The following is a 68927-nucleotide window of genomic DNA, read 5'->3' as shown; positions in this document are numbered from 1 at the left end:
GTGCCAGGGGCTGTACAAATGCAGTCAGGCCCTGCCTTGAGCTTACACTCTAAGTATTTAAAGACAAGAGACAACAGGTGGATGCAGCCAGATGGAAACAGTGCGATTGATGGGCAGTGGTCTCTGCACACGAGCAGCCAAACCATTGCTGTGCATTGTGCCTTTCCCCTTGAAGGAGCCAAAGTGTTTAACAAATTATATGACACGGCAATCCTGCCAGGCAGCCAGCTCTGGGGTAAAGAAAGCAGCCAGCACCTAGCACAACGGAGAAGGGAAACTCCCAGCCAAGGGCGCAAGCCAAATCCTTCCTCCTAAGAAGAGCACCGTGAGCTTGTGAACGTCTGCCCGGAGTGGAAAGGGCCTTTGGATGATTTAGTTGGGTTTGGTCCTGCTTTGAGCAGGGGGTTGGACTAGATGACCTCCTGAGGTCCCTTCCAACCCTGCTATTCTATGATTCTATGATTGGTTTGCTGAATGTCATCAGAAAAACCCATAGAGAAGAGAGGATTGTGGAGAGCCAAGGGGACAGAGGATCTCTAGGACTTGCTACCTGGTAGAGAGCAGGGAGTGACCCAAAGTAGCCCGGGGGGGTGAGACTGAGCAGGGCTGAAAGCTGCGCCCAAGGTGGGCTGAAGAATGCTTGAAACTCGAAGACAGACGGAGCCTCAGGAAACAGGGGCTGGGCCCAGCTTGGGACCGGGTGGAACAGCCATCGGGGTTTGGTTTGGATTTGAAGACCCTGGCAGGAGTGGACTCTTTTTTGGGGAGTGGGGGTGGGGAGGGTGGTAGATCTACATTGCAATCAGGAGAGGTGAGGTTGAGGGGCTAAAATCGGCGTGAGGGGAAACTGAGGCAGCAGGCAGCTAGTGGAAAGCCAGACTGGGTGGGTGGCACTATGACAGGCAGGAGGAAGGGGATGTTATTGTGAAGCAGAGAGAGACAGATTTACATTGTCAAAAGCACCTAAGCAGGTTAGGTGCCTAACTCCTACTGAGGCCAAGGGGAGTTAGGTGCTGAACTCCCTTAGCACTCTTGTATCTCCCTCTAGGTGCCTAAATACCTGGGCTCAAATGCCTCTGCTGCAGCCCTGTCCTCCCCGGAGGCTGAGTGGGAGAGGGGAGGGTTTGTTTAATAATCTCATGCTTTCCTTCTCCCAGGGATGACAAATTACTAGGTTGGTGGGAATTAGAAACTGGCATTTAGATAACAGACAAAACTCCCTCTTTTCTTTCGCAGCTTCTGGGTAGAACTCAAAACCTGAGCTAGAAGGGAAAAAAGAAATTTGATGAACCAAAACAAAAATTATGGGCTAGATTCTCAGCTGGTGTGAATCAGCAGAGCTCCGGTGCCTACATGTACATTAATAAAGGAGGAAAACGTGGTGGATTGACAAGGGTGCTGGGCTCTCTGTTCTCAGTTAGATAACCTGCGGTCTGATATTGACGCCTGCGGCTCCCAGGGGCTTCCAGTGATGGGGGTAGACCTGCTTGAACGGCACAATTTGCCATCAGAAAACGCTGTTTTGTCAGCATCTTGCAGGAGTGCGTCAGTTTGGACAACATTTTGGGGGGACGAGTTCTGAAACGATTTGCGAAGGGAAGGGGGTGTTTTGTTCTGACTTGATCGTGGTGTTTCATTCTGAGTTTTTTTTATATTTCGTTTAGGCTTTTATGTTACAGTTGATTGTAACGGTATCTATTTGGGATCTGTGAGATTTCACATTGCATCAGGCCCATTTGTGTCATCCACACTGGACATAGGACCACAAGTTTCACACGTGGTCCATCTACCCCACGATCCTATCTCCACTGCTGGCCAGCGCTAGCTGCTCCAAAGGAAGATGCCAGAAACCTGTGGTTGGCAGCTGTGGGAAAACCTGCCCTTAGGGAAGAGTCCCTCCTGCCCCCATTAGTTAGAGGCTGGTATAAGCCCTGCAGCTGGAGGGTTTATCTGCCTTCCAAAGCCCTTGTTTAGTCTTTAATAGTTACTATTATAACCCTGGATATTCTTGATATCTGCTGGCAGTGAGTTCCGCAGGCCAATCACGCATCAGGTTCTGCTTTCCAGTAAGGTGTTCAAGAGTACAGGATCCAACATGGCCTATAGGGAGAGTGAACCTTACCAGATGCAGGGAAGAGACAGGAAAGCCTTATTTACCGCTCGTGATGGAGAGTCAGAATAGCTGCCCCATTCCACCCCAGAGGTGGCTGCACGTAAGTAGTGGGTGAAAGGATGCCTGTACAGACTTATGAAGTAGGTTCTGGAGCGCTTTGCAATCCTTCTCAATGGAAGGGTAAACGTTGACTTCAATGGCAGTTAGGAGCCTAAATACCTTTGAGGATCTGGGCCAGGAATACAGCCCTATCTAGCCATTTGCATGGGGCCGAGAGCCAGAAACTCCCAGGCTCAACTCTCAGCTCTTCCACTGACTCCCGCTGACTTAATCTGGGACAGTCACTCACCTTCTCTGTGCCTCAGCTTCCTAATCTGTAAAACGGGAATAATGACAATGTACTGACCTCCCAGGGGTGTTGCGAATGAGGTAGCGTCACCACGGGGCTGGCACCTTTAAGGGCTCAGGCTGCTCTGTCTTAAGGTGAAAGCCTGTCTCCTAGGAGGGGCTTCAGAGAGATCATAAGCAAGCCCCTCCCAGGGGGACGCTTGGGCTAAGTCCTCTGGTCTGGGAGTAAATCATTGCAGGACCTGGCTGTGTACGCAGCCCCCAGCTGGCTGAGGCTCCTCAGAGTATGTCTACACTAGGGCTAGGAGCATGCGTCCCTGCCTGGGTAGGCAGACAGGTGCTACCTCTGCTCAAGCGAGCAAGCTGAGACCAGCACTGAATGTTGTGGCATGCGCTAGCGCCCCCATGCATGGAGCCGGCGGGCTCGTACTCAGGCAGCTAGCCACTGCCAGCAGCTAGGCCTAGGGTGACCAAGCAGCAAGTGTGAAAAATCAGGACGGGGGGTGGGGGATAATAGGAGCCTATATAAAAAGAGACCCAAAAATCGGGACTGTCCCTATAAAATCGGGACATCTGGTCACCCTACCTGGGCCGCAACACCCACGCTGTTATTTCTGGCATGCTAGCGTGAGCGGAGCTAACCCGTGTCTTTGTACCTGGGCTGTGAGGTAGGCACCCAGCCGCAACATCCCCCTAGGTGCTGCTGCAAAACCCGTAAGGCTTTGGAGATGCAAATGCTGAGAATCCCCTTAAAAGTAGATGCAATGAGGAAACCGAGGGGCATATGTCTGCTTTAGAAATAAACTTTTATTGCACTAAAAATGTAAAGTTGTTTGTAAACAAACATTCCATTAATTTTTTTTTCCACTCCAAAAAAATGCATCATTTTCAATCCAAACACAGCAATAGATCAAAGCAGGCACAGTAGAAAAGAGTGGGAGTGGGCGGTTACGAGAAACAAGCGCGCCCGCCTCCCCGCTTGCGACACGGCTCGAAACCCACACCAATCACGATGGAACAGTTTGCCCCGGGGGGGGGGGGGTGGCAATCTGCGAGGCGACAGGGCTTGCACGAGCAGGTGACGGTGAGTTACTGGCAAAGAGGAACATCTGGGCTTTGTCTGCACTGATCCCCAGCAAGATGGTCCCACAATGCCCTGTGGTAGCCTGCAGTGACTTGCAGCGCTATGATCTGGGGGATATGGGCTTGGGTATCCCTGGATCTCTCACAACTGGATGCGGCAGGGCTGAAAGTGGTCGGAAAAAGGGGGAGCAGGGGGTCAGAGTTCTTAACGTGCCCCTGCTGGATTTAAAAAACAAAAGTTTGCTGCATCTGTGACCCCTTGGGATTCTCTCACCCCACACGCTAAACACTGGCCAAGGGGCACAGCTGTGCAAAACTCAGCCACCGTTCTGCAGCATGGCTGCGTTCTGTCAAGGTAGGTGGAAGGGCGATGCCTAAGGGCGAGTCTGCACTAGAAAATTCGATCGACCCAGCTGTGTGGCTCAGGGGTGTGGATTTTTCCGGGGCGATGTCATGAAGATGATTTAAGTCCCTGTGTAGCCAGCTCTAGGCAGATGGAAGACGTCTTTCTTCAACCTAGCGCCTGCCTCTCGGGGAGGTGGATTAACTACCGAGCCGGGAGAACCCCTCCCGTCGGCGGCGGTAGCGTCTACACTGAAGCGTACAGGGGCGGGTGTCGACAAGCCCTACCTTGTGATTGGCCAGCTCAAGGTAAGACATAGCTAATGTCACCCTACCGAGAAGGTGGCAGTAAAAGCTGGGGTGAGCCACACCCACTCCATGCAGAGGTGGAGCCTGCCACAGCCTTGGCTAACAGCAAGCGGGGAGTCTTAGTTCAGGCTGGAGAGGGGCCGGTGTTAAGATCCAGATAGACCAGGTTCAATCCCTGTTACTACCTACCCACCCAAGAGCCTGGCATTACACTGCTACTCTGCGGACTTAGGGCCTTGAGCCAGTGTCCCCTAAAGATAATGAGATGACTAGAGTGGTCCATCCCTCCCCCAAAAAAAGCACTTTTCAAGAGAAAAAACTTTTTTTTTTTTAGTTTCCTGCAAAAATGTTTGCTTTTGGGGGTGGGGGGGAAGAATACTGACAGTGTTTGGGTTTTGGAAACCCTTTTTTGTTAGAGGTTTAATTCATCGATTTTGGAACTCAAGCACAAAGTTCTGACGGCGTTTCTTTTAACCCAAAATGGAAAAGCCAATCAGCTTCCATGGCTGCTGTTGACACTGTTCGTTTGGATCAAAAAGGTGTTTTCCCTTTGAGAAAAAAAAAATGTTTAGGTGAAAATCTAACCCCCTCCCTTCTAGAAATAACCCCCAGAGACTTCACTAGACATCAGAGCAGACCCTTAGGAACTGTGTATTTCGACTGCATTCCTCAGGCCTCACAGATTAATTGGACTGGGCTGAGGGGGTGGAATGTGTGTTGCTCCCTAAAGCCTGTAGAAAAAATAACCCCAGACCCAGTTCTTTTGGAGGGTGAAAGCTTCAGAGACACCTACAAGAGGGCGTAGAATTAACGACTCAAACCCAGGAGGCAGACTGAAGTGGCATTTCTCTCTGGTGGTCAAATTCAGCCCTGTGCAGAGGGGTCTAGCACAACCCCTAGATACCATTTTAGGTCTCTAAAATGGACCTAAGTGGGACATAAGTGGTGCACTGATCCCTTTGGAGAAGGGAAGCCAGTTTCTAATCCTCGCTGTGCTACAGAATTCCTGTATGACCTTGGGCAAGTCACTTCACCTGTGCCTTGGTTTCCCATCTGTACAATGGGAAGAGTAGCCCTGCCCTACCTCCCAGGGACATTCTGCTCAGATATATGGGGGTGGGGCTGAAAAGTATCTTTCTTAGGCCCTGCTCAGAGGTGAATTTCATCCAATATAAAGTGATCTAGATGAAATGTATCAAGAGTTCGGACATGCAGGTTTAATGCTAGAGAGAGGCCTGAGCAGCCATCCACATCCATAGTGAAGGAGGCTCAGAGCTGCGGAGGGATCATGCTGCATAGTGCACCAAATGCACCAAGCACTGGGGGGTGGGGGGGGGGGGGGAGTGCCTCTAAGGCTGCCCAGCATGTCTGGTACCATGTGCCCTCTGCCAGGCCCACGGAGCTCAGCTCCTTATAACAGAGCACCCCAAGGGAGAGCTGGTGCCTGGAGGTGGTTTTTGGTGGTGGTAAAGGGGAAGCATTCTCCGTGCATTCAAACCTCTGGGTGATTTAAAATGCTTTGGGGGGCTGCCAGGGACCCAGGGTAAGCGCTGGAGCTATTGAGACCAGAAAGTCAAAAGCAGAGCTGGCGGGAGACTGTTTTCCCATCACATGAAAATGTTCACAATTTCCAACCAAAAAAAAAAAAAAAAATCCTATTCCAAATTGCAACAAAGTCAAAATCTCTAACATCATGAACTGAAAATCAGGGTCGGGGGGGAAGAATCAGTTTAGGTTAATTGAAACATTTTAATAATGTCTGTTTTTTTCTTACTAGATTAAATTTCAAAACAAAAACTGATTTCGAACCAGAAACACTTTTTTCACTTCCACAAATGTAGAAACAGGACATTTTAACAACTTCTAAACTTCGTCCCAAGTTGAGGAAGTTTGTCTAAACCCGACCCTTTCCCACGAAGCGTTAAACGTCTTTCAACAAAAAGCCACTGACAAAAAGTTCCCAACCAGACGGAGTCAAAAGGGCCCCAACTGGGAAGATCTACAGAGCGAGCATCTAAAACACCATGGCGGAGAGCAGGAGAGGCCTGGCAGTGCGGGGATGGACAGTTTCCTTGACACAGCAGGGGTGTAAAGGCCTCAGATACCATCGCTGCAGCAGGAAGGGCCCCATGTTGGAAGCATTTCAGAAGCCATGACCAAGACAGCAGCAAGAGGAAGCCTGAGAAGCCACTGGCACAGCCACAGAGGCTGTAGTGTAGCAGAAGCACCGGTGCCAGAACTGGAAGAGCCAGAAGCTCCCAACACGCTGCGACCAAAGCCTGAAATCCTCCCAGTTCCACTGCACGGCAAAGGCTGCCTGGGATGCTGCGCGAGTGAATCAGCGCGTGAGTTAAGTGTCACAACACAGAGCGAAGGGAGCAATTAAAAATAACGTCCCATGGCGAGCCGTTGCTCGGAGATCGGCCCCGCTGCCAGGCTCCTGCCAAGCCGTGCCTGTCTGTTTTGTCAGCAGACGCCGCTCTCGCAGAGGTGCTGCTTCCCCGAAATGGAACAGCTCAGCCCTTGTGTTGATCTAAAGACGAGGGATCCGGGGACACGGCCCCGCGGTGGGAATTAACGGCCCTCGGAGGGACAGGGGAAAACAACCATGGGTGGGGGGTTTAAAGGTGAACCGTTTGGACATAAAGCCTTCGCTTTTTCCTCTGCCCACTTGTAACACTGGGGACAAGTATTCACATGCTCCATAGTGCAGGCAGGTTTTTCAGCAAATCAAAGCAAAGCAAGACCTTTGCACGTCTGTTCCCCTTCCCAGCCCCACACAATACCTGGGAGTTTCAGTTCTTTGAGGTTGGTATTTACGTTTCCCCCCCCCCCCCCATCCCCATCTCTCAAAGCAGCACAACCAAAGCCACCAGATTTTGCCTGGTTTGGAGTGACACACCATAGCAAAGCAGAACATTTCTGCATAGCTTCCAGACTAAACCATCAACTGGCTTAGCTGAAAACCCAGGTCCTCAGGCCAAGTTTGCAAATGTCAGTGACCTAGCTCAAGTGGGGGGGTTAGTTTCAGTAGGCGCAGTTAAAGGAGCCAGCTGAAAGGTGCACCTGGTAAATTTCATCGTGAGTAAACCTACCAGAGCAAGCTATAAAATCCTCCTGAATGAGGTTGTGAATGGGGATACAGAGCGGCACTTTGTACAGTTTCACACACACATGGAAAACAGGCAACCCAGCTGTGATCAAAAGCAGAACTGACCTGAATCTTTGCTCCAAAAGAAACTCAAATGAAATTGCTTGGCAGTTCCAAAGAGCTGGCTAACTTGCATGCTTTGGGCACTGCTGCCTCTGCAGCTCCTGAAACAGGCCACGAAAAGGTTGTCCTTGTTTGCTGTGGCTGAAGCATTCACATTTTGGACCCTGTTAATACTAGGAATGTTTTTTTTCTAAACATTTCCATTTGCTGAGATCAGCTCAGCGTTCTGGGTGGCAGCAGCACTGGGAGGAGAGCTAGCCAGAGAATGACAACTCCATTACATGAGGTTTTGACATCAGCATTGGAACAAAACCCAAACCCCTTTGAATGTTCCTGCCAAACGAAGTTGTCAAAATGCCCACTTTTAAACTGAGAAGGTCAGGTTTTTAATGTGGGTCTCCCTCTTTTCTGAAACTGACCAGAGTCCATCCTGGAGCTCCAAAAGCCATGTCAAAATTGTTACGTCTCTGCAAAACACCTTGGCTTTGAAACGGCAAAATTTTGATGAAAAACCCTTTAATAGAAAATGTTCTGGCCAGCTCTAATGGGGAGCTCCAGAACACAGGACACTCCATTTTCAGCACCATGTTCACTAACATAATCCTCTCATCTTTCCCAGCCCCCACTATATAGTACTTGAGCATCTCAACTTTTCATGCATTTATCCTCAGCACCCCTACTATTACGCCCCTGTAACCAAGGCACAAAGAAGTTAAGTGACTTGCCCAAGGTCACACAGAGAATCTGTGTCAGAGGAGGGACTTAAATTCACTTTGCCTTAAGCTAGTGCCCTAACCACTAAGCAGGTCTGATCAACGGGACACTGAATACAATGGTAGAAGCCAGTGACTCATCTTCCCTAGAGCTGCCGACAGTAAACATGGCAGCAAAGGTGGGCAAGCATCCCCAGCATAGAGACAGCAGGGCCAGCCAGCGAGAGGGACAAGAGGGCTGTTTGCTCAACTTTCCCCCTTTGAGAGGGTGCCCAAACTGAGCAGCGTTGGGACTGGGTGCATGGGATTGTGGCACCCCTCAGATTTGGTCCCAGCCAGCATGACGGTGGCTGGACCAAACCCGAGTGGACGGGGACCCCCAGTCCCAATGCCCAAAGCAAGGAGGCAGGCCCAGCCCTGGGGGGCCAGGAGCTGCCTCTGTGGGGTAGGCTTGTTCTCTCAACTCCCTCCCCTGCTTCCACACACAAGTAATTTTTTTGGAAGGGAGTGGGGGTGGGCACCTCTGTTTCAGATTCTTCCCTGTGCACCCAGGCACCTCTGTGCAGCTTTTGGCTGCAAATTGCCGTTTGGCTGAATTCTGCTGGGAAGAGGGGCACGCACACACGCACACAACACCCCACCAATGACAATTTCTGTGCCCCCCACCGCTCTGATGCCTCATCATGCATGGAGCCAGAAAGTGCTGGAAACGGTCAAGAACGTGTTCTCCCACGGACCCGGTCCATAGTCTATTGAGTCACTAGGCATCTTTCACTGATTTCAAGGGGCTTCGGTTCACGCCCCACCATCCCATCCAAGGAAGAAGGTGCATTTGGAGAAGCATCCTCGCCTGACCCCTCCCGTCTGCGCCCCTCACTAAGGAGAGGTCCCAGGGTGGGGCAGCTGCTTAGTAGACGTATCTCAGCATTAATCTCCCTCGCTGGAATATCGCAGCAGCGAAGCCATGGGTTGGCCCTGCAAGTAGTTAGCCGGGGGTCCCTGCAGGGTACAGCCCGTGCTGCTGCGGCTTCCCTACTCCCGGACCCGAGCTACGCAGGGTGAAGGTAACTTGGGGGTGTCCACACGAGCTGGAATCACACACACACACCCCTCCCAGAGCAGGAAGTTACAGTCCAAACCAAGCCTACAGCTAACCCAGGCAGTTCACCCCAACCCGGCCGCTGCTGACAAACAAGCAGAAACTCTCCTCTCCACACACCCCCAAATATTTTCCCCCTTGACAGGCATTTTGGAGAGCAGACTCCTGATGGGAAGGAGAGGGGTCCCTCAGAGGAGGGCACTTGTCATTGTACTATGTGGCTGTGGGCAGAAGGGGACATTTGCCTTCCTAGGTTCAGGTTTAATAAATCTCCAGCTGCTGGAGTAAAACCAACACTGTGCAAAGCCCCGGAGCATCGTGTTCAAATCTAAATGGGGCAGCGACCGGGTCAGAACGACCAGTCAGAGGCCTTTATAAAAAGCCACTTCTGCACGGCCTGCACCCACCGGTCCGCCACTAATTGCCTGCTCGCTAAAAGCACCGCAGGCAAAGGCGTGAGCGCTAATTAATGCCCTCGCACAATGGGGGTGTTCTACCAACCCTGCTTGCTTCCTAATTAGCGTGGTGGGGAGAGGGACAAAATCCTGCCCTCCTTGGTGAGGCATTTTCCTTGGGTTACCCCTACCACTTCGTCACACCCCCTCTCCTAGGGCCTGATCCTCAGGTCAGGGGACATCTTTCCATTGACATCAAACGGCCACTTGGCTGGGCTCACGGGGATCGTATTCAGAGACGGCCTTAGACGCCGGAGACCAGACTCTGCTCTCCAGCGCCCCCCATGGATGTCAGCAAGGTGGCACAGGTCGGACCAAGAACCAAATACAGCCCTAAGGGATAGATTCTCATCCCAGTTCCACCAGGACAAACTCCACTGAAGCCAGTGGAGTTAGGACCAGAGCTAACTGGTGGCTTCCGTGGGAATTAGATCAAGCCTATGCAGCTAGCATAACTGGGAGCACAAGCTGGCCCTTTGATGCCAGTGACTATTAGCCACATGCTGGGGTCAGAGGTAATACAATCCACTCACTCTCTCTTCCAAGGCCAGCAGCACCAGTAGGTAGGCCTGGTCTTCCAGCAGGCGGCCTACCTACGCCGCTGGCCTGCCGGCAGAAGGAACAGAACAGGAAAAGACTCCCAGCGCAATTTCCCCTCCAGTCCCTTGGGGCCTGGTTCCTGCTCAGCGTCCACAAGTCCTGGGCAGAGCGGGTCCATTGAAAGAAAAGCATCTTGCTGACCCTTCCAGAGCTGAGTGTCATCCCACTGTGTAGCCTAGAGCCAATCAGAGCCCCTCACGGATGGAGCCGCCTCTGAGAGATGTCAGCAGGCTTCATCCAGGATAATGAGTCTCCGTTAATGTCAACGATGGGAGGTTTTCATGGTGTAATTTCACCTGGACCAGGTCCTACGTCCCCATGAACCAGGCTCCTGAGCAGGAAGGAGACTCACCTGTCCCCCACTACCAACTTGGAAATTCACCCCCCTCCACTCCTCAAAAAACAAATTGAGGCAAGCTTCATCTCAGTAATGGTGATCCTACTCATCCTTCTGCCAGGGGGAGGAGAATGATTTGCACAGGGGTCTGATGGAATTTGACAAAAACCTCTCCCCATCCACCTGCAATGGATCCCCATGAGAAGTTGTCCTGCAGCCATGACCTTTTTTCACAGGGACGGGGTGGGGGGGGAGCTGTCTATAAACTATGTAACACATGGTGGGGTGAGCGGTTTCTTCATTTTGCATGTTTGTTTCAGAGTTACAAGGGCCACCTCTTGAAAAAAAAATCACCGACTGCGCTATGTAATTTATGGACAGCCCCTTGAGGAGAATTCCTTCAGGAACGAAGAGTGGACACGGATCTTCATTTCCATCAGTGAGCTGCCTATGCTTCCTTCATGGGTATCATATAGAGAGCACAGGCCCAACCCTGTGGATTTCCCACTGGCTCCCTTACACTCTAGGAGTGATATTAGCATCCCCTGCCTTGCAGATCAGTTCCAGCATGGTTCTCGCACTACACATGGTCTAGATGGTCCCATTCCATCCCACCTCCATTGAGTCCTGCACAGTGATGCCTTAGATAGTGGTCTATGAACAAAGGATGTTCCTAACTCATGAAACACCAGCTCTCCTCGTAAGATGCCACACTCCTAAGAGAGCGGAACTGAAACGGAAAGCGCACAACCTCCAGACAGACAAATTATGAGCAACCCGATCTCCTAGCACTCCCTTCCTTCAGCCCTGCTAAGGAAGGGAGACCCAGACTCAGCGCTACCCAAAGCTATTCCTTCGGAGCGGCATATTGCTTCTCTGCAGCTGGATGCCAAGCTCCAGTCATGGGTCCATTCTTCTGCGTTTCAACCCAAACCTGCTCTAGCGGCCTGACTCCTAACCGAGTCAGCACATCAGTTTGAAAGTCAGTGGTCCAGTGGGGCTAACAGAAGGCAGCTTTCCGGTAGTCTGCAGGATTAATCGAACAACCTGAATATTTGGCAATTCACCAGCTCCCTATCTGAATCGAAAGCTCGTGGTATGCAACCTCCCTTCTAATTCCTATGAATATTCCCAAGAGTTTTGCAGACTGCTCCACAGGGGAAAGCACATGGCCGTGCTCATGGGCGGGGGGGTGGGGAAAGAGAGGGATTCTGAATCCTATTGCAAAGCAAAAAACAATGACTTGTTAAATGATTTGTGTTTGTTGCAAATGATTTGAAAAAAATGAATCAATATGCCAGGAAGTCTCCTCACCACCCTCATTAAAAATTAAAGAGAACGCACATCACTCAAGTTAATGCATTAGTCTGTAAATGAATTCATTAGCATTTGATTACTAGGCATTACTCTCACTTAAAGGCTAGAGTGGCTGAAGCGCAGCATCCTGCAGTGAGTTACTGGCCACGGCAAACGTTGGGTCTGGTCACTCTGATCCCAGGGAGTCTGATCTGCTGTTAAACCACAAATCTCCAGCCCGGAGTCATGCACTGCTCTCACTAATGTGGTGGATTTAGTTTTAGGGAGAGGTACTTCCAACACACACACACACACTTTTGTGCCTTTAAGACACTTGCTGCAATCCAAGAACCTTCTCATGAGACGGCCCACAGCAGACCCCCCTCCCCCCCCCCAGCAACCCTGCTCTAGGCACATCACAGCTCACCCTGTCCTCGCACCCTGAGCCCCAATGCAGCGAATGGGAATCTTTTCATCCACGTCAGTGGGGTCTGGATTGGGCCCCGCCCAGCAGTTCTCAAAGAGGGGTTAGGATAGCCGCCCCCAGACCAGGGCACCGTCCTGCATTCACTGAATTAGATGGGCCGGTCCTTACAAAGGGCCTGATCCTGAAGTCCACTTACTCCTGTGAGTTAATTAATAATAACGCCTCTTACACGGTGCTTCCGCCCGTGCTTCCGCCCATGCCGCTCCAAGTGCTTTACATTGTACAGGTGGGGAAACCGAGGCACAAAGCAGGGAAGTGACTGGCCCACGGTCACTCAGCAGACCAGTGGCAGAGTTGGGAACAGAGCACTAGACCTGGGTTCTCCCGGGTAGCTGTCCCACTAGGCCAAACGCTGAAGGTTGCACATAGGCAAAGCTCCCACTGGCTTTAATGAAACCTTTGTCTGAGTAAGAACCAAGTAAGGGCAGGGCCACCCAGAGGATTCAGGGGGCCTGGGGCAAAGCAATTTCGGGGGCCCCTTCCATAAGAAAAAGTTGCAATACTATATTCTTGTGGGGGCCCCCCACCACCACTCTGGGCATCCCTGAGTAAGGGCTCCAGCAAACAGCCCCAGTAGAAGCTTTACCTAAGGAACCATCAGAATCCAGCCTTCCTCTATTCCCTCCACAGGCTTAGAAGCAGGTCCCAGCCCCAGCTCAGTGACCTGCTTTGCCTGCCCCAGGCACCACCCGTGCCACGCAGACAGACGGGGACAACAACAAGAAGAGGGAAGCTTGCCACGAATCATCCAAGAGGAGAGGAGGCCAGCATGGGGTGATCCTGCGCCACGGAAGTCAATGGGAATGTTCTCATTGATTTCTGTGAGCGTCGAGCCCATACTGTGCGTAGCTCTTTCTGAAATGGATCACAAGAGGCAGCAGCTGGGCAAATTTACCCCCTAAAGGTCTCAGGGCTGGGGCTGGGTTTTAGGCGAAGGCGTCTTTGTTTCATTCCTCTGTTGTTTAAAAAAAAAAAAATCACAAGCTTGAAAATCAGTTATAATCATATCAATATAACAGGGGGGAGAGAAGACATGCAAATATTGAACAATTCAAAACCATGCCTTGGGTAGATCCAAACCCATATTTACATACAGAAATAAAATACAGTGGGAACCATCGGCTTGGAATATAAATAGCTTACACTGAAATTTCTGCAGCTGCCATCTGCTGCGTAGTATCGGAAAGTAACATCGAACGCAGCCAAGAAAGGTTAATGCAACCAAAAAAAAAAAAAAAAACGGAACAATGATCAGCGTGTGCAAGGAGGGTGGTGGGGATATTGGCTCATCCAATCCCCCCCGCCACAAAATCAAAAACATGCAGAGAACCTGATGCAACATTCATATCATAGAAAAGGACAAATAAGTCTGTTTTTCCCTATCCCCCCCCCCCCCAACTCCCCTCCTCCGCTCTCCCCCCCCCCCCCCCGCCTTCCTAGTTTTGCTGAATTCTAGTTCCAGAACCACAGGGGAAGGGAGGGAAGCAACAGGAGGTGGCGAAAGAAAACAGTTGACTCCCAATTAAAAAAATAAAATAAAAAAAGATCAAGAGGAAAAAAAGAACCAGGGGCCCAGACTAGCACCCTTGTCTTGAGCCAGCGGCTGAGTTCCCTACTGCCGGCCCAGGGGAAAAGGGGTTTCTCACGACACTGCAGTAGCTTCCAGAGTCAGATTTCCCTGGACAAGGCTGGAGAGATGCACTCCCCACCCCCCCCTCCAACCATTGTCTGATTTGATTATTCTAATCAGCCTGCAGCGACAGAGAAACAGAATCGTAATGGGATTGGGGGGGAAATTCCCACAGCACTGGCTGTTTGTCAGGGCAGATTCTCGGCGCGTATTGTGGAAAAAGCTGGGAGGGCTTCTGCAGGGATCGGTCCCGGTATAAACCGTGGCCAAGTGAGCCTTCCCCACCCGTGGGTTTCTCCCCCCCAAGCTTCTCTTTTGGGGCTGTTAATGGTGTAACCCCTGTTCTCTCTGCTCTAGCAAACCCGGCTCCTACGCACTAGGAATCTGCCTGCGCTAACTAACCCAGAGGCCGTTCATGCGGCATCTTAACAATTGCAGCTCCTGGGCGAAGGTTTCTGCCCTCCCAAAGCAGGTTATAAGCCAAGAGGAAAAGAATGAGCCACACAAACATTGTGGTTTGTTCTCCCCTTCTGCACCTCCGCCCCCGCTGCATAAAGCGCTCAGAGGCAAGGTCAGGCCGGGACCCGGTTCTTGCTTTTGATTTCGCACACTTGATTTTATCCCTGACAGTGGTCAGACCAGTTTGTGCAATGCCCAGAGCCAGGGTCCCACCTCCCTGTGTGAGACACTGTGGTTGTTACTGGCCCTGCGGCATGCTGCTCTGGGTAATCCCCAACTGGTTATTAATGCACCACCACGTCCTCGCGGGTGCATTCCTGCTGAGGGAGGTGGAGGTTAGCCACAGGCAGCCTCGTGGGGGTTAAACACTGTTGCTGCTTTTAAACAGATCAGACTGTCCACCCTCCCCCTTCTGCAGAGCGCAGGGATGAAGGAAGTGCAGGGATGGGGGGGCTTGGACAGTGCATCTTCTGGATGCTCATCCCAGAAGTAGCTATGGCAGTAGCCAGAGGCAAAAATCTTCTGGATCAGAGGGAAGAGTCTCCTGTCTGCAGTGGAAGGAATCACTTCTCCATGCTAGCCTGTAGAAGCCCCTTCCCCAGAGGAAGGAGACCCCTCACGGCCATAGCGATCTAAACTGCACTCTGGGGCTGCGGGAGGTAAAGCAGACTGGCACAAGAGCCTGATCCAAAGGCCATTGGGAAGATCGGCAAGGACTTCGGAGCGGTCGCAGAGAACACTTTTCACATTGATGGGGCATTAAAAGCTGCCCCTGGCAACCTCAGAGAGACCGAGTGATATTTTCATGCCTGGCTAAACTGGGTCAGCCCAAGGTCCATCTAGTCCAGTATCCTGTCTTCCAACAGTAGTTAATGCCAGGTGCCCCAGAGGGAATGAACAGAACAGGTGAACATCTAGCGATCCATCCCCTGTCGCCCATTCCCAGCCTTTGGCAAACAGAATTTAAGTGATAAATTTGAGGCTCATTTTGTCTGTCTTCTGCACCACTAGAGTCACGGCTTCAAGCTTTACTCTACAACCATGAGGGCTAGAAAGGTCTGTAAAAGCAAGGCAGCAAGCTGAAATTCTGATGCAACCCCCTGACTCCAGGAGCTGGAGCTTTAAGAGACATATCAATGTTGAGAGACTTGGCAGAGCCCTGTCCAACAACCCCTGCCCTCTCTCTGCCTGTCAGCCAACTGAGGAGGAGAGAAATTAGAGATGGAAGAGGCCGGTGGGGTCATCTTTTCCCTCCCCGCCAAAGAGCATCCCTTCTCCCCATTACTGACTAGGCCGTGCCCTGCTCACGCCTCAGAAACGGTCCCGCCACGGCTGGGATTCAGCCTCGCAGCATCGTTCTCCCAGCTCTGCACTCCATCAGCTGTCCCTGCCACTTCCACCCGCACGCTCCATATCAAGCCTGAGCCCAACAGGAATGGCCTGTGAGGGCCTTCCACACCTCGCTCAAAGGCAGCTGGGTCTTGGGACCCGGCGTGGAGATGAGAAACCGGGGGCAGGGCGGGGAGAGAAGAAGGGGTTGCTGAGCTGTGAGGCTGAAATCTCTACTACCGCCCCATTTGCGCGAGGCCGTCCTCAACCCGCACAGGGATAACCCACCTCCCGTCAACGCCTTCCAGCAGGGCCCCGGAGAACGCAGGCCACCAGCATGCCTCATCCCCACGGCTTCTCCAGAGAAGAACGGACAACTTGCTAGCCGCTCACGGCCTCCTGAGGGGACACACGGCAGCCACCGCCTCCAGGCACGTCCAGCAAAGGGGACCCATCCTGGGGGAGCGGGATGGGTCTTGTCCCCCCCTACACACACACACACACACACACACAGCCTGGGATGGACATGCCGTCACCCCGGGGGAGCATCCCACGCCCCTCACGGTGGCCTGATCCCTCCTGCCCAACGCCTCCCTGCCCATCCCCTCCCAGCAGGGCAGGAGGGCGGCGGGGAGGTGGAAGACGGGTTTATAAGAAGGGCAGCAGAGAGGTGAGCGGGAGCTCCCTCTCGCCCAGCAGCGTGTCCCGCTTGAGGCTGCTGCCTTTGTTGACCACCTTGACCTTGAGGGCCATCTTCTTGACGTTGCCGGCGCCCAGGCAGTCGAAGAAGAAGTCCTCGTTGAAGACCGGGTTGCGGCTGTTCTTGATGATGGTGCTGCGCTGCTTCTGCACCTTGCCGGGGTTGAGGCAGAGGGAGACGCAGCAGTTGATGGAGCGCGCGTCGCACAGCTTGTCGAACAGCGCCTCGGCCGCGATGACCCGCACCCGCAGCCGGGCGTTGGCGGCGTCGTACTCGGCCGAGAGCCGCATGCTACCGCCTTTGCTCAGCCGGATGGTGTGCTCCTTGTGCAGGCGGTCCGGCGAGTCCGGAGGCAGGAGGGACTGGGGCAGGGCGCCCCCCGCCGCCCCCGCCGGGGGCGTGGCACACCGCATGCGCCGCTGCGAGCTGGGGCTGGTGTCGGCCGAGCTGTCGTCGGTGGAGAGGGAGCTGTTCCGGGCCACCGAGTGCTTGAGCTTGATGACCTTTGCCTGGCTGTCCTGGCTGAAGATTTTGAGCAGGGAGACGGAGCGGGAGAGCAGCGGCGAGCTGAAGGGCGAGGACTCGGCCGAGGAGCAGGTGTCGCTCTCCCCGCCGCTGAAGTAGCGGTAGGGGTTCATGAGGGACATGCCGATGTCGGAGGGGGTCAGGCGGGCGCTCTCCCCGTTCACCTTGCCCCCGCCGGCCGCCGCCTTGCGCTGGGAGCTGGGCGAGGACGCCTGCGACTGGCACAGGCTGCCGTGCTCGCTGTGGAAGAGGGACTCCTTGCGCCGGGTGTGGGGGCTCTCCATGAGGGTGGCGAAGCCGTAGGAGGTCTGGGCCTTGGGCACGTAGGGGAGGGACATGGCCGTCTGGGCCTGGGGGTCGGCGTTGGTGCTGAAGTCCTCCTCCGAGGCCCACTCGTCGGCGCTCTCGATCTGGATGATGTGCCGGCTGGCGGCCTTCAGCAGGTTCTTGCTCTCCGAGGCGGCCTTGACCGGCAGGCGGGGGCTGCGCGGGGACTTGCGGGCCGACAGGTTCTGCTCCGAGGCCGAAGTGCCGAGGTTGGGCTTGGCTTTCCCCTCTGCCCCCTCGGCCTCGGGCGGCGCCGGCGTGAGTTTGGGTGGGATGAAGAAATCCGGGATCTTATCGGGGGTCAGCACGTTGCTGTACAGGGGGCCCTTGGCCTGCTTATCCCCCGAGTCGCCGGCCCGGGCGGCGCCGTTCTCCACCGAGCCCCGGATCCTCTCCAAGAGCCACATGCTGCTGCTTCTGGGGCCGAGGGGAGGGAGGAAGCCAAGGAGGGTGGAGTGGCAGTTAGACCCCCCCGTCACTCACCCTCTGGAAGATAAACAAGCAAAGCCCCAGGGGCTCGTCACGCCCAGGGTCAGAAAGAGTCAAGGGGGTAGGGGTCTGGAACGGCAAATAAATTGGGACCCCCACCCTTTGGTGGGGCTCAGGAGGGATTGGAGCCTTACTATGGGGCTTAGGGGGGGATTAGGCCCCCACCCTTTTGTGGGGCTTTGGGGGAATTGGGGTCCTCACAATGGGGCTCTGTGGGGATTGCCCCCCCACCCTTCCACAGGGTCGGGGGGGGATTGGAGCCTTACTATGGGGCTCGGGGGGATTGGGGCCCCGGATCTGTGGGGGGGGATTGCCCCCTCCCTGGGAGGTCGGTGTATCTGCCCGCCCCCGCTCCAACCTGCTGCTTCACCGCCCGCGGGCTCCGAGCCCAGCGAACCTGCCACGACTCGCCCGAGCCGCGGCATTTCCCCGGCCAACTTCTGGGCCCGGCCCGCCGAGCGGAGCTGTCTAGAGCCAGCGGCTCCCGGCCGGCCTGAGTCACTCGCCCAGCCCTGCGGGGTCCAGCAGCCAACACCCCCCTGAGCTCTGCAGACACTTCGCGGGCTACAGAGTCTGCTTCGGGGGGGGGGTGCCCGCCCCCTCTTGGTCACAGGGTCCCCCCCCAATCGGACCTGGATTTGTAATCAACCCCCCCACCCCCCATTAGCGCTCCCGGCGCCGCCTGACACCCCGGGGCCACCAGCCCCCGCTCGCCTTGGTTAACTTCTTTCCGCTGCCGAGCCCCGGCTCCCGGGAGTGTCTGGCGCCCCCCCCCCGCCCCGGGCCGGGCCAAGCCAGCCTCCGAAAACCGGTACCCCCGGCGGAGGGAAACAGACAGCAGCCGCGGCGCCCAGCGGCCACGGGGGCGGGCGGAGCGGGTCCGGGGGCCCTGGGGGCCACTTGCCAGCCGCTGCCCCCTTCCAGGGGCGCCCGGGGCACGAAGCGCCTAGGATCGGCCCCGCTCCCACGCCCCCGCGGCGGGCAGCCAGCTAGGGCGCACCGGCTGCGTCCTCGCCAAGTGGCCGGTCACCGGTGACCTCCCGGCGGAGACGAGGCATTTCAGCGCACGCCGGCCGGTCGCGGAGGGGCCAGCCCGGGCCAGGAGCCCCCGCTCCCCCCCGGCTCCACAAGGGGCGGGAAGTTTGCAGCCGGGCACCTGTGGCTGGCGTCCCGCAGGCGCAGGGGGCTGCAGGCCGCTCCGTGCCGGCCCCAGCCCGGCCTCCAACTAACTTCTTGGGGCGAGGGGGGGAGGCAGGACGGTTCCCCTGCTAACCCTCCAGTCCCGCATGCTACGAAGGAAGGACACCCCGCGCAGGTTTTGCTAGGCTGGTCCGCATTGAGGGGCCCCAGGCGCGCCCCAGACCTGCGAGCGGGGAACCCCGGCGGCGGGGGGACGGGGCGCCCCCCAGCCCGGCACGCAGGGACCCCAGCTGCCTACCTGCCGCCGGGGAATGCGCAAGCAGAGCCGGAGGGGGGGAGGCAGCAGGTCCGCGGCTGGCTCGGGGCTGGGAATGAGGTGCCCGAGCCCCGCCGCTTCCTTTTATACCCGCTCTCCTGCCACAATTCATTCATTACGGGCGCCAGAAACCTCCCCAACACAGACCTCAGCAACCGAGCCGTATTCCTCCTAACACAGCTGCCCCCGGCTTTTTAGGCTGCTCCTGCGCCTCGCCGCGCGCTACAGAGCGCAGCTGGCATTCGGCTGGCACCGATCTCCTCGCTCCCGCTGGCTGCACACAATGGACCTGCTGGGGGGGCTAGAGGAGAGACACCGCCTTAAACACAACGGGTGCCAGTGGCCGCTGCTGCCTCGCCTGGTTTTCCTTCTCCTCCCAGGCAATCGCCGCTTTCCCCAGAGCCTGGGCGATGGGGAGAGTCGGTTCCTAAGGGCCAGGCGAGGTACTGGGGCTAAGCAGATCTCTTGCTGCCGGCTTAGGAAAGAATTTGGTGGGACCCTTCTCCTCTGTGTGTGCCAGGTGCCTTAAGGGAGTCTCACCTTCCCCTGCTGCACCAGGTGTGGGCCGCTCTCTGAGGTCAGATCCAGAACTTGCCCGCCCAGGGATCCCGTCCAAGCCTAGCTCCTCTCTGTCCCCGTGCCCCATTCTCTCTCAGGCGGGTAGGACGCCAGGGGCGGGGATGGATTTGCAGCGGTGCAGACCAGACCAGAGTCAGGCCCCAGCGATCTAGCAGCGCTCAGGGCCGCCGGGAACGGGTTTGGGCCCCGGTGAAAAAAATTTGGGGGTCCCCCAGCAAGGGCAGACCAGCTACACAGGGCCGATGAAGCCGGGCCCCAGGCCTCCTTCCGAACTGCTGGGCCCCAGTAATTTGTACCGGTTTCCCCCCCTCTCATTGGCCCTGGCAGGCTCTGAAGAAGCGAGCAGAAGGATGACAGCACAGCACAGGTTTAGGATCCTGGGTTCCATTCCCAGCTCTGCTACTGGCTCCCTGTGTGACCTCGGTCAAGTCACTTACCTTCCCTGTGCTTCATTTTCCCCATCTGCAAAATGGGGCTAATAAATCCTATCTTCCTCATCGCAGGTATTGGAGGCTTTTGCAGAGTTCCTCCCCCTTCCTTCCCGAAGTCCTAGTCATGCTGGGACACCCAGGTCCTTTAGTCATGTAGAATAGACAGACGAGCCAGGATTCGCCTTCTGGGGGTTCAATAAGGAGTCGCAGGAGCAGATCTGGAGACAGGCATTCCAGGCCCAGGGCCCTGGAGTCTGCAATCTGTGTCTAAACACCACTTAGCCAAACGGTGCCACTGAATTCAATGGGCCCCCTAGCTCAGTAAGTACTAATGAATGTAAGGGCTCTGTTAAAGCAGCACCTGAAACCCCCCCCCTTCCCCGTGCTTGCCATGCACCGAAACCGAGACACATCCAAAGCGGCTCTGGCACGGTACTGAAGGGTGCTCCATGGGAGGGAAGTGTAATATCCCCCTCCAAGCACTTCAGCTCATCAGAGTGCTTCACAAAAGTCAATAGTCCTCCAAGGACCAGGCATCAAAGCTCAAGTACTCGCAGAGTGTAAGTGGTTTGATGCTGTAGATGGCAGAACAGGGTGGGGAAAAAGACTGTGCAGCATGTGCTACATTTCCCTAATGTCCGGCAAGAATCCCCCTGTGAGGGGGCAGGTGTCAGCTGGTGTCGGGAGGGTGGGGGATCTCGATGGGTTTGCTGGGGTAAATACCACACGGATCCTTCCTGTTTCACCATGGAATGAGGGGACAAAGAGCAGGGCTTTGCGTGTCTTTTTCAATCAAGATAATCGATGTAACGCTGAGAAAAATGGACCAAGTCTACCATCCTGGAAAGGGAAAGTCTTGGACCAGCTGGGGCAGGGTCAGAGCCAGGGGCGGCTCTAGAGCCAGCGGCACAGCACCACCCGCCTGGCGCCCTTTCCCAGGGGGGGCAGGCTGGGCGGTGTGGACGCCGCCCATGCCTGCCTGCCTGGAGGAGCCCGGGCGGCGGGGGGGACGCCGCTGCCATGACCGCGCCGGCGCGACTCCGCGCTGGTGGCTTCTCCTCCAGGCATGACCGCGGCAGCTCAACCAGAGCAGCCAGAGCCGCAGCCGCCCAGCAGCGGACGCGCTGGCAGCTGCAGCTGAGCCAGCACCAGCGCCCTCCGCCAGCGGCCCAGCGCCCGGAGTCCCTCGCGCCCGCCTGCGCTGCTCTCGGGCGCATGAGCGCCTCGGGCAGCCGGGCCAGCAGAGGGAATTTGGATGGCCTGCTCATGCTGCAAGGCAGAGAGCCTCTCGAAGCCTGCAAGGAGCATGCCACTCACACCTTGGCCTCGCCACGGAGGCTGCCAATCGCAGGCAGGGTTGGGTGACGTCCACCGGCAAATGGATCGAGGCCCAGCAAACTCATTTCACGTAGGCCAACTCGCGTCACTCACTGCTTGCAAACTGGCCTCACACGGATAGTGCAGACAGGGCCTGGGCTGCATTATGGAAGATTACCTCTTCTTCTGGCAGACCAGCTGCTGGGTGAGACGGCCCATGGGTAACGCCAAATTTCCAAACAGGCTCCAAAAGTGATCCTAGCAATTTGTCATTGGGCAGTCTGACCTAGTGGTCAGAGCAGGAGTCAGCTATCAGGAGGTCAGCGTCCAAGGTAGGCCAGAGGGAAAAAGTCAAGTGTAGGCAAGGTCGGGTTACCAGGAGAACAGAAGCAGGAGACAACTTGAGAGCAGAACCAGGCCTGCTCAGGATACCAGGAAATCACACCGCAGGAGCGGGAAGCACAAGGCACACGGCCCTGAGCAAGGTGGATCCCAGTTGCATGTACAACTTCCTCTTCTGGGTTTAAAGAGGGGCTGCGAGCCAATCAGGGCCCCCAGTGTTCGGCCAATCAGCTCCCAGGGCTGGGCTCCACCTGTCTGAGTTCAGCTCCTATTCAGACAACTGTTAGCAGGTCTCTGGGTGGCAGGATGAAACTTGCCAGTTCCAAAGCGCCCTGTGGACGAGCATTGAGCCCTATGGTCCCTGACTCAATTACAGGCCAATGAGCCTAAGTTAGTACCAAGCAACCTGATAGTAAAGATCAGACCCTGAGATGAAGAGTCAATGGGACTTTTGTAAAGGGAAATTTTGCCTCACCAATATAGGAGAATTCTTTGAGGGTGTCAACAAGCATGTGGACAAGGGTGATCCAGTGGATGTAGTGTACTTGGACTTTCAGAAAGCCTTCGGCAAGGCCCCACACCAAAGGCAAGATCTTAAGCAAAGTGAGCAGTCATGGGATAAGAGGGAAGGTCCTCTCAAGGATCAGTAACTGCTTAAAAGACAGGAAACAAAGGGGAGAAATCAGGGGTCAGTTTTCACAATGGGCGGTGGTAAAGAGGGGGGTGTCCCAAGGATCTGCGCTGTTCAACGTATTCATAAATGATCTGGAAAAGCAGGCGAACGGTGAGGTGGCAAAGTTTGCAGATGATACTAAATTACTCAAAAATAGTTACGTCCAAAGCTGACTGCAAAGGGTTCCAAAGGGACCTCACAAAACTGGGTGAGTGGGCAACAAAATGGCAGATGAAATTCATTATTGATAAATGCAAAGTAACGCACATTGGAAAAAATAATCCCAACTATACGTATAAAATAACGGGGTCTAAATTAGCTGTTACCGCTCAGGAAAGAGATCTTGGAGTCATCATGGATCGTTTTCTGAAAACATCTGCTCAGTGGCCGTCGAAAAAGCAAACAGAATGTTAGGAACCATTAGGAAAGAGATTGATAATCAGACAGAAAATATCATAATGCCTCTATATAAATCCATGGCACGCCCACACCTTGAATACTGTGTGCAGATCTGATCACCCCATCTTAAAAAGGGAAAGGTACAGAGAAGGGCAACAAAAATGAGCAGGGAAATGGAACCACTTCCGTATGGGGAGAGATTAAAAAGATTGGGATTGTTCATCTTAGAAAAGAGTTAACTAGAGGGGGATATGCTAAAGGTGTAAAATCATAAATGGCTGGAGAAAGTCAACAGAGAAGTGTTATTTACCCCTTCACCTAACACAAGAACCGGGGTCATGCAATGAAATGAATGGGCAGCAAGTTTAAAACAAACATCAAGAAGTATTTCTGCACACAGCACACAGTCAACCTGTGGAACTCCTTGCCAGAGGATGTTGTGAAGGCCAAAAGTATGACTGGATTCAAAAAAGAACTAGATAAGTTCCTGGAGGAAGGTCCATCGATGGCTATGAGCCTAGATGGTCAGGGACACAGGCCCATGTTCTGGGTGTTGCTAAGCCTCACTGCCAGAAGCTGGGATTGGATGACGGGAATGGCCCTGTTCTGTTCATTCCCTCTGAAGCACTGACAGGACACTGGGCTAGATAGGCCATTGGCCTGACTCAGTATGGCCATTCTTCTGTTCTTATGTCTAATACAGAAGGGAAAGTCCTGTGTTCTTGTGCTGAATCAGCCATGAGTTGTTCTCTGCTTCCTCCAGCCTCTTCAATATATTGCATTAGGTCAGGGATACCGTAATTACTCCTCTCCTTGCAGCAGCATGGCTGAAGGGTGCATTTTATCATCCACGCCTTGGGTAGAGGTAGATTCAGGCTAAACATGGGCTGGATGAGTCAACAGAATACTCCACATAAATCTCTCGGAGCTACCAGACCAGCCTTCCATTCTCCTTGCTAGCCTGCAGGCAGGCTGCAATGTGTAAGATGGACGAGATCAGGGACCCAGGCCTGTGAGGCGCTGGGCATCCGCTGCAATGTTCAGAGCTCCCCTTGAAGCCTCCAACAATGGAAAGCACCCAGCACCTTGCAGATCTGGGCTCCAAATCAGCCCATATGTGTCGGTGGGTCAGGGTGAACCAAGGCTGTTCACATCCCTGAGGGACCAGGGGCCTTAGATTACACCCCACCCCTTAGGAAACAAGTTTCCCCTCCCCCTTTATTCCCTGCACAGTTATTTTGATCGGTGAACAGCTCCCACACCCGCCTGCCCCCCACGCCTCCTGAAAGCGAGCCGCTCGCTCTACAGAAGAACAAACTCGTGCGATGATTTATGAGGTGTCTTAGCGCATTGTGCCGCATGACGGCGGAACAAGACTTAACGAGCCGCAGACCTTTAACACAAACAACAGGACGGGATTCGTGCTCTTTCTCCGGTGTTATGTGAAGATCCTTCGCCACCGGCTCTGCCTAATTGGCAGCCAGCAGCCAGGAGACGTCTCTGAGCAAAGGGTTCAGCTGAGAGTCAGGTGCCATGATTTTGGCAAATAGTAAATTTGCTGGAAAATGCGTTTGGGGGGCATTTAAACCAATCTGCGAAGTCAGCGACCGGTTTTGGCTGAAAAGAAATGGAAATGGTTTTCTGAAAAAGTGGAAATGCTACATTTCAGCCATTGCAAAATGTCCGTTTGTTTAGGGTCAGAGCTAATTTTTGGTAGCAGGAAAGGGTGAAAACACCTCAAAAGACTCAAAACTAATCAAACAGTTTTATTTTGGGCCTTTTGCCCCAGCCATACAGACAGTCAGTGGATCATTCCTGACCCCCCGCCCCCCATTCTGCGGCTCAATGTAGCCACGCAGTCTGGTTTCCCAACGACCACAGAACCTCCGAGTTACGAACACCCAGAGCGATGAACTGACCCGTCAACCACACACCTCAGTTGGAACCGGAAGTACACAAGCAAGCAGCAGCAGAGACAAAAAAAAAATGCAACTACAGTGTTAAACATAAACGACTAAAGTGGAAGCAGCATTTTTCTTCTGCATAGTAAAGTTTCAACGCTGTATTCGGTCAACGTTCAGCTGTAAACTTTTTAAAGAACAACCGTAAAGTTTTGTTCAGAGTTACAAACAACCGCCGTTGCGCAGGTGTTCGTAAGGCTGAGGTTCTACCGCTGTTTGTTCAGCACGGCTTTGCAGGTGTGTGCGCCTGGGGGGGTGACCGCACGCTGCGGAGTCCAGCATGGTGGGGAAGGATATGAGGGGAGGGGTTGCTGTGGCCAGATGGGTGGGCCTCAGGCAGGCAAGCTGGGTATATCATGGAAATGCCGCATGAAGGCCGGGGGACAGAGAGCCCCCTTAAAAGCTACTGCAGAGCCAGCCCTGGACTTTACTGCAGGCAGTACGGTAGGGAGTGGCTGGAGGGGAGGGGAGAAAGAGGCGGATCAGGAGGGGAGGGGAGGCCAAGGGAAAGAGGGGCGATTAACAAAAGGCTGTGGTTTGCCTTTTCTCAGCCTGTGCAGGGAAGAAGGTAAATAGAGCTCAGAAATGGTTGAGTTCCCCTAAGATAAACAAAGAGCATTGGACATGGTCCAGCCCTGCCCATCGCCACAGCCAGTGCAGAGCCAGCAGTCAATGGGGCACAGAGCGGGCATAGCTCCCAAAGAAACTGATCTCCAGCTCTCTGGGTGATGAGCGTGCCAGGCCTCAGCTCCCCGCTAAGGAAAGGGGGGATCGAGTGAAAGGGGGTGGCCGGGAGGCAGGAGGCTGGCTCCAGATTATGAGTTAAAGGTATAGCCAGACCAGTGGGTGGGGAATGGGGAACGCCAGGAACTGAGCGTGCCAGTTCTCAGCAAGGGAAGCTGCAGGCAGGTGTCCACAGTCAACTCTGGGAGAGTTGGGGAGATGTGTTTATAGACAGAGACTCACAACAGAAATGGGAGCAGGAGGGTTCTTGGAAGCCCCGCTGGCTCCATGCACCAAGTGTGTCCATTCTCAGCCGAGGGGGGAGGGACTCAGAACCAGCTGCACACCAGATTCCATCTCTTTCTCTCCTAGCCAACCTGCGCCTGAGGCACTGCCAGGAAACAAAGGTTTGAAGAGGGATCCTTTCTCTCCTGCCTCTTAACGTCTCTCAGACTTCTAGAGAATCTCTCCTGAGTGGAATTAAAAAGAACAATTACCCGAGAGTCTCTTTCTTTCACTCGCTTCTGGTGCCTTTTCTTTGCACTGATCCGTGTGCCGCCTACTTCGGCACCGGTATTAGTAGTGGGGAAGCTATTTCTGTGCCTAGGAAATGGGAAATTCTATTTAACTTGCCATTGTTCCCAGCACAATAACAAAGGGAAGGTGTGCGAGAACAAAGTAGCAGGGTAAATAGAAACAGGGAGACGCAGGACCTTGCCATCCCCTGGGCACAGGCCTGGGAGCTGGGGAGCTCTGACATAGGGGGGAGGGGGTTAGCGAGTCCGAGCCCTGCTCAGCTTTTCCACCAGCTGGCTAAGCTCTCTGGACAGAGCCACAGAATGGTTGTTGAGGATGGCTGACCCCTGGGAGGCCGGTCAGTGGTTTGGAGACATGGGCCCGGCACCCCCGTTCACGTGCCCATCTCTTGGAGGGCAGTGCCTGGGATGCAGATATCTAAGGGGCAGATCACTCATTAAGGCCACAGATGCAGGTGGGAGGAGCGGGGCCACCAAGATCTGAGCACCCCCCTCGGCTGGCAGCGTGCAAGGGCAGCGGCTCTTGGCCAGTCAAGACGCACCCTGTGAATTGCAGCGGGAGAAGAAACTGCCTTGATAACTGGGCTGGGCTGCATACCCCTCACAGGTAAGCCCAGATGAGGAGGCTGCAGGGAGAGAGGGGAAGAACACTAGGGACCACTTGCTAAGGACGGGAGGAAAGGCCTGGAGAGAGGCAGAGGCGCAGCAAGTCTGGGAGAGGCCCTGAAGGAAGGCCAAGGTCGGACGAAATCCAGGGAGCAGTGAGGAGTCAAGGGAGCAAAGCTTAGCTGCTCACGGCAGGGTCCCTGGGCTGGAACCCAGATGAGGGGAAGGATCTGGGTTTCCCTGCTGAGTTTGGAGCTGGGCCTCCAGAGAGAAAACCCTGGGAGTGAGACCTCGCACAAGAGCGGGGGGGGGGGAGACGTCCTGCAGAGCCTGAGAAGGGGGAAGGGAGCCGGGGTAGCGGGTGCAGAATTATGTTGATTTGAGTTTAGTTTCCTGGACTCTTTGTTTGCCCAGGAAGGGGCAGGAGAGAATGTGAGCTGGCTGGAGAGCAAGGGCATCCTGAGAAGAGGCTGGAGAGGCTGTTGGCGGGACCACCACGGGGGAGACGCATCAGCAAGTGACTCCTCTCCAGTAACACTCCAGAACGGATCTGAACTTGGCGTCCCGCAGTCCGGCTGATGTCATGCTCCGAGCCGCTAAGGGAGCCGGGTCGTGCTGCTCTCTAGGGGACCACATGTCTGGTACACCTACATAGTACTGCTGTGATTGCCCATTCTTTGCAGTCACGGCTAAGGGGCCCGTACAGAGTGCCGGAGTTGTAACCCACACACCGCCTGGGTGCCGTGCTCTGTCCTATCTGGTGGCACCGCGACCACGTACAGATTCATGAGTCTGCTACAGCCTTAGTTAAGAGCCATGTGACCTTTAGCTCATGCAGCAGCGGCTCAAGCTTCAGAGATCCCAGGTTCAATCCTAGTGGGTTCTGCCAGACCGATAGCTGGGGCATAGAAGACACCTTGTCCCCCAAACGACTCCTGGGAAGTTGCATGGAAATGCAGATGTCACAATGTCTCGCAGACGCAAGGTGGATGCTCCAGCTAGGGCGACCAGACAGCAAGTGTGAAAAATCGGGACAGGGGAGGGGGGTAATAGGAGCCGATATAAGAAAAAGACCCAAATATCGGGACTGTCCCTATAAAATCGGGACATCTGGTCACCCTAGCTCCAGCAGTGGCGCGTGGTTGTGGAGTGATTCTCAAACAGGGTGAGACTGTTGGGTGGGTGGAGCCTGATGGGCGTTAGGAACAGCCCTGGAGAACCAGCAAGACTGAGAGTCTGTCTTACAACCGCTAACTCCATGGATTAGAAATGGGAAACCTGCAATACCCTCAATTAGTATCAGAACCCTGAATTCAGCCCTATTGTCATGTCTGGGGGGACTTACAAATCAAAGGGTGCCTGTTAATTATCCAACCAAGTAGCTGGAGTGCAGAAGACAGAATAGGAGAGTGGGTTGCTGGTAATTTGATTTTTACGGGTTCTTTTATTTAACTGAAAAATTCTCAGGTTTTACAAAGACAATTATTTGGTTTTTACTGATTTTTTTTTCCACCACCTCAACTTTGGACCACACAAGGACATGAAAACACTCAGGATGTTAAATTAATCCAATCCATTACGTTGGGTAGATCAGCGGTTCTCAAACTGTGGGTCGGGACCCCGAAGCGGGTCGCAACCCCATTTTAGCAGGGTTGCCAGGGCTGGCTTAGACTTGCTGAGGCCCAGGGCAGAAGCTGAAACCCGAGCCCCACCACTTGGGGCCAGAGCCTGAGGGCTTCTGCTCTGGGTGGCGGGGCTTAGGTTACAGGCCGACTGCCTGGGTCTGAAGGTGGGCTTCCGTTTTTTCCACCCCTCCTCATATGGGGCAGTGGGGCTTGTAGTAGCAGATACACACATGCAAGCGTATGCATCTGTGTACGTACCGTCATGTGCAATTCATGAAATAAACCACAGCCATAAACGGCTTGGATTTTCAGTACTCTGACTTTTCTCTATTTGCTGTTGTTTCCTGTCCTCCCATCCCTCCGTATTAACCCCAGAAAACATTGCCATTATTTTTTTGCACTGATTCTCACCCATTTTTTAATATTTATAATAAGCCCAATAATTTCCTGGGAAACGTTCAACAAAATAACAACCGACAATGAAGGGCCTGGCTTACTGGTAATTCCATTTGCCAGTTCCTAGCCTTCCCCACCAGTACGGGAGTCGTGAACAGGCAGCGTTCTGATACCACCTGCTGGTAGCCAGGCAGCAGTGATCCCATAAGCCTCCGCCAGATCACCCTCCCTCAGTTAGAACAACTTCGGAGCTCCAGAAGAAGGCTAGCAAGAGAAATGTTATTAAGCAGCTCATGACACGGAGGGGAGGAGAGCAGGATGAAGAATGGGAGACTAGGACCAACAGATTTATCAGTAAGTAACGTTCCCTTGTCCTTCTCTTTTCCCGTCCCACAACATCAGCTTCTTGGATAGACTGTGGATGTAGCTAGCAGTATCTGCTGACGGGCAGTGCTATGTTACTGGCCACTAGCAGGGTCCTACAGCCAAAAGGACAACCTGAGATGCAGAAAGGCCCTAGCAGGCAATGTCATATGGCTTGCAGTGTTGCCAGTCCATGGTTTAATTACGAATCATGCAATATTTGGTGCTTTTCTTAAAGCCTCAGCTCCTGGAGTCCTGGGATGAGGTGAGACTCTCAGGCCTTGTTTTCAAGCTTTTCTTGGATGCTGCATAAATTACAACACTGGCAGACAAATTCAAAGGACCCCAAAGTTGCCATTTTGAAATCTCATGATTTTTCAGCCAATCCCATGATTGGGCGGGAGGAGCAGCTCACGATTTCTGAACGTTTGGGGTTGATGATACTAGGAGGGAGGTGACGACCATGTCACCACCACCTTACATACCTTGGGCATGAAGAGGTGACTTCTGTAGCAAGCGACAAGATCAGAAGAAGGCAACTGGCCTGCTCGTGAGCTGTGCTAATGCAGTCAAAGACTCAGCTAGCCAGGGTGACTTTAGCAGTAGCTTTGCCCTTGGGGTATCCCTCAAAAAAGAGAGTTGCTTTGACTTTCTATGTTCTTGAGAAAGACAAAGCTTGAGAACATGCCTTGCTGCCATCCCCCCAATGCAGCCTCTTGTCCTAGGAGGGATACCAGGTAACACTTCAGAGAGAGAGGAAGAACAATGGGTTAATTCAGATGGAATTTGGGATTCAAAGATTCAAAGGTTGTCAGGTGCTCAGATACTATGGTGATGGGCACCAAGATGTGCACCATAGATAGAGGGTTGTGTTGGGGGGTAAATAGATGGATAACAAAACTGAAGAGGAAGCTGGGGGGGAGGGGTTGGGAAACAGCACTGTGGCCCAGCTAGGTACTAACCAGCCTCTACCAACTCTCTGCTAAGTGTCATGGATGCAATGTTGTCAGCCCAAGTCTGCAGCCAGCTTGAGATAATAGCCCAGTCATCTCAATGAGGTGTTAACTCTGAAATGACTCTGTTTTACTATTAGTGTTATTAACCATTTAATGGCTGATAATTTTAGCAAAATTATACAGCTAATGTGCTTAGCCCATCATCCCAGATGGACTCTCATGCTTCCCCAGCTGTCAAAGACCCCAACATCCCCCGTATCCAGCATCGAAAACCTCTAGCTTCACCCCTTCCCCCTCCCGCCACAAGTACTTCTACCATGCATCTATGGCTTGTCAGTACAAAAACCTCTGGCAGATCAAAAATGAAGATGTGCAGAGAGCATAAAATAAATTGAATTGAATAGCAAAGTACTCCTGAGGCTGCTGCCTCGATTGCATTATTCAGGTTCATGTTTAACTCCATAAAAGCCCCCATTTTTTTCATTGAATTAAGGCTGCCACAGGATTTCCTGTCTGTCTCATCAGGGGCGCTGCTGAATCCAGGGATGCTGCTGAAGAATTTAGGTACATCTTTCCCTGAAATATGGCTACGTGATTCATAGATGGTGACAACCACTATGATCATCTAGTCTGACCTGCTGCACAACACGAAGGGAGCTAATTTCCCTACGGTGCCATCAGAGTTTTCTTAAGTTATTTCATCAGCTTGTAGGGCCTGATCCAGAGCCTCCCTGGGGATCGGACCCTTAGCAGTGCTGGATCCTCATTGATGACCTAGGTGCCCTCACATGGGAACTACAGGGGCTAGAAAAACAGAGCCAGTTCGTCCATGTCTGTAAAATAAAAAGCAGAGTCATAAGTCCCCAAAACCCTTTTCGGGACAAATAAAGAAATCTGCTTTATTTCGAGCAGATCCTTAGTTCTCTGCTTCTCTGTCAGTTTCGCAACAGAGCAGCAAAACCCCGGCAGGCGTGTGCCACGGTGTCATGGTCCCAGGCTTCAAACACACAGGCCACGCAGCTTCAGTGATGGCCCCCGCAAAACAACAACAAAAAAGGGATCAGACAGACCAAACCAGGATTGGACACTGGATTATTGAAATGCTACAAGTAAGAGGTTCTCTCTCCTGAGGTTTGAAGCCTGGCTTGGCAGAGCTGAGAGAAGCATCTAAGCGACCACACTTGAAGGTGCTTCTTCATCTCCAACATATCCCACTAACCCTCTTCGTTACTCCTTCCCAAGCTGACATGGGTTACACAGATGGAGGCAGAATAACCCTGGCAGAGGCAGGCTTATTGTGAAGCAATTAATCCCTTTAAAAAAAAAACCTCTCTGAAGCATCGGATCACAGCATCCCTAGAAGTCGAAAGGTCTGTGCTGTGCAGACCCAGCGGTAATTGGTATAAGGCAGAGGCTTTCTTTCCAGCGGTGACAGAAGAAAGTGCGGCTCTAGCAGCCTTTTCATGCCTCTGCTATAGAGGGACGATGCAATTATCTCTGCAGACGCATTACGATACTGCAAAAAATAGAACCCGCAATGGAAACGGCTCGTCCCTGCTTGTATTCAGCCATCGGTGGAAAATTACCTGTTCGTTACAGGGTTTTAGTTAGTTAGTTATTCATTGACTCTTGTAATATCTAGGTCTGCTGAGCACCGGACACCTGCCCAAAGGGTGTTTTATTGACTCAGTGTCCCCGGCCTGGGGGAGTCCTCTCCCCACACATGGTAAAACAAAGTGAGGGGTTTCTTCAGAAGCAGCTTGCGATTCTGCATTCAGGTAGCTCTTGTTGTTGTTATAATTTGTATTAAAGGGAGTATTATTAGCCCCCTTTGGTCAATGAGGAAGAGGCACAGAGAGATAAAGTGACAGGGCCAAGGCCTTAAAGGGGGTCAGTAGCAGAGCTGGGCATAGCACTCAGCTCTCCTTCACTACACCCATCCTTTCTCTCATCAGCTGATCGGCCTGGTGCTCCAAATGCTGCCTGCAGTTTGCAATGAACTAGACCCAGGAGACTGGTCAAAAGCTTTGAAAATCAGGGCCTAAAAGTTCATCGGGATGCAGCGATAGATGAGGGGGAGTGGAGGGAGGGGGATTCAGATGTACTTGCGTTGCTTTGGCAGCATGCCCCCGATTTCCCTGATCAACAGCCACCTGGCACTACCCGCCTGTAGGAGCGTTGGGCAGCACAAGATCCACCGGGCCTTTTCTGCCTCTGTTCATTTGAGCTTCGCTCCTTTTGTGGGGTCATTCTGCTTAGAAAAGAGCCTCAAGGCGGGCACCTCTGCTGGGTTTTCATTCCCATTTGAATGGGAGTGTTCATCAACTTGTGATGAGTGGCAGCTCCGAGTCTGCAAAAACAGCAGGTGGCGGCTCAGGCGCCACACAATGAGAGGGAGAGAGACCTGGACTGGGAAGCACCCGGGTGGCAAATCTTGAACCCAGATCCCAGTAGTTCTCCCTTCTCGTTCCCCGCCAAGAAGGCAGCAGGAGGGAAAATAACGGAGCTGTAGCATGCCGGAGGAGGAAGAAAGTAATTGGACGACAGGGCTTAGTGGGGGAACATCCTGACTCCCCCGCCAGCCAGGGACAGGGAAGTGCCACCCTGGGGGAGGTGTGGGCACCCCCGGGAGAGGCTCCACCTTGATCCAACTGCCCTCTGAGATCAACAGGACGGGCACAGGACAGGCAGCCCATGGATCCCCCCCACTCCTGGGGCAAGAGGGTGGATTGCTGTCTCTGGCTCAGCCAAGCTCTGGGTGCTAGACCGAGGCTGCCATGGAGTGCCAGTAGCAATGTGGGGCGTGGGCAGGTGGACGCAGCTGTAATAACGGTGCCGCGTGTTCAGCAGCAGAAGCATCTCCCAAGGGGAGGAGTAGAAGCCCCCTGAACTGAGTCCTTTAAATCTAAACCAGATCTAGCGGCTGGATAATATATAGCAGGGACCAATCCTGCCTGCAAGCTCTGTGGGGCAGGAATTGTTCTAGCACGATGGGGTCCCGCTCCAGGCCCGGGGCTGCCACAATACAAACATTAACAAATGCACGGGACATGACCAAGCTCCCATGTCCCTGCCGATGGCCCGGAGCTCACTCCTTCCACCTTAGATCCAAACACTCCGAGGTTGTCAATGGGGCTGCGCCTCTGAGAATCTGAGCCCGGGTAGTGGTCTGAAATCCACAGCGCCTCCCTATTATCTGTCCTGGGCCGAGCTCAAACCCTGGATCCAGCTGCAGATGTCACAGCTGAGCAATCTCTAATGGGTCCGAGCCCCCTCCATAGGTCTAGGCACCCCCAGCTCCAGTGAGAATCCAAACCTGGATTCCAACGGGGGGGGGGGCTCCCTCTTAATTTCAGCAATGCCCAGCGTGGATCGCAGGATCAAGGAGGCGAGGACAGGTGCTGGGCTCAATCTGCCGGAAGCCCCTTTAGAAATCAGGTGCTCGGGAGCGTGTAGGGGGGTGGGAGGGGAGTGGAATTCTGGGGGGCGTTACAAACGAAGTGTCTGCTTGGCTAGGTTGTCTGGAGGACCCAGCACGTGAAACCCCGTGTGTTGCGTGTACCCCGCGGTGCCTGATCTGCAGAGCATACGAGTCTCTTACAGCCTGTTAGTTCAAGCTGTAGCTGCTCAGGCCTGTACTTCTGGAGGACCCCGGTTCAATCCCTGGTAGGGCTGCCTTGAGGGATGCGCCTCCCAACCCCCTGTTGGCAAGGAGGCCAAGGACAGAACGGGCCATAGGGACCAACCACTCGGGAGCTTATGCTGCCATTAGGTAACTTCGGTGTCTGGACCAGGTGGAGGATCATGGGAGAGTACGTGAAAGTCGCCCCACGGTGGCACAGGAGCCAGGGGTGACCGGTCATGGCCTGCTTTCACCTGAGCAGCTGTTTGCAACGAGCACCAGCTGTCCCACACCAGAGCGGAGGCAGATGGCTCTGTTCATCTCTTCCCCCAGGGCGCATGCTGCGCCGGGGCCTGTCAAGCAGAGGCAAGATCACGCTCAGGCCGTTTGATCATTTCCACATTTAATTAGAAACGTATTCAAACCAGCGAACCCCTCGCTGCGTGTCAGACGCTCCCCCGAATGCCGGCGCGCTGGAGAGACAATCGCTGTGTAGCGTTTAAAAGGCTGCAGCCGTTCAGTGGACATCTCACCGTGGGTCCCAGCTGATGGATGCTCAGCGCCCAGTAACCTGTAAAATCCCGCTACAAAGTGACACGGACCCGTGTGCCTGAGAAGAGCAAGACCCACCTTGCTGGAGAAGGTACCTTTCCATTCTGGGGTGGGACTGGAGGAGATGGGAGCTTCCAAAGAGTAGGGACCCCTGCTGGAAGAGGACTCTGGCATCTCCTGCACCGATGCCACTTGGGAGCAGGTGGCCTAGGAGGAGCTGTGAGCTTTGCATAGCAGGTGCTTGGTGAGTCTCCAACGCTTAGGCTCTGGGGAAGGTCCCATCTTCCACCATCCAAAGGAAGCAGGCACCTGGCTACCCCAGCCAGAGCGGAGGGGCAGTGCCATGACTCAGGCTAGGTACTAGGAGCCTGGCTGAGGCTCTGAAGCATGGCAGAAGCCAAGTGGACACCCAGTCACCTCCTGGGTAGCTGTGCAGGAGGAGAGATGCGTCCCAGCGGTGGGACGGCCAAACCCTCCCTTGTGTCGCTCTTTGTCCTCTCTCCCAAGGTCCAAACCTCTGTCTTCCGGTCCTGATTCAATAAGCAGAGTGCTGATAAGATCTGACGTTGTTTCTCTAATGACGGGCCATCTCAGCCAGATAACGTAATTACAAGATTGTCCCCTCATGGCTGCAAAGTGGAGTCTAAGCAGCTGTTAGCGTAATGGGTTGGCTTGGGAGGTTTTGTGAGATGGGGAAGAGGCTCCTATTCTCCTTGCAGACGGGAATGGGGCCTTGTGCTTCTGACACCTCCTGACACACCCAATTATACCTCCAAAGGGGGTTCCCTACCCCTCTGATGGTCTCTAGCAGTGACTAAACCTAACCGCTGAGCTGGATGCTATTTAGCACTAAGAAGGCCACACCAGCTTTAGCTAACTCCTCCCCACAGCACCCCCTGCGAGGTAGGTAGGTCAATATCATCCTCCCCATTTTACAGATGGGGAAACTGAGGCACAGAGCGGCGAAGCAACTTGCCCACGGTCACCCAGCCAGTCAGCAGCAGAGGTGGAGGCAAAGAGCTCAGGTGTCCTGGCACCCAGCGCCACGCTTAGGCAGTAGACCACAGTCCAGGCCCAGGCGGGGTTACAAGCAGCTCCCGAGCACGGCTCCCTGCTCACAATTCATTTGCTTTAATTAACTACTAGTCTAAGAAGTCGGGGGTAGGTTTGATCTGTTGTATGTGTGCTCCTGGTGGGACGTACGCAGCAAAGAGCTGAGCTCCGTTTGTGTCCTCCGGGCTCCTTGCTGGGGATGGTGGGGAGAGCCGTGCTAACGTCCCAGTCGGAGTTTCATCGGCACGTGTAGAATAAATACATCGCCTCCATCCCGGGACAGGAGGAAGAGTGAAAAAGTCGGCGTGGGTTGTGGCAGCAGCCTGCAGCTAAGAGGGAAAGAGGGGATGTAGCAAGTCTGTAGGAGAGAGAAAGAGAGGGAAGATGGCACAGGGCTAGAGGAGAGAGGGGGGATGTGACAGCACTCCACTGGTGGAGGTGGGAGAGAGAACACAAATGGGCAGGGGTCCACCGAAGAGACACGGGCGCAGGTGGCCGCCTGTAGGCGAGTGACAGCCATCCATGGGCAAGAGGGAAGGTGGCGGGAGTCCAGAGGAGGGGGAGAGAAGGGGGGAGCGTGGCCGCAAGTGGAGGAGAGAGGGAAAGAGGAAGCCGTTCGGGAGGGAAGGGAAAACAGTCCCCTGGCGAAAGAGAGAGGGTGACTGTGTCACTGGGTGAAGGAAGAGGAGGAGCAGAGGGGGCTGTGGGTGCTGCTTAGGGAAGGTGCGGGGGGGCTGTCTGTGGCATCCACTTGCTTTTTCACCTGGCCCCCCTCTCCTCCTTGGGCAGGCACTCGGGGTACAGAGCCAGGTCCCCGGGGGGCTCTGGGCCAGAGAGAAGGGAGATTCTGTCAGGGATCACAGCATCAGGGGCCCAGCATGCTCAGGGGGCGTCTCACTCCCAGCGACCCCCATTAGCCCAGCCCAAGAGGCTGTGGATACCGGGCCTGTCCCCACTGAGTCACCCCCACAGAGGAGAGAGGGGGCGGCCGATTCCCCACTGCTCTGACTGGGGCGAGGGCAGGAGAGAATCAGGCCCCCTGGGTTCCTGCTTGCCCCCCGTAGGCCCCCGCCGGGGGGACGCACCCAGCCGTCACTGCTTCCTCTTCACCACCTGCCTCAGGTGCAGCTCGCTCTCCGCTGCCACGATGGGCTGCTCGTTCTGCAGGTGGTAGTTGATCAGGTGGCTGATGCTCTCGAACAGGACGTCCTTGGTCCTCACCTGGAGCAACATAACAGGGAAGGGGGTGGGTGTCGCTCCCCCCAGAGAGGAGGCTGGTGGGGCTAAGCGGGGTGGGGTGCCCATCCAGGACATTCGGGCTGAGTTTGGGGAGCCCAGCCCGGTCCTTACCACGCCCTCGGGATCCACCAGCAGGAGGTGCTTGGGCTGCCCGCTGTTCATGCCCGTCAGGACGTACTGCCCGGGGTTGGTGATGCTGTCCCTCACCAGGAAGTCCCCGTCCATCTGCAGCAGCTTCTCGGCGTCTCGCCGGCTCATCTTCCCGTGGTACCAGGGCTCCCGTTTCAGCTGCTCTTCCGTGGGGGCGATGGGAGCCTTCCGGGTGGGCGGGCTGGGCCACTGGTCCTCAGGGGGAGGGCTGGCCCCACCAGCCACCGTGGACTCGTGCAGCTTTAGGGCGTCTTCGAAAGGCCCTGCAAGAAGCCAGGAATATAAAGCAAGGAGGGGACAGGGCCTGGCAGCTACCCTAGCCGGGATCACATCACAGGGCCCCCAGTCCCCAGACCTACTGCCAGCTGGGTCTGGGAAGAATTGCCCCGTTGCTGGACCTGGGGCCGGCTCATTTAAAGGCCTCGAGCCAAGGCCCAGAGGCAACTCCCACGATTGTGTTCTAGTGCGGTTCTTACACCGTGCCCGTCACCGCAGCCTCTGAGCACCTTCCAGTGGGGCACTGGGTGACACGGGTAACGTCTGCCACGTGTGCTGTGGTCTCTCCTCCTTGCTCCAAGGAGACGCGTGCGCAGTGCAGTGGTTTGCTGGGCTTTCCTGGGACAGAGAAGGAGTCTCCCCTCCTTGCGTCGGAGGAACCGGGCTCTGGAGCGTGGCTAAACCCCTGGAAATCACCACCTCGGCCCACCCAAAGCGACGAGGTGAAATGCCGCAAAGGGACGAACAGCCCAGCGCGACGAGCCCCGGTTCAGCAGGAGGGTGAAGCCCGGGCCTGACTGTGGGTGCGTCTACACTGCAAAAAAATGCCAACCCGACCCGCAGCCACGATCTCAACAGACTCAGGTTCACAGGGCTCAAAATAGCCCCGCAGACATTGGGCTGCAGCTGAAACCCGGTGTAGCGGGTGGGCCTCAGAGCCCGGGCTTGAGCCGTGGCTACCCTGCTATTTCTAGCCCCGTAGGGCGAGCCCGAATCAGCTGCCCCGGACTCAGAGACTCACTGCAGGGAGGGGCTGCCCCGCAGTGGAAGGACGGCCCAGTGGTTCCGTGTGAACCTAGCACTCTGGAGATCTAGGCTTGAGACCCTGTTTTCCCTCCGGGGCCCGTGGTTCTCCATCTCTCGACTTCAGTTCTCATTTGTAACGGGGGTAATAGCCCTGCCCTGCCTCTGATGGGGGGTTAGGAGGCTAACGCTGATGAGATGCTCAGCCCCTCCAGAGATGAGGGCTCCAGGCAGGGGTGAAATGGCCAGCCAGTCACCCGTTGGTGCATTACTGAAGTTGGATGCTAGTGATACCGCCAAGCCCCTGTGAAAGGCAGAAGCCTGTTCCTGTGTTTTCTGGGCATGCCAGCCGAGGGGGCGCTGGCTAAACAAATCCCCGGCCCCTCTCCCATGCTCGCCCACATCCAGCAGGGCACCAGGACGTGGCGGAGGGCGAGTCGCTTTTTGCATCTCGCATTCAGCGCTGCCGCGGCCCCGGCCATTCAGTCCACGGCTGCTCAGCGGTGTCACCCTCAGCAAAGATGTGGAGCCCTTTTTCCTTCCTTAGCCGTCGCTTGGTGGGGGGTGGGGTTGGTTCGTGTCTTTCGGCTCCTGGCTGGAAACGGGAGCTGCTCACTGACAGGGTTGGAGCGACGAGCGCTGGCCAAGCCCCAGGGGCAGCGCAGGGTCTGTAGCTCCTTGGGACGATGTGAATTTTCAGCTGGATGCACTCAGGGCTGGCTCCCACTTGGACCCCAAGTCTGCAGGCTGCTGCCTCTCCCTTCAGCATAGGGGCCGGGGGCCTTGCAGGGAAGGGGCAGGAGTCCTGGGCTCTATTTGTGCAATCAGCCTCCTCACCTGTGAAATGGGGTCACACAGGCGTCCCTGCTCCTTACAGGGCTGTGGAGGGTAAATTCATTTCGGTCTGTTGAGGGATCTGAGCTCAGGAGAGAGCAGGGTACAGTAACGAATCCCTGGCTCCCTAGGCTGTCGCTCTGCTGCATATTGAGGCCGCAAGGCTAAAACAGGAGTAGAACGGGGCTTCTGATTCAAAAGCACGGGCACCTACCACTGGAGTCCCATGAGCAGTACAGAGTCTAGGACTCCTAGCTGAGCAATACCGACTACAGCCAGGAGAGGGCAGCGTTAAACACGTGCCAGATGGCGACAGCACTGTTGACAGCAGAGACATTTGGTGAAGGCCCCAGGCGTCTCTTTGACATTGCCAGGAGCTGGCTGGCCTAACTCTCTGACCCCACACCAGCTTGTGGGGCTGGATGACCCCGAGAAGCATTCATCTCCCCCAGGCTGAATGGCCCCGGGGGTCTTCGCATGCTACCTTTTCACAAGGCAGCCAGGCGGGCGCTGCAGCTCCCCTCACGCAGGGAAGGGAAAGTTCATCGCTGAGCTGTGAGTGGAATCTCTCTGCCCCCCAGCAGGGCATGTGTGACGTGGGCGTCAGCCTGCTGCCTGGACGGGCCAAGCGCATGGCTGCTGCATGGAGCACCTGACACCAGGGGACAAAACGCCCCTCTCAAATGCAGACAGGACACAGAGCCTGCTGGCGGGTGCTCCTAGCAGACAGGTCTGGCTGCAGGGTGAACCTCGAGCTGTGAGCATGCAAGCTAAGCAAGCTCAGGTCTGGCCACCTCCTGAGAACCTGATTCCTCTCCTGCACCGGAGTGGGAGGAAAGCAGGGCCTGAGATCATGGCTTTCCGCAATCCTGACGGCTTGCTGCACCTTCCCCCCACCCTTCACGCCGAGCAAGGCCGCTGTCTTACTCATGTCAAAGAGATCCTTGGGGGGGCTCGCCTCGTGCTCCCAGCCGTCCAGGCACTGCGTGTTGACGTACATGTGCTCCTCGTAGTCACGGCATCCGAGGGGCTGGCTGTCTGCCTGGAGGTAGCCGTCGCAGGACTGGCCTGGAAGACACAACCGTGCCCTGCAGTGAGCGCCGGCAGGCTCTGTGCAAAGGAACCACAGGAGCCAGGCCTGCCACCCCAGGATCCATGAACCGCCGGCTGAGGGAGGCTAGCCCCCAGCCCTGCCCCTTCTGCCTGAGGCCTCGACTGCCTGCTGGAGCCCAAAGCCCCCCCTCACTGCAGCCACCAGCCTCCACCCCGGCTAGCCCCCCGGAGTGCCGGGAAGGTGGGCAGCACAGTCCCAGGGCCAGCACTGGGGGGCTGGAGCCGCACGCAGAGCAGAAAGTAGGAGGGGAGAGCTGGGCCTGGCTGTTTGGGGAGACACAGCCTCCCTCAGCTACGGTACCTACCGCCCATGCTAGGATCTCTCCCTATGCTCTATCCTCTGGTGTCTTGTCCAGCTGTACCAATGGGGGCCGCCACCGCTTCTCTGGGGAGGTGATTTCCACCCCACACACTCCTCCCTGCTCGGAAGCTCTCCTTGCTCTGTGCGGCCTGAACGTCCCTCTGCTGCATTTCACCTCATTGCTTGTCCCTTTAGGATTGTCCTCTCCTTGGCCACACACTCCTACACCGATCTGACCTTCCCCCGGGTCCTTTCACCTCCCCGGTTTGGGCCCTTTCACCCTGACCCGCTAGGGGAGGAGCAGGCGACCAAGCTTCCTACATCGTCTCTGATGGGAGCAGCTGCTGTACCATCCAGGGGAGACTCGGGGACAAGCTCATTGGTGACCAGAAACACCCCCACTCCCTGACTGTTCTCCCTGGAGTCCATGTGGTGATGATGCGGAAGGATCAGCTGACGTGCCAGGCCGTGTGACTCATGCCAAAGAATCAGGTTTGCAAAAGGGGCGTCGCTCCAAGCAGCTGCTCCATGCATCGTTCTCAGCTAGTTTTCTCGTAACCGGGCAGCTAGGGACAGTGATGCCCATCTCCGAGGGTCCCACCACAGGCATTTGCGAGTCCTTGGGCCATGCATTCCAGTACCCGCAGGGACGCGAGTCCCTGGGTTAAATGACGCCTTCGAGCTGCAGCACGTACCGGGAGCGTCGCCGTCCCAGTGGGAGCCCGGGTGGCTGTTCTGGTCTCTTCTGGCAGGAAATCCAACCTGTGAAGCAGAAGAATCAGACCTCGGTCCATGCCCCACACATGATGCAGGAGGTTTGTTTCCCCTCCACACGTGGGCATGTGATCTGGAGACCCAGGCAGTGGACAGGGAGATGCATTAGGTGGAGGTGTGAGGACAGCTGATACCCCAGCTTTGCTCGCTGCCTCCTCAGGGCCTCCATCCCTTGCTGGCAAATGGAGAAAGTTGCTAGGCCCAGACACACAGCCTGGAGGTCACAGCTCATGGAAGTGTGCAGCAGGTCCCCCCGCGGAGCCCCTGCAGTGGCAGTGCAGTCTCCAAGCATGTGGGTCGGAGATCCACAAATCCCTTCGTGCTAAACCCAGCTCTAGCCACGCTTGCGGTGAGTCACTTCACCCCCGCACGCTTCAGCTCCCTCCTCTGTGTAACGGGGTAACACAGCCTGTGAGAGATCAGGGGGTTTAGTGACTGCCAATGCAGGGGCCATGGTGCACCTCCATCCCTCCTGTTCTTTGCCTGTTGCACACCATTGTTTAGTCTTCTGACGGCTGCAGCACATTCATCTGGGGGTTTACGGCCTGTGATGTGCAGAGGATCGAATGGTCCCTTCTGGCAATGAACCAATGACTCAATGGCTGGAGCTTTTGGTAAAATCCCACGCAGCCTTCAGAGGCTGTGACAGACTTTACTGCTGGACAACGGGACCCCCAAGCCCCACAGGCTCTCCCTGTATGGGGCTCTCCCTGATGGACCAACCTCCATCCCTGACCCCAGAGGCTATTCCAGAGAAGCTCCAGGCTGGCCCCGCACCAGGCACTCACTGCAGGAGTCCTCTATGGGGACAAGAACCAGGTTTGGTTTCCAGCTGTCAGCATCACGGGAAAAGGCTCGATTCAACACAGGAGGTTGTGGGTGCAGCCGTGGGGTGGGGAGGTTGTAGGGCTGGGGGGAATTGGGGCAGATGTACAGCCAAGCGTGCTGACTGCAGGATTCACCTGGCTGAAGTGACCGGCGCAGGAGGGCTGGGAGTGCACGTGGCCCAGCAACGTCCCGTGCCTGAGCCGGGAGTCGACGAGTCCCCCCAGGGGAGGCTCCTTCCCCGGGATGCTGTTGTAGTAATCGTGTTCGGCCGTCTCCTCTTCGTCGCCCCACGCGGATTCCTCGGCCCCCATTACCCTGTGCGACAGAGGATACAGGAGTTAGGGAATGTGGTTAGACTCCAGAACCACGGCGACTCTACACTCCGAGCTCTGGCGTCCCGGGACCTAGCACCCCAGGCCATTGGAGCGCCCAGACCCAGAGCATCCCCACACCTAGCACCCAGGGCATCAAGAGCTGGGGCATCTCATGATCGAGCACGCAGGGCATGGTAGCACCTAGCACTGAGAGCACCCTGGGCCTAGCACCCGTAGCTGCGACAGAACCCACAGCCAGGGCACCTCAGCCCCCAGAGCCACAGGCGTATGGCGCATGCTGCAGGGCCCTGTATCTTGTGATGCAGAGACTCGTAACACCTCAATGCACCGAGCAGAGGACGGTCCCGTTCTTCCACCAACAGCCCTGCTGGGGGCTTGACGCATCTCAGGTCCTGCTCAGGTGGAGGTTGCAAAGCCGTTCCGCGGAGGCTCGGCAGTGTGAACGGCACCGCGTCCCCGAGTCTGGAGAGCACCTGGTGGGGGCAGTAGGAAGTGGCTGGGATGCCAGCGTAAGGGACGGATGAACATGGGGGTAGGAGGCTGCAAGGCCTCATTCACCTGGACAAGCTTTGGGAATATGCCTGGGAATTGCTGCCCAGGATACAGCAAGAAGGTGCAGGGCCAGGCCGCCCCCAGCAGCACCAAAAGGCCCCGTGTCTCTCCCCGCCCCTACCTGTCCGGCGGCACCACCACCTTGGGGGGGCTGTGCAGATACTGCTTGAAGCGCAGCTCGAAGGCCTGTCCCACCGTGTTGATGATGCTCTGAGCCAGCCCGTCACAGCACTCCAGGATGTGGCAGGCTGCCCGGCAGGGGGAGAGACACAGACACATCAGGCCGGGCATCCGGACTGGGCCCAAGGCCCCCGGGTGACATATGGCAGCGCTTGCAGAACGGGAGCCTGGCCTCCCCGGGGCCACGTCCCAGCCGGGGGCAGCGGGAGATCAAAGGCCTTTCAGGCTGGGGTTCAGGGTCACAGAACCAGGGTGGGTCCAGAGCTGAGGTTCATTTTTTGTGAACATGGTGGAATCTGGTCTAGCGAGTCCAGCTTGGACCCAGCTCAGCTTTTCACCCACCGGGCGCCGCCACCACCCTCCTCATCCTCTTCAGTGGCAGAACGGAGCAAAACAGACAATCCCAACCCAGCTTACATTTTATTAGCTCCCACAACCATGGATCCCTCCTGGAACATCCGTGAGCTGCTCTGCCCCTTCCCTTCCCTTCCTGCCATGGGGGTAACAGGCCCCTGTAAGGTGAAATGGGGCCAGTCTTGCCTGAGACATAATCAACTGCCCCCTAGCCTAAGGAGGTGGGACTAATAGGGTCAGGTGTTTGCATGGCCAACACCTGGGCCTCATCAAAAGGCTTGAGAGAGAAAGGTGGGGAAGGAAGCTGTGGCCCAGGCTGCAGCCGGCAGGAGAACCTCATGAAGCAGGGCTGTCCCTGGGAGAAGCTGTGGCAGATCCAGGGGAAAAGAGCCTCCAGAGTGGAAGAATCCCTGCAAGGCCACACTCCGGCGGTGAGTTCCCCTGTTACAATAAATGCACAAGAGGTGGGTGGCGGGGGGGAGAACCCTTCTCCATACTTCTGGCCAGTATGGGTCTCCTGTTTAGCCTTGATCCTGCCTTGCTTACCACCCCTCTTTGTTACCCGCCTGTGTCCTCTCACCCCTGCCCCCCAGCTCTGCCCCGCTCACCTCTTTGGTTAATGGGATCCTTTGCCACATAGGCCACGTAGTCTGTCATGTCCTGGAGAGAAAGGGAGAGTCAGGGAAGGAAGGGGTTTGTGGCTATCGTTCCTGGGGTCTGGGATCTGGCCTGTGGGCTAAGGGTCAGAGGGGCTTGAGGTATGAAGGGGCATGAGCCACAGTCCCCCGGCTGGCAGATCCCCCTTCCCTGGGTAACGTGGGTGTAGGTCCCTGGTCTGATACACTCCCTCCTCGGCTGGTGAGGGCCTGGGAGCGCTGCAGAGACAGCGAGGGTTACCTGGTGCTGGGACTCCCCCCCCCCCCCCATTGCCCCAGGGCAATCTGCCCTCTGTCGTGCCCAGCGGGCAGCCTGTGCTGTAAGGAACCAGCTCCCTGGGGCTGACTGAGGGAGCACTGCCCTCTAGTGGCTGCAGCCCAAAGAGGACATAAAGGACATACTACTCCTGGCAGCTGCAAGGACTCATGTAGGGGGTGGCTGGGCTTTGGGGGTGAAAGAAGCAGGGGTCCAGGCCCCAATCCTTGAGAGTGTGTGTGTAGCGGGGGGGATGCAAATTGCCTGTTGCCTGCAGGGATGGACTCTCATTACAGGGTCAGGCTCTGTGAAGGGGGTTTGTTCTGGCAGACAAGTGCACTTGGGACATGGGGGCCAGGAAGCGGCTTGTGTCCCTCTGCAGCGCCCCCCCTCTGGTCAGTCCAGGCATGGCAGGTCACTGCTTCGTGGACAGGGGTAGATGCTCCTCTGTGGGAGAGCCTTGGACGAACCAACCTGCCAGAGAGGCGTTTCTCTGGCTATCTCTGGCCTTGCCCTGCTGCTTTGCTCTCTCCTCAGAGTGTAGGAGCTGTTGCGAGACCCTGCTGGAGAGGGAGAGAGGCCAGGCAGGACCCCTGAGCTCTCAGCATGGAAACAAGTTGAGGGGGTGGGGAGTTGCCTTCTTCCTCCCCAGCCTAGGGTTACCACCTCTGAAATGCAAAAACCTGGCAACCTCCCACCCACAAAGCAGGCCTGCCACAACCCCAACCACAAAGCGACTCCGCAGCATGCGCGTACACACACGCCCGCCCGCCCCCTTCAACAGCCACTTATAGTATCTAGAGAGGACACCTATGACAAGATTGATAAACATGGCAGGTCTCCTCACTGTGCCTCAAACCCTTCCTCGCACACCCGTGTGGGGCGTGTGCGTGTTGGTGGGCGGACAGCTGCCGTATTTGCAACAATTTGGCTCTGTTGTCGCTTAAACCATGGAAGTGGGAACACGGCAGCATCTTTTGCTGGACTTTTAACATGAGCTGTCCCAGCGTTGTGTGAGAACACTGCAAAGCTTCAGACCCAAAAAAAAACCCACACACAAAACCTGGCAGTTTAAATTATTTTTCTGGCAAAGCCATAAAAAAAAAACCCAGCCAGGCAGGTCAAATACCAGCCAGGTGGGAACCTTCCCCCACCCCGCTGCCGGTGCCCAGGACTGAGGCTGCAGCAGGCAGAAGCTGGTCCACTGGCAGGGTGATTGTTGCTGCTTGTTGATCATGGCCAGAAGCCAAAGAAACTGAGGCAGGGGGGAGAGAAGAGAGGGATGGAAAGGGGGTGATGTGGAGGGGGAGGAGGAGATGCAGAAGGGAGAGGGGCCGCGGGGAGCTAGCGACTCTTCTATCTCCGCGTGCCGAGGGCGGCCCTTACCGTGTCTCCCCCCGAGGCGAAGGAGATGGACTGCATGTGGTGGTTGGCAATGATCTGCAGGAGACAGAGGCAGGCATTAAAGATCTGCGCAAATCGCTCAGCGCAGCGGCTCCGTAGAGTGGGGACTGACCCGTCGCCAGCCCCCGCCGAAAGTCAACGCTCTGGGAACAGTCTTGGCTTTCCTCTGCTGCTGGGGTGGGGCGGGAGCTAGGCCGGCTGTATCCACCCCACCTGGCCTAGGGTGTGTAGGCTGCGGCTCGTCGAATGGACACGCCTGCCTCCTGCTGGCGAGCGTGGTTGGTTCATAAATGCCAGCGTCCCCTCCCTGCTCGGATTGCACCCAGGAATTCCCCTGCTCCCAGATTGTTGCCACCCTGTGTAGCCTGACCGGCTTGCCTGACAGTTTAAAGGGGACAAAACAACATGGGGGATTGCAAGAGCAAAGGATGGCCTAGTGGTTGGAGCACAGGACTGGCAGCTGGGCCCACCTGAGTTCTAATCCCTGCCCTGACCCTAGTTCCCCATCCTGTGTAACCCTGAGTTGTTCTATCCTTGTGCTCTGAGAATAAGCAAGGGTGCTGCTCACCCGCCCTCTAGAGCTAGAGATGCTGATCCCCAAGTTGGGTGGGGCCCCAATCCAGGGGCTGGGCTCACCCCTGTAAAGGGACAGGTGTTGGGGTGCCTCTCTGTCGCCCAGGAGAGGATCCTTTGCATTTGGGGGAATGATGCTGGATTTACAGCAGTGACGTTGAGAGCAGAATTTAGCCCCGGGCCCCAGAAGCAGTGGCACAACTTAGAGCAGTCACAAGGCTGCTCTAACCTGTGCTAGGGGCTGCATGAGTCCCCACAACCACTGGATAGGAGAGGTGCAAGTGACCTCGTCTCTGTCCCTGCCTCAACTGGTCCTAGACCTCCATGCCCCAGGGGAGTGATCGGAGCACTTGGGTGGGCACTAACCTGCCGGGTGGTGGGGATCATGAGGTTGAGCCCGTCGATGGAGATGTTGACCGTGATGCTCATGCCAGCAAAGCGCAGGTTGTTCTTGCCCAGGATGGAGAAGAGGGCTTTGTTGGGTGCCTGGGGAAGGAGAAAAGGGCTGGCAGGTCATCGCCTCATCTGGGGTAACGCTGGGTGCTGCGCTCAGCTAACCAGACAGGGCACTGGGGGGACAGTGCAGGAAGCTTCTGCAACTCTGCTGAGCTGAACCAGCCCAGGCACAGTCAGCGAAGTGTCCAGCTTCCTGTCTGCAGACAACCACTCTGCGCAGGTCAACAGTGCTGGGAAGGGGCTCCCAGGGGAGTGTGCGCCGAAGATCCTGGGGGAGAGATCCCAGAACCTGAACCTGCCTTAATAACCCTTAGCCACGTCTGCTCAGGCTCTGCAAAGCTAAGTCAGCATCATCAGCCCTGTTTTACAGATGGGGAAACTGAGGCACAGTTACCCACCTTCTTCTTCCAGGCCCCTTTGACCCCAGGCACCGCCTCGTACAGTCTGTTGATGGCTTCCCTGCAAGCAAAGAATCAAGCGGGCTGCGGTTAATCCTCCAGCCCCCGTGGCAAGACTGGGTCAGTGGGATCTAACCTCGCCCCCCACCCCTGCTGCTAAAATGCTGCCTCCTGGGGGCTGCACCAGGGACCCTTGCAATGACAGCCGGGGCAGGGGCAGCTGGTCCGTGTCACCTGTGGCTGGGAAAGAGGGGGGGAGGGCAAGATTGTTGTGGGGACCCTGCACTGACATCCAGCAGCCCTTTCTCTCTGGCTCTCTCCATGCTAAGGGCTTTAATAATTAAACACCAGGGGCTTGGTGCTCAGGCTCCTCCCTCTGAGTGTCAATCGGCCAGTGCTCCCCTCCCCAAGAGACACCCCCTCCCCAGTGTCCCAGGGCCAGTGACCGGCTCGAGGAGGAGCGGGTAGCGTGGGATCAAGGTGGTGTATTTGTGCCACTGGGGCCACCGTCCCAATGGGGCACTGCCCAGTCTGGCAAGGGCATAAAGCCATGTGACAACCATCCGTCCACGCCCCTGCCCTGTGCACCCCCCTGCAGCTGCTGCACTAGGCGGCCTGGTTGCCAGGGGGAGAAGCCTCGGGCTCAGCAGCACATTGCCTGGCACTGAGCAGCCCACCGGCCACGGCCCAGAGCTGGGGGCACTTCCCAAGGCATCCTTTGTTAGCGAGCTGAGTGAGAGCCCCCCAAACCGGAGCCTTCCCTCCTGGATCCCGGACCACGGGGATGCTGCGCTCGGGCAGCTTCTAAGGGGCCCAGCTCAGCCTCATTGTTTGGGCGCCTGCAGCGTCTGTCCTGCTTGCTGGTCCCCTGGCCCTGGGGTAGGGTAAATATGGCGCTCAGCCGACATGCAGAAGCTACACGGAGCCGGCGGGGCCCTGAGTCCCCGCGAGACGCTCAGCCTGCTCCCCAAGCCCATGGAATCCACGCGCCCGAGGGAGACGGCTCCCCAGGACCTGGTCCCCATCCCCAGGACTTGGACGGGGGCTGCACAACGCAGCCTCCATGCGTGTCCCCCTGCGCCTTCGCCCTTCTCCCTGCTCCCCGGCGCGTGCTGCTTCTGCTCCCACGTCGCTGTGGGGACAGGACCATCAATAAGCCATGACTGGCAAGCTGCGCTGGAGGCTCCTTCCCCCTCCCCTGCCTCCTATCGATCCGCCTGTGGCTGCCCTACGCTGCATCAGCAGGCGGGAGACTCTGCAGTTCTACCCCCACCCCCAGTTTCTCTTGCTACCTGTCTGGTTTGCAGACAGCCGCTGCAGCAGAACCTGCCTCCCACATACCTTCCCCGTGTGCTCCGGGCCGGTGCCTTTATTTGGAAGGCACATGGGGATTTCTCAGCTGGGGTGTCTGGGGGAGCTGAGGGGCGGGGAAGGGGAGCCAGCCTTGAAGACTGGAGACCTGCCATCTCCCCCAGACCAGGACAACAGTGTCAGCTTCCATGCCCTCCCCCCCCCATGCTGTCTGGCCCCCATGTCTGGCCCACCGCTGCCCTGTGTTCACCCTGAGCCATTCAGTCCTTGACCTCTCTGCTGAGACTCCCCATCAGGGGACCCCACAGTGTGGAGGGCTCGGGCCCACCTGTCCGGATCTGCGAGCATCACAGAACACTAGTGAGCTGCCTGGTTTGAGGGTGGCTGTACATCGCCTGCTTCTAAACACGGACCAGCTGGAGGGCAGAGAGAGCCAGGTCAGACAGGCCCCTGCTGTGTGCTATGGCACGGTGTGAGCACGAGGGGTTAGACAGGGGGTTCCTTGGGGCCCGTGCTGTGTGCCATGACATGGTGTGGGTGCCAGCGGTCAGAGAGGCCGTTGGCTGGACTGCAAGCTCTGTGCTGCGCCTGAGGTGGCAGGTGGAGACGAACCCATCCCACAGGCTCTCTCAGCCTTGAATCTCTGGAAAGCTGGTGCATTCATCTGGAAATCAGGGGGAACCCCAGAAAGTCCAGGGCAGGGAGCCCGGAGGTGCTTACCTGGTAACCTGCGTCCGGGTGTTAAAGTCAAGAGATCTCATGGAGCGCAGCACTTCAATGCAGCCCATGTACTGGAAGAGAAAGGGGTTGAGATCAGCCAGGCTGCCGTGCCCTGCTCAGATCCCCAGGTTAGGGGGGAATGGGAGCTCGCTCACCCCGAGCAGCTTACGGAATTCACAAACCCCTCTCTCCTCTCGGAGCCCTGGCGGCCTGCGGCTCAGCACGGCTCACTAGCGGGAAGGGAGGCGAGAGGGTAGTTGGCGTAGCGAGTTCAGTCTCTCTGCATCCCCTCACCTAACTGCAGGGGGCAGCAGAGAGATGCTCCCAGGGGTGATGAATGGAGCAGGGGCCCAGGAGTCCCCCCCCCAAGGCTAAGGGTATGTCTACACTGCAGTGAAGGACCCGCGGCACCGGGTCGGGCAGTGTAGACGTACCCTTGGGTGGGGCAGACGGTCAGTCCTGGGCTGGAGCCCAGGCTCTGGAATCCAGCGAGGGGTGCAGAGAGAGGGCATCTCCGAGGCTGTGTGTCTCTGAGCACATTTCATGTACAGACTCCCACCCTTTAGCTCAGCTGGGGGGCACATCAGAACTCTCTGGGGAGGCCAGAAAAGCAGCCCCTGGGCTGACCATAGCCCAGTACCCGCCGGTGGGTTGCAGCTGGGGCCAGCCTGGAAGGAAGGAGGTGGGATGCTGAGCCTGGCCGCTGCCAAGGTCCCTCTGTTTTGTGCTTTCCTGAACGTTGTCTATAGGACTCTGTTACCCTGGGCAGGGCTGACCTGTCTAGTGCCGTGGCTGGGAGGGGCAGGTCGTCAGCAGGGGGGCGGCAGGTAAGCTGAGCCAGAGCACAGGAGGGGCACCGCTACGCTGTGAGGCTGGTCTGGTGCGCTGCTAATCCTGCCCCGCCTCGGCAGGCCGAGCTCATGACTCACTCTCCTGATCAACCGGGCCCCTCGACTGGTTTGAGGATGGCGGTGCCAGGGAGAAGGGGGCCAGGCTGACAGCTCTGCAGCCTTCTGCCTGCACCGAGCAGGGACAGAGCAGACAGCGTCCGGGCAAACTGCCCATGCACCACCCACTTGGCAGGCCTCAGCCCCGAGCTGGAAGGGAGCCTGTCTCTAAGAGCAAGCTCCATCTCCGTTGCTGTCAGGCCTTGGCTTCTCTGCTGAAGCGGCTAGCAAGGGGGCCAATTAGTGCCAGTTGCTATGGGGCTTTGTGCAGCATAGACACCTGCCCTCCGGGCACCGGACTGATACCCACGAACTTCCTCTCTCGCCAGCTGCTAAACAGCCACCACGTAGCCGTGATTTCCAGCTCCGTCTGTCTGCATGGGGGCCACCCCCCTAGCTGGGAACGTCGCTCTGCCCCCCTCCCAGCCCCCACCACTCATCAGTGGTGCATTAGCTGCCTTTCCAGCAGGCACTGCCAGTGAGGTCTGTTTAATGGCTTGGCAGGGCTCCAGGAGAAAACGCTGGAGGCAAAATGTATGGCGGCTGATTAGGGCCATGGCAAGCTTAGGGCCAGAAAGAAATTCACTCAGGTCATCCCGCCAGGTGCTCGCCTCCTGCAGCGCTCGCCTACTTGTCCCTTGCTAGTGGTGATTAAAATGTACGTCCTCTGCTGCGTGGGCAACGGAGGCGCTGAGTCTAAGGGGTTCTGAGCAACCCCAACGCTCCTGGGTCTCAGGATCAGGCCCTTTATCCCAGCCTCTCTCTGATGGGTGGACACCTGGGGCCAGAGGCTCAGCTGGTGTAAAGTGGGAGAGCTGCCTTGACCTGTGCTGATTTGCCCCTTAGAGTGGGGAGAGGGAGGGGGGGCGGATCGTCTTTGCCTGCTCTAGTTACTTTCATTTCAAAGCCCAAGCAGCAGCTTGCTCCCCATCAATGTCCTGCCTTACGGGGAGGTTGGAGAAGCGGGGAGACAGGACAGTGCCCTACTGATGGTCCTGCCTTCTGCTGTGCCACTACTCTGGGGGGTGGGACCGATGCAGGAGGATACACCAATGTGTTTGTGCTGGGGATAATGGGACTTTGCCCTTGGATGGCTCCCTCCAGCACAGGACCCCCCGACCCTTCCAGCCTTTTCAAATAAGTCTGAGTCTCCCAAGGCCCCTGCAAATAAGTGTCTTTATCCCCATTTTGCAGAAGAAGGAAGTCGAGGCAATGAGACAGTGTCACAAGTGACTTGCCCTCGGTTGCCTGGCAAGGCAGTGGCAGAGCTCGCTCTGCCAGCTGAATTATGGGCTTGGGGGGAGGTGTTCCAGCCTGTTATTCAGGAGTCAGGCGCGATTATCATAATGATCCCTTCTGGCATTAAATTCTGTGACTCTCCTGACTCCAAGGCCGGTGCTTTACCCACGGGACCATGCCCCCTTCTTCCCGCCCCTGAGCTTTGACTCCTGCCCTGTGCTCGCCCCCACCGGCATTCCAGCTGCTGCAGAGACGGAAATGGGCTGCCAACCTACAGCCTCCCCTTCCCTTTTAGCGCAGGCTTTCTGCCTATGCAGCCTCAAGCCGTCACTTTAGTCGGAGCTCGTGGTATCCCCTTTCGACTTCTTTGCTCCCTGTTCTACACTGCAGTGTAGTGGCTAAATTCCACCCCAGCGATGGCTGCATTTCAGTGGTGGGCAAAGAGGGCTGTACAGCAAGTGCTTTGATAACGGTGCCTTTCCTTACCAAAGGATCCCAATGCATCTCTTCTCTCTCTATCCCATGACCCTCTCTCTGCCTTCTGCCAGCCTCCTCCTGTAGAAACTGCCTGCCCTGAAGGAGTTAACCTCTGCGCATTTCCCTTTAAATCAGTTAGCTCTCAACCACTGTCCCACCCATCAAACATCTGATGATCTATGATGGGGCAGAGCCAGGAGAGAGACAGAGGCTAACCGGAGACATGCTGCCCTGCTCTCCATCTCGCCTGCAGTTGTAAATTACCACAAGTTAATTGAGAATAAGACAAGGAGCCAAATGCCATCAGCAAATTCAATTACAAGTGTCTCCCCCTTCCAGTCCTGAAAGCACCAACCCTGGAGCTCAGAGCGCTGTGGTTGAGACTGACCTCCATAGCACCTGGCACCTCCAGAATCTCAGGGGGCTTTCACAAATGAACCCTCAAACTCCTTTGGGAAGTAGGTACTTATGATTACTATCCCCATTTTGCAGATGGGGAAACTGAGGCACAGGGATGTGGGTTTTTTTTTTTTCCAACATCAGGCAGCAAATCCGTGGCAGAGATCTGAATGGAACCCCAGAGTCCCGGCTCCAAGTCTGGTGCTTTACCCACGGGACCATGGGTAACTACTGCAACTACTAGACCCCACTCCCCTCCCAAAACAGGCTAGAACCCAGGAGTCCTGCCTCCCATCTTCATGCTCTAACCCCTGGATCATCTGGAGAGGTGGGCCACATTAAACCCACTCCACAAAATCACCCCCTGGGCTGGGGGGGGCATACCCCTGGAGATAGGCCTAAACCAAAGCCCTAGATCCAAACTTCACAGCTGGCCCTATTTCTATGGTGGGCCCAGATTCATCCCCTGTGAAGCCTGGGGGATTTGAACTCAGATCCCAGTCTCCGTGCTGGAGCAGAGGCCCCCATTGTGAAGAAGTTTGTTAAACTGCCCCTTCCTCCATTGTCTCTTGCTATCCAGCTACCTCTGGGGTAAGGGGAGAGACTGTGCTGGTGGGGCCAGGCCAGCTGCAGGGCCAGAGGCACTTGGAAACAGGAGGGTCTTCTGAACCTTCCCACTCCTGTTAGGACACTCATCTGCCACAAGGCCTTTCCAGGAAGACCCCTCCAGTGCCGTGGCAGCAGACTTTCCCCAGCTGGAGACCTGGCTTTCTGGTGTAACGCTGCGTCTACATGGTCTGGCTATTCCAGCCCCAATCCTGCACACTTAGCTGTGTGGACGGAGCGGAGATCAGGACCTTGGGCCCAGGTTCCCAGAGGTATTTCGACACCTAACTCCCATGGGGTTTGTCTGCACGGCAGCTGGGTGCGAGCCTCCCAGCGCGGGTGGACAGATGCACATGCGTCCGGCTTGAGCTAGCGCGCTCGGAATAGCAGGGTGGAAGTTGTGGGTCAGGAGGAGATTTGGGCTGGCCACAGGAGCTCAGTGCGGGGGGTGGGAGCTCAAGAGTCCGAGCTGCCTAAATACCTTTGAGAGTCTGGGCCGGGGTTTGTAAACCCCTGGGTGGAGGAGCATGAGCCTGCGTCGAAGCTGCGTCTTTCTGTGAGTGCTGTGGGAGCCAGCTGCGGCCCCGGGAGGCCTTTAGGGAATAGGGCTCCTGGCAAGCAAGGCTGGACGGAGAGGGAATGGGGGGCCCACCAGAATGTGCCACAGACACCTCAAACCCTGCTGGGGAGGCTGGCTCATGCTTTTCAGGGAGTGGGGAGGCAAATCTCTCTCCTTTCTCAACTAACCCTTAGGGCCTGATTCTGCCTGACCTCGTGTCAGCAGTTACACCCGTGCAAAGCAGCGGGGAGACCTGGCTACCACCTCAGCCAGCACTGATGGGGCCCAAGGGGGCCTCCTTTGGCCTGCAGGCTGGTGGGTTTCCCCTGGCGGCTTTCAGAGCCTAGGAGCAATGAAATCAGTGGAGTTGTGTTGGGTCCAGACCACAGCAGCAGGCCCAGCGGCGTTTGCATGGGAGCTGCAAAACCATTTCCACGATCAGGCATAGGTCCCAGTTTTAAGAATGGGAGTCGGGGGGGGGGAGGGGGGGTCTTGCTGGTGTGTCCGCCCCACAGTGGCTTCCTGCGGGGGGATGGGGTTGTGAGTATGTTAGAGTGCAGGGTGCGCCAGGCCCAACCGAGCCCTTTGGAAACCAGCCCATCACCATAGTAACTGACCCCCTCCCTATCTTTGACGCATTTATCCTCACAACCCCCTGCGAGGCGGGCCAGGGCTATTATCCCCAATGTATAGACAGGGAAACTGAGGCAAGGCTCAACTAAGTGACTCACCCAAGGAGTCTATAGCAGAGCAGGGAATTTAACCCAATTTTTCCAAGTCCTAGCCTAGCACCCTTACCACTGGGCCCTCCTTCCTCGGCCCAGCTGTGCACACAGGGGATGCTTAAGGGGTGGCTGAAGCGGGGCTGAGTCTGCCCTCACTGACGCTGGCACAAGTCAGGAGTAACTCCACTGAAGTTAATGACAGTGGCGTCAAACGGGGTGAAGGAGAGCAGTAGGAGGCCGTGGGTCTTTGGTGATGGTCTTAGGGTTGACACACTGGGCTGGGAGTCAGGAGAGCTGGATTCTGCTCCTCCCTTCACCACAGAGTCACTGTGCGACCAGCCCTGCGTTGTGCCTCAGTTTCCCCATTTCTGGCATGGGGGAGGAGTAACAATACCCCCCGCCACCCCAGGACTCAGTTCATCAAGAAGTGGCCGGAGATCCTTGCCCAGTGAAGGACAAGGTCTCGGTGCTGTTGGCAGCCGAGTACAGGTTTCATGCTGGCTAAGCAGCAGTGCACTCATTTTAAACCATCTGTAATCGCCCGGGCTGCCCCAAAGAGCCCAAGTCGTAATTACATCCCAGCTACCGTGGTGTCATGGTGACGGCCTTTGACGATGCCACACCAACCCCTCCCAGGGCAGAGTGACGGCTCGGCTTTGAGGCCTTGAACAGAGGGAACTGGAATGAGGAAGCCTTGAAAACTCTGGGGAATCGGGTGTGGGGAGAATCATCCCAAACTTCCCTCTACCCATGGCTGGGGGCACCTTTCCCCTTCCCAGCTGCCAGCCCCTAATGACAGAGGAGCCCAGGGATCCGCGTGCCGAGGCAGCGGACTCCTGATTCAATCCCAGCTGCAGAGATGCAGTCAGCATGGGAGTTGGTTCAGCCCTGGACCATGGTGGGCACCGAGGGGAGGTGGGGCCAGAGAAACGGGCTTACCCTGACGATGTAGGAGACCCCTGGTCCCAGGACCCGTTCGTCCGGATGGAGCCAGCCCTGCGCCGGTTTATTGATGAAGCTACCTTTCCGGTTCCATTCCTCTCCGGCCAGTTTGACCCCCTCGACCCGAGCCGCCTTCCTCCCTCCCCCTCCTCGGAACCGGTTCATCACCTGCAGAGAACAAGGAGAGTGGCAGACAGGCTCACAGGCGCTCAGGACAGCAGCCAGGCCGGAGGAGGAACCCCCTGCCTCTCCAGGGCCCCCGGGTTTAGCCGGGGATGACAGGTCCTTGCTGGCGCTGGAAGGGCTGCGGCTCAGGAAGCCGGAGGCGCTGGAGAACTTCCACTGGGGAATCTTGGGGATCAGCATGCAGAAGGTGGTCACGGCCTCCTGCTCCTCCGGCAAGCGGGCTTCACCCAGCGGGGGGCACGGGTGGGCCAGGGAGGCGGGCGGCGAGGGGGCCGGGGTGGCTGCCGCGACCTTGCTGCTCATGGCTATGTCCTCCGAGGGCGTCACTGAGCCATTGCGAAAGCGACCATACTTGGGCTCCGTTAGCATGCCCTGCCGCTGCGTGTCTGGCTAAGTGCTTTTAGAGTGCTCGCCGGGTGCACTCTGCGCTCCTCGCTCCTGCTCGCTGGCTCGCCTGCCCCCCTCCGGCCCCCACCCCTCACTCCTCTCTAGGGAGGCTCCACTCACACAATGATGTCATGGTGTTATTGCTCATCCGCCAGCAGCCTGGCTGCTGAAGACCTGGCCTGCGCTGCTCCACCACCACATAAACAGCCGTCTGCCAGCGCTGGACAGAGGCAGAGAGAGGAGCCCGTCCGGGGCCAGCCAGGGGCTGGCTCACCCCGTGCAAAGGGCAAAAAAGGGAGGCCCTGGTCCACATGGCACCTCTTGGGGTGGATTTGCCTAGCACAGCAAGCCCCGGGGTTAAAGGCCAGAGGGGGGAGATGGCTGATTTTTCCACCTTCCCACTTTCCCCCCCCCCACAAAGCCAGCTGGGAGTGGGCCTAAAGGGCCATGGGCACTAGAAAATAACCTGATCGCTTTCACATGCACCTTCTCCTTGCCTCTGCCAACCAACGGTGCCATGCTCCAGACACCCCGAGATGGGGGGGAAGGAATATGGGACCCTACACGGATTATAGATCCGTGGATTATAAAATGTATTATGGGACCATTATGATTGTCGACTCTAATCTGACCTCCTGCAGATCACTGGGCAGAGGAGTTCACCTGGGGATTCGTGCGTCAAGCCCAACAAGTTGTGAGTGAGCTAGAGAGCACATCACCAACCAATGGGGACTTGGCTAGGGGCTGGCACACCAACCATCCCGGGCTTGGTTAGGGAATGGATCGCCAACCAATCAGGGACTTGGATAGAAACCGGATCACCCAGCAGCCAACCAAAGACTTGGTTAGCGACTGGCTCACCAACAATCCGGAACTTGGATAGGGACTGGAACACCAACCAATCCCGGACTTGTTTAGGGACTGGAAAACCAATCAGAGACTCGGATAGGACCACCTACCAGTCCGGACCTGAATGGGGACTGGTTCACCAGCCGAAGGAGAGAAGTGAAGAGCGATTACATCATCCTGAATCGCCCTGTCACGTTCCTGATGCTTCCTTTCCACTGATGTCATTTTGTAGCAATTGACCAGATAATGGATGGGCCAGATTCTGCCCTCGGTTACATCCTGTGCAACCGAAACACAGTGGCTGCATGAGTCACATCACCTTGTAGAAGCTAGTCCACATAGAGGATAAGAGTCCTCTACTGCTGCCAGCTAATGGATTAATCCTTTGGCTCAAGTGGCAGAGGCCTGGACGCTGGCCTCACGGATGAGCTGTAGCTGGAGAGTGTGATACAGGTCCCTCCTGCCAGGGCCTATGTGCACCACGCAGCATTGTCAGAGGGGCATCCCTAGAAAATTCAGCCCCGCACATCTCCCTTTAAAATGACACTTCCCCACAGGGGTCTTAAACCATCTGGGTTGATTCACACTAGAATGAAAACGGCCACCTCATCTGTGTGGCATCATGCAGACGTGCTGCAGTCCAGCCATTGCAGAGTTAATGGGCTGTAAGTGGCAGGCGCCCAGGCTAAGGTGGAGCCAGGGAAGGCTACCGCCTCCCTACTGGGAGCTATTAAAAGCGAGGCAGGAGTCTTCACTTGCACTAGTCTGCAGCTTAGGCCGCATAATTGGCTTGAGTGGAGACAGGGCCGCTTCTGGAGCCCGGCTGCTTGGCTCGCTAAGCGCCTTGGAATTTGTTCTCTCTCTGCGTTTACATCGACGTCGGCGTTTGTTCCGGGGACTGGAGTGAGAGCCTTATTTCTTTGCTTCAGAAACCAGGGCTCTTGTTTGCTCTGGTTAATCCTGCACCTGGAGACGAGCCCATCGCCTGCATGTTGATTTGTTTCGAGGCTTTGTGCAGTAAGGGGCGGAGTAACTCTCTCTCCTCTTTGCCAGAATCGACAGCGAAGGGGAAACCCTTACAGGGAATCTCGCCACTCAAAATAATATATTTAACCTCCCCCAACCCCCCCAAATCAAATTTGCACCTGATGCTCAGAGGTTCAGAGAACCCGCAACTCCATTCAATGTCCAGGGGGACATTGAACGTTCTCAGCCCTTCTAAAAACCAGCCCAAAATATCCTACCTGTGTTCTTAGTAGCAGCTGAGATTTAAAACACTAAGGGCCTTCTCCTCAGCTTGTGTCTGTGAACATAGCTCCATTGATCACACCCTAAGGGGTTCTGTCTATGATTTTAGCTGCTTCCTGGCACTGGAGTCTTTGCACCTCTTAAATACACCGATGAATTTAGCTTCACACCACCCCTGTGGTGTGGGGAAGTGATATCCCCATTTTATAGATGGGGAGCCAAGATACAGAGAGATTAAGTGACTTGCCCAAGGTCATGCAGGGCTTCTGTGGCAGAGCTGGGAATTGAACCTAGAGTTCCCGAGTGTCTTAATCACAAGTCCATCCTGCTAAATGTTCTTGTCAGTCTTTGCACTTTGCAGGGCTTGGGGAGTGAAAACAGGCTAGTCAGTTTCGTTCCTAGTGGCTGTCACCCTCCAGCGATGGTGCACTGATGCCCGGAGCTGCCCTGTTTGCCTTGCAGGGGGATGTTTACCTCTTTATCAAAGCTGTATCCAGCTGGATCTCGTCTCTTTAAAGTCACGCACACATTCCCATGGCGCTGGGGCTTTGTGAAGTGGTAGGTGTCACAGAACTGATGTTTTGGTTCCAATTTGACCATATGGTGCCCGCTGCTTGAACAAAATGGAATTTAATTACTTTTCTGAGTCACATAGGATCTTCCTCTGCAGATGATGATGAAAGGAAGGTAGGTAACCTGATATCTTAGCTGACCCCCCCCCAAGAAAGAACCCGCATAAGGAGTGGTGGCCTCGTACAGATGACAGCCATTAATGACACATGAATTAAAAATCAAAGCCTTCCCCACGGGGCTCTTGTTTTCAAACTCCAGAATGCATGTGTGACCGTCTCTTTGTTTTCTCCTGACTGTCTCTCTCTCTCTCTCTCTTTCTTTTACTGGCAGGTGATGGGGTGAAAGCCAGTAATTGCTCTGAGTCCGATCAATAAAGCAAGGTAATAGAATTACATGCGCTGTGGCCATATTAAGAAGTGCGTCTCTCTCTTTTGGTCCAGTTGTTTTCTTTTCTTAAACAGCCTTAAGAACCTGGAAGGGAGAAGGGGCTCTGTTGTTCTTTAAAGCTGCTCCAGAAGATGTTCAGACCCTGGGTTCCAATGTGCTGTGAAGGATAGACTTTGGTTGGGGGGGGGGGGGATTGTTATGTGCTCCCTGCTAGATGCAATTTCAGATCTGTTCAGACATTTGCTATCATGCTGTCTGTAGGCATCTGACTAGGCTTTCCTCATCCTCTATTAGCTAAACAAGATTAGGTCTGGGCAGGACTTGGATTGAAGACGTCCATTTAAAGCCCAGGGTTACTGGGGAGGCACTGCCTCATTTGGAGCTGGTTCTTCTATTTAACTTCCTCTCTTTAACTGTTGGGCAGTGCTGCCATGGTGCCATTTAAGAGCTGCTGCATTCCACCCCAGAGGCAGCTGCATTTCAGGGCTGCAGGAAGCAAGTCTCAGACAGTTTGTTGCAGGCTTTGGGCAGAGGCAGTGGTGCTGAGAGGCGTGTGTCTGGAGAGGCCTAGAGATCTGTGATTAGCGAAGACAGGGCACGCAGGGGCCTTTGCCAAATAGGGGCCTGATCCTCCACTTTCCTACGGCCCTCGATCCCAGTTCATGGTGGGAACGAAATGGTCCCGATCAGAATGGTAGCACGTGAGGTCGGCTTTGCACGGGATTGTCCGGGAGTCGCCAGGAATTACAGATGAATCTTGAATGAAAGATGATGTCATCTGAGGAAACCTCCAGGAATACGTCCAACCAAAACTGGCAACTCTATGCACAGGTGTAAATGACAATGTGAGGTCAAGGCAATGGGGCAACTACCCAAGGTCTCCAGAGGTGCCGGTATGCGGCGGGCCAGGCATCGTGGGGCCTAGTTCCTTGTGCTTTCTTTACCACCCATCGGCTGGATGAATTATCTGACCACTCCTCCAGCAGGGCTCCATCAACCCTGCAGGACAATCCATGGCTCTCCCTGAGCCAGTGCTCTCTGCCTTCACCACGTTGGCACCTCCTGGGCCAGGAAGGGATTAGAATAGAAGCTCCTTTTCCTGGAGTAATCCCCGGAGATGCAGGCTGCTCTCCTCGGCAGAACTCCCTGGTGGCTGAGGGATTATTTCCATCTCCTCTGCAATCAGCCTTGGGCCCTGGAGACTGATCAAGCAGCTGGGGCTTTCCCAGCTTCCGCTGCAGCCCCAGCTTCTTTAGGTCTGATCTCGGCCTCCCGCAGTCTCCTAGAGCAAAGCAACCCAGCAGCACCACACCATTCACGCCAGCAGAGTCCAGGCAGTACCCACGGCTCTGATCCCCCTGATCCATCCCTGCACCAGCACTGGGACAGGTGGAAGCTGCTTCTCCCTCCCCTATTCTGCCACTGCTGGGCGCCGAGGTGCCAGCTACAGCAGCTCTGGAGATGCTCTAACTTGTGCCTTCTGCTGCCAGTGCCGCTCTGGAGCTTGCAGTGGTTGCAGACTGACACTGCCTTTGTCTCTTGCTGCCACCCAAGAGCGCCGCCTGGGCCAGAATTTCCTTGGGCAAGGGGCTGTTCTGTGCTGCTGGGAATTCACCGTGGGGGATGCGGTCCCCTTGCACCAGTGGCACAGGGATTCATTCCTCCTTTCCACGCCACTCCTCCCCGCTTCGCCTCTATCGTTGCACCATTGCTCTGTCCTCAGTTGGGATCTGAGGTCTTGCCCGCATGGCACCGTAACCCCTCTGCCTGCTCAAGGCCAGTGCACTGTTGCAAGCGCTCGACTCCTCAGTGCTGAGCTCCAAACCTCCCCCCCCTGGGCCGGAACTCCAGCCTGGGCCCCCAGGTCTCTGTGCCAGTCCCCTGCCCCTGGGGTGGAGCTCGGACCTCAGTCCAGCTCTGCTTTGGACGGGAGCTCCAATCCTTGAGGGAGAACTCCAGCCTTTGGCTTGAAGGCTCGTTCCCGGGTCCTCAGTGCAGAACTCTGCTCTCCATCCCTGGCTGTCGCGGAGACAATCCAAAGACCAAGGGGAAAGGTAAGATGGGATGGGAGGGGACCTTCACAGGAGGCTATTGTTAGAAGCCGAACATGAAAACAAAAGTCTGGCTGCCTCACTGCCGGCGGCAAACAATTTATCCATGAAAGAGCCATCCAAAGAGGAACACTGGGTCCCTCTGATCTGGTGGCAGCTGGGTTGTGTCTGCAGGGGGCTCCCGGAATGAAAGCTAAACCACCCCACACGCTGGTTTGCAGGCGGCGGCGTTTCAAAGGGGACCCGGGAGGCAGCACCAGCCAATCCAAGGGAAATGCAATTTACATTTTCTTACACGCTCAGCTGCAAGGAGGAGAGAAGAAAAATCGCAGCCGAATGGCTTCAAGCCCAGCCCTGGGTTGGACGGAAGTTGTTGGACAGAGACGCCCTGGGGACCAGCGCAGTTGGAACAGTCACCTCCATGGGACAGAGGACGGAGAGCAGCAATTATAGCAACGTGGCTCTGCCCCCAGCGCCAATCCCAAGGGCAATGTGCCCACTCAGCAGCCCCGGGGATCCGGCAGATGCCAGTTCTCACCCAGGCAGACTGAGGAGGAAGATGGTCTGGTGGAGAGCTGGGTTTAATTCCTGGCTTATGAACGACTCGAGTCTCGCCTTGGGTGACTCACTTAAGCCTGAACTGCCGCTCTTGTACTGCTATGAATGTGTCGGTTCAGCGTGTGACATTCACCGATGGTCTTCTATCGCTACAGCCCCACAGAGAAAAAGTACCTTACACCACTAGGGCTTACTCCCCTTCCCACCGAGGAATAGCTATACTGGTGTGAAACACCGTTAGCCTGGTATCAGTGCATCCATACTAGCAGGGTTGGCATCACTGTAATTACGCCAGCAGCGTTAAACCAGGAAAACTTTTGTGTGCAGAAGAGGCCTTAATCTACTCCCTGCCTCCGTCCGTCTCTATCCGTCAGGGCACTTCTGGGGCCCTGGTCACTGGAGGGTTTGAGCTGCCTGCGAGCTTTGTCCTTGCAGTGCCCCGTGAGGCAGGGAATTGTTATCACCGTGGTACAGCTGGGGAAACGCTAGGCTGGCTGGCTCTAGGCTGAGCTGCGCTTCAGGGTTGCTGTCAGAACGCGTCTCGCCCAGGGCTGACGGGTGCCGAGAAATCCGCGGGGGTCATGCCAGTCTCTTCTCTTAGCTTCTTACCCCTGGCTCCTTCCTGGCATGGGAGCACAAGGGTGAGGCATTCACCCAGATTGTACCAGGTTACGGATGCTCTGTGATGGATGCGTTCTGCTCCAAGGGACAGCCCTGGGCCAGACCCGGGGAACTGGGTGATCTCGTAGCATCGCCTGAGCGTGGCTGAGAGCAGGACTCACCCCAGGAGTCTGATCTTGAGAGGGGCCCTTTGTCCTGGCCCTGCTGCTCGGCTTCATCTGTGCACCAAGCCCTGAATCAGCTGCTCCCACCCGGGGGCTCCGTCTTTGATTCTTCCTCCACCGGCAGCGGCTTTGGCCTTGCACAGCTGGTTGCTGTGCCTGTCATCGGGCAGTGTGAACACACTGAGCCGTATCCACACATACGCTCACTTGTACGTGCATTGCACACAACCGGTCTGGCCGGGGCCCCATGGGGTGTGACATGAGGCGAAGTGAAGCAGGGCCTGGCAGCACCAACAGCCACCTACACTCCCCCACGCACTAGACCCAGATGCACACAAGTACATGTGTTACACACACACAAGCCCATGCATGACATGCACAAACATGTTTGCTACACATGTCTTGACACGCAATGGCACACTGTCCTTCACACCCCCCAAAAAGGTATTTTACACACGTACCTTACACACATGCACAACACACGCACTAGTTCTGATGAGGTTTACAAACCCCACACCAGAAGTGCCCCTCCCTGACCCCCCTGTACGCTCCCAGAAATGCCCCTCCCTGATCGCCTCTTAATGCTTCTCCTTGACCTTCTCTGCAGGCCCAGTCTGAAGCTGGCCCAGTTGGCTGAGGTGCATGGCCCCTGTAGGAACCCCAGGAGACGGAAGAGCATGATCTGACCATCCCCTGTGACGGCTTCATGACTGTCGGTGCTGCCAGGCCCTGCTTCAATTCACCTCACATCAGACCCCTTTGGTAGGGTTGCCAGGCGTCCGGATTTTTAGTGGAATGCCCGGTCAGAAAGGGACCCTGGTGGCTCCGGTCAGCACTGCCGACTGGGCCGTTAAAAGTTCAGTCGGTGGCACAGCAGGGCCTGGGGCTAAGGCAGGCTCCCTACCTGCCCTGGCTCTGCACTGTTCCCGGAAGCGGCCGCCAGGTCCCTGCGGCCCCTAGGCACCACTAACTCCTCATCCCCGGCCCCACCCCCAGCGGGAGCCCTCATCCCCCTGCACCCCAATCCCCGGGCCAGCTCGTAGTGCCCTCCCACACCCCTCATCCCCGGCCCCAGCCCAGAGCCTGCACCCCCAGCTGGAGCCCTAACCCCCTGCCCCAGCCGGGTGAAAGTGAGAGAGAGTGGGGAAGAGTGAGCAATGGGGGGGGAGGGGGAGTGAGCAAGGGGCGTGGCCTCAGCGAAGGGTGGGGCAGAGCCTCAAGAAGGGGCGGGGCAGGGGTGTTCGGTTTGGTGTGATTCGAAAGTTGGCAACCCCCTCTGGCCCCCTGGAACCACTGTCTCTTTGGGGCTCTGTGGCTCAGCTCTGTCCCGCCATCTCCCATCCTTCGTGCAGTCACTGCTACCCCCGGCCTGAGGCCCTGGGCCCTGCTCTCTTTCCAGGAAAGGGGGGGAGGTGGGGCAAGAGGCCGAGCGGAGGATGTGGCCAGGGGAGTTGGTTTTACACCCGCGGAGACACGACACTGTCGTTTTCACCCGGACGAGGCTGGTCGAGGTCAACCCCTGGTGTGGGGTGGATTGACCTGGACTAGCTCCAGTGAGGCGAAAACTACCTGCATGGAAAGCTGCCTCAGTGTAAACACCCACCTCTTTCTGCAGCGCAGATAAAGCCGAAGGAAGGAAGGGGGGAGCCTGGTGTTCTGTCAGGGGGGCGGGGGGAGACAGCTCATGGGGAAAGGTCACAGGCGTCGCCTCTGTTCTCAAAGGGGCTTAAACATTTCCCTCATTTTGGTCTCTGTGCGGGTGGGGGAGGAGTATGGGGCCTGTGGGTATGGCTGTGTCAGGGGGAGTGTATGGTGGGTATGGCTGTTATTGTGTCAGTGTGAGGATGTATTTCCGTGACGGGGTGTGTGTGTATGGATGTTGTGCGGTGGAGCTGTGTGAATGCATAAGGGGCCAGGGAGACGCACATTCTGGTGTATTAATACGTTCTTGCATCTCTATGGGCCCTTTGAGCCACTTCACGCACTACCAAAATGCAGCCAGCTCTGGGGTGGAACACAGCCGCCGCTCAACAGCGCGCATTGCTCCAGAACAGTCAGTCTAATCTTTGGTCTTTCTAGAGAACCAGCCACGGTAGGATCAGGTGTTAAAATACAATAGAAGAATAGCAGAAGTGACTTCTGATCTCCTAGTCCTAGTGGCTGAGTATTTCTAGACAGGTTTGTTGTTTGTTCTGTCTCCCTGCCTTTTAGCATTTAGACCTGGAGGTGAAGAGTCCCAAATGCCTCAGTGGGTGGGAGGGGTGTCAGACGAGCACGGTGCAATTCTACCCTAACTGGAACTGGGCCAGGACACTGAGGCTAAGCACAGCTCTCTCTACGGCCTTGCGGGAGCTGGGGGTCACTACCTAGCACCAGGGCAAACCCCACTCTCCCTTACGCAATCAACACAACCCACTTCGTAGTAGAGGTCTCCCGTTTGAGGAGTGGCTGGGCCTGACTCTGCTTCATTTGTGAACAGGACGGACGGACGGACGGACACACACACACACACACACACATTCTCTCTCTCTCTCTCTCTCTCTCTCATATATAGGACTTACCTGTTGCCAGCAACCACTCTCCCTCTGATGGCACCCACTTCACTCTCAGAGGCAGGGCTGCTGAAAGCCCGTGCTGGCAAGTTCTCTGTCAGCCCTCTGACTTGAGTTCTGCTGCAGTTTGTCCGCTGCTCTCACCACTTCCTCTGGGCTCTCTGCAGAGAGTGGCTCCCCTACCTGCTGCCTGCTTGTTGTTTCCCTCTGTGGGCCAGCAAATGCAGGCGGGAGGTTAATGTTTATTGATCGAGGGGAAAATAAACATGCGAGAGGGTGGAGAGAGGTGGTATCTATTTATTTATTTCAAGGCACCCGAGGTGGAACCGGGGCCCTCCTCACCAGGCAGAGGCCCAGTGGAAACTCAGCAGATGTAACTTATTAGAAAGAAATCAGCAAATGATTAATTGGCCAGGGCGGGTAGTAAAATCCAGGCCACATAACAGCACGACTGCATCAGGCTCCCATCATCCTCAGCCACCCTAGGGAAAGAGTGGGCGATACAGTGGGGGAAGGCCGAAGGCCTCAATACAGCCACTCTCTCTTGGAGAGGTTTTGGAGCTGAAGGAAAAAGAAGGAGCCACTCCATCCCCATCCTCAGGATTCTGGCTTCTCAGAAACCTGGTTTCAGCCGTCATTACTGTGCGGAAGTGCCATTCCCAGCTTGTTCTCACACCCTGCACTTGCAGCGTGTGGAGTACAACCCCTTCCCTTCCTCGGGTTGGGCTTTATTAATACAGCTACCAACAATAAAATGGCATAAAGTTCGGCTCAGATCTTCTCCCCCGACCTGGCTGCTCCTCCCTCTGCACTGCTCAGCCCACACCCTAGATCCTATCTCCCCAGAGCACCATTCCCACCTCCCGTTTCCAGGTGGGGTAACAAACTGCCTGCCTTGGCCAATCAGCACAAGCCACTTCACCCTTTCCCAGCAGGATCAACGCCAGCTATGGGATATGGTATTTTCAGGCAAAGCCTGCCTGGCTCTTACATTCATAGATCTGAAACCTGGGCCAGGTTCACTGAGGTTGGTAGACCTGGGGCTAGTCCACCCCTGGTTTTCCACAGGTGACACATGGTCCAAAGCAGGGGAGAATCAGACCCAGCCTTTGGGTTTCACTCTTCACGCAGAGACTGACAGCTCTCGAATGTGGCCTGATTATTGCTATTAATCTGCCAGTAACACCTCATGGTCCTGATATGCTACGCCTCGCACATACAGATAAATACCCACTTGGGCACCGAACACTTTTACAGCTATTTTACAGGAAGATTATCCCTCCCGGAGCAGGTTTCTAGGACTTTCCCATACAGAAGACCCCCCACGTAGGACTAGCTCCCGTTGGCACCAGCAGGTCCGCCAGCTTTGGCAGTGTCCTAGGAACTATGGCGATTGATCCCAGCTGGGGATCTGGCCTGCCGCCTCCTATTATTTATTAATGGCGTGAGGTGCCATAGGTGCGCCGGGCCATTCTAGGGAGAAGAAGGGTTCGAGCTCTGTCCCCAGCAGCTCACAGTAACGGAAGCTTTCCCGTCTTCGGTCTCCCCCTTTGTGAGCAGTGGGAAATGAAGAGGCTCTGGGTACTCGTGCCCAGGAGACGCTCACCCTTGGTCTCGCAGCACAAAGGCAGACATGGGTGGGAGGATAGAGGGTGTATCTCCTGCAGCAACTGACAGGGCATAAGGAGATGTCTCTGCTATGTTGCATGGGGGTTAAAATGGCGAGGAGCATCAGTGGTGCCAGGGAATAACCCAGTGCAAGGCAGCCTGATCACTCAGATCTTGAGGATAAAGGCAACTCTTTTCCCCGTGGGGTGCTGCTTCGCACAGCAGATACCCAGCCTGTCTCTGAAGGTAGGTGGAAGATCTTTCACACGTGTGGCGGGAGCCCATCCATTCCCTCCTGCGCAGAAGGAACTGGAACCGTTTGCCACATGGGATCTGCTGGTAAGTTATAACCCCCATCACACCTGCCTCCCAAATTCATACATCCCCGAGTCCTAGCATAGAACAGAACTGGTGTTTGGGGCCAGTGACCAAGTTCTCCAGGACACTATCAAGATGGCTAGTCCTGTTGTCTTCCCTTCCTCCCCTTCCCATCAAGCGAGGTGGATCCTCTACTGATTTACATCCATATAACTCAGGCTATATCCCTTGACACCAGTGAAGGGTCTGTGCTGCGGTTCTTCATGGGGTGTCAGTGGCTGAGCAGGAAGGAACAGGGAAGGAGGCGCCTACGCCGGTGGTGTTGACACTTGACAGCTCTGTGTGAGGGCTAGCAGGGTGGTGTGGTTTAGTACAGAAAGGTCAAGAAGCCTAGGGCGTGGGGGTGGAGAGCTGCGATGCAGCAGGAGAGGCAGAATTTCAACATCTTGTCTTTGGTCGGTTAGTAAATTGATTCTGAACCTGAAGAACCTCTGTCACCTTTGGAAACTTTTTTGTACGTTATAAATGATGCGAGTGAATAGCTCAGGCCCAAACGTTGTTAAAAATACACAGGGGAAAGGTGGGGTTAAAAACCTATTACCACAGAAATAATTCCATTCATCGGGGCCAAGGGGGTGGATTGCAAAGGTCCCCTCTGCAGGGCTGTAAATCCGAACACAAAGGCCTGGTGCTGCCTTAGAACCTGAAAGGGAACTGACTAGATATGTATCAGAGGGGTCACTGTGTTAGTCTGGATCTGTAAAAGCAGCAAAGAGTCCTGTGGCACCTTATAGACTAACAGACGTTTTGGAGCATGAGCTTTCGTGGGTGAATACCCACTTCGTCAGATGCATGTAGTGGAAATTTCCAGGGGCAGGTGTATATATATGCAAGCAATTTCCACTACATGCATCCGACGAAGTGGGGATTCACCCACAAAAGCTCATGCTCCAAAACGTCTGTTAGGCTATAAGGTGCCACAGGACTCTTTGCTGCTTTGACTAGATACGGCAAGTGAAACTAACCAGCCTAGTTTCACTGCCTAAGGCGGGAGAAGAGCCAAAAGAAGCAGCAGAAATAAACAGTGGGAAAGTAACTGTGACAATCGAAGCCGGAGGAATGCCAGGGAGGGGGCTAGAAAGCGGCACCTCTTTCCTTTCCCCCTCTCCCTCTCCCCTGAAAATATCTTTAGAGAGACAAGGTGGGGGAGGTACTATCGTTTATTGGACCAACTTCTGTTGGTGAGAGAGACAAGCTTGCGAGCCACCCAGAGCTCTGTGTCAGCTCCACGCTGCACACAAACACGGTCCTTGACATTCTTCTTTGTTGACCTGTTTATTAGAGAAACTTTGGGTCTCCAAGTGGGAAGCTCAGAACCCAGTTTGTGGAGGCTGTTAGGGAATCAAAGCGTCACAGAGGCCAGAGGTGGAAAACTTAGGGTTGCCAAGTTTGGCTGGATGTATTCCTGGAGATTTCATCACATGAGGACATAATCGTTAATTCAAGATTAATCTTTAATCCCTGGAGATTCCAGGCCAATCCTGGAAGGTTGGCAACTCTAGGAAGACTCCTCCCGCTGCAGAGCAGTGCAGGGTTGTTCCCTACACTTCCACAGGGTTTGGACTGGCCCTGTTTTAAATGTCTCAAGTGCTGGCGCATCCGCTGCTTGGAAGCTCTCCCAGGACTGTGTGTCATGAATGGGCTGGGGGAAAAGCGAAGAGCTTCCAGTCTGAGTCACTGGAGAGCCAGTAGATCAAGGCAGGGAAGGGAAATCAAGGGATTTGCTGCCCCGCTGCTCTGTCACTGGGAAACATCCACAATGAGAGGAGTGACAAATTCGGAGTGCCGGACACCCAGGGAGTAGGCTGGGGCTCTTGTCTTGTGGGCGGTCACCTTTTCGGGGCTGTGCGTTCCAGGCCCCGGTGTCCGGAAGGGGGCCCCGGGCGCACTGCGTCGCCCCCGCATGGAGAAGGCAGGTGCCCGGTGCAAGTAGGTGTTGGGGTCTGTCCTGTTGTAATGGCCGGGGCCGGGCGTTTGGGACCAGTCCTCAGAAAAGCCACCGTGTTTGTTCCATCCTGAGATGGTGACACTAGGGCTGGACGGTTTGCTGGGGACCCAGGAGCCCAGCAGCGAGGGGAGAGCGTAGCTGTTCGGGGCAGGGACGGGATCCACCCGCCGGTACTTGGTACGAGATCCTATGGTGAAAGACGGCGGCCTGCGCTGGGTGACAGGTGGGGCTTTCTCTGGACTGTACCTGGCTGGTCCAGGGGTCCGTGGCTGTGCTGAAGGAGACACAGCGTTAAACGCTAAAGCTGGACGCAGTCGGGAACGGGAGCTCGTGCCCAGCTCCGCGTCATGTCACCCCGATAACGCTGGATGTGGAGTCTAGGATTTCCCAGGCCAGAGCGTGCTAGTCGTCTGGTCTCCTGCCTCCACTGGGGGCCAGTTCCTGTTGCACCAGGAGAGGCCTTGCAGCTCTGCAGAGCCACTTCCGATCCAGCCCTGGTGGGGCAGGAATGCCCGCTCCTACCAGGGCAGGCAACTGAATGAACTGGCCGTCATAGGCCATCCTCTGCTGCACCAAAAACCTCACCCATGGTGTCTGCTGCACCAAAGCCGTCCCCAGAGTTGG

The 68927-nt window shown here is 55.9% G+C and overlaps 3 protein-coding genes and 1 long non-coding RNA gene across 6 annotated transcripts in view; 1 reads left to right on the top strand and 3 right to left on the bottom strand.

The window, feature by feature from the left end:
- The window catches only part of LOC120391558, a 2619-nt gene extending 1247 nt beyond the window's left edge, over positions 1-1372 (top strand). Inside the window, exon 3 of the long non-coding RNA XR_005591388.1 lies at positions 1237-1372. This is a non-coding gene — a long non-coding RNA (uncharacterized LOC120391558). The remainder of the gene's footprint in view (positions 1-1236) is intronic.
- A 12507-nt stretch (positions 1373-13879) lies between these two features.
- Positions 13880-19363, bottom strand: C2CD4C (C2 calcium dependent domain containing 4C). The gene is made up of 2 exons (XM_039515291.1): positions 19294-19363; positions 13880-17852 (listed from the first exon to the last, which is right to left on the bottom strand). The coding sequence occupies exon 2, from the start codon at positions 17771-17773 to the stop codon at positions 16463-16465; it is 1311 nt and encodes a 436-aa protein (XP_039371225.1). The 5' UTR covers positions 17774-17852; positions 19294-19363; the 3' UTR covers positions 13880-16462.
- A 14917-nt stretch (positions 19364-34280) lies between these two features.
- On the bottom strand, positions 34281-64465 carry SHC2 (SHC adaptor protein 2). Of its 3 annotated transcripts, XM_039516166.1 has the most exons (14): positions 64379-64465; positions 54791-54961; positions 48900-48970; positions 46869-46929; positions 46381-46500; positions 45424-45477; positions 43734-43785; positions 42713-42839; positions 41839-42019; positions 40798-40864; positions 39616-39756; positions 36796-37097; positions 36531-36666; positions 34281-35774 (listed from the first exon to the last, which is right to left on the bottom strand). In XM_039516166.1, the coding sequence occupies exons 2-13, from the start codon at positions 54956-54958 to the stop codon at positions 36538-36540; spliced, it is 1473 nt and encodes a 490-aa protein (XP_039372100.1). In that variant the 5' UTR covers positions 54959-54961; positions 64379-64465; the 3' UTR covers positions 34281-35774; positions 36531-36537. The 3 variants fall into 3 exon arrangements, with proteins under 3 accessions (XP_039372100.1, XP_039372099.1, XP_039372098.1); XM_039516165.1 differs by lacking the exon at positions 64379-64465 and having other exon boundaries at positions 34281-35803; positions 54791-55320; XM_039516164.1 differs by lacking the exon at positions 64379-64465 and having other exon boundaries at positions 54791-55320.
- Positions 64466-67957: 3492 nt separating this feature from the next.
- ODF3L2 (outer dense fiber of sperm tails 3 like 2) overlaps positions 67958-68927 on the bottom strand; it is a 6606-nt gene continuing 5636 nt past the window's right edge. The window contains exon 4 of the mRNA XM_039516167.1: positions 67958-68577. Coding sequence (XP_039372101.1) covers positions 68096-68577 — 482 coding nt within the window. The 3' untranslated portion in view covers positions 67958-68095. The remainder of the gene's footprint in view (positions 68578-68927) is intronic.

The sequence above is a fragment of the Mauremys reevesii genome, linkage group 26 (genome assembly GCF_016161935.1).
Source record: "Mauremys reevesii isolate NIE-2019 linkage group 26, ASM1616193v1, whole genome shotgun sequence".
NCBI classification, from domain to species: domain Eukaryota; kingdom Metazoa; phylum Chordata; order Testudines; family Geoemydidae; genus Mauremys; species Mauremys reevesii.
This window is presented reverse-complemented; position numbering and strand designations above follow the sequence as displayed.

Excerpts from the sequence above, each read along its gene's own strand:
- C2CD4C (XM_039515291.1), bottom strand. The coding sequence starts at position 17,773 with ATGTGGCTCTTGGAGAGGATCCGGGGCTCGGTGGAGAACGGCGCCGCC.
- SHC2 (XM_039516165.1), bottom strand. The coding sequence starts at position 55,282 with ATGAGCAGCAAGGTCGCGGCAGCCACCCCGGCCCCCTCGCCGCCCGCC. Across the intron at positions 48,971-54,790 it reads GGGTCTCCTACATCGTCAGG|TACATGGGCTGCATTGAAGT; the intron begins GTAAGCCCGTTT and ends TTTCTCTTCCAG. Across the intron at positions 36,667-36,795 it reads TGGTGGATCCCGAGGGCGTG|GTGAGGACCAAGGACGTCCT; the intron begins GTAAGGACCGGG and ends ATGTTGCTCCAG.